This window comes from Wyeomyia smithii, chromosome 3, assembly GCF_029784165.1.
Source record: "Wyeomyia smithii strain HCP4-BCI-WySm-NY-G18 chromosome 3, ASM2978416v1, whole genome shotgun sequence".
Lineage (NCBI taxonomy): Eukaryota > Metazoa > Arthropoda > Insecta > Diptera > Culicidae > Wyeomyia > Wyeomyia smithii.
The window spans coordinates 206026081-206098169 of record NC_073696.1 but is presented as its reverse complement, the minus strand read 5'-3'; the positions used below and the strand labels follow the sequence as shown (position 1 = coordinate 206098169).

Genomic DNA, 72089 nt, shown 5'->3' with positions numbered 1-72089 from the left:
CAAAAACTCGGCGCTTCCGATGTTGCTCTGCACAGACAGTATTATCAAATGCGGGAGAATTTTTCTCGCAAGCGGCATGAAAAACCGCCTTAGAAATGAGCGGGTATATTCAATCCTGTTGGTGTTTTTTACAAAAAGAGAACAAATCAAATTTCTGCACTGTTTGTAGAAGACTTTAACGCGATGGATCGTATCCGCGCACTTATCCAAGGATTTTCCGTTAGACAATTTGTAGCAATCAACAATATTTTCCGATTTTATAGTTTCCCTTCAGTATCGAAAAAATATCGGGGCGAAAGTACCAGCTTGATATCAAAGTCGCTTGTATCGATGAAAAATAACGATATTCAGGCCCCAAGATATTGATACCGTAAGTATCGATGCGATATCGGCCAATGCTACTATGTACACAAACAAATGACTAATGAGTGTGATACGTATAGCTTGTCACATGTAAGATGTCACGTGTAACATTACATGTAACACAACATGGTACATATTATTATTTAACATGTTACATTACGTGTAACATGTTACATATCCCGTGTGACATGTACGAAACAAGTGACATGTTACTCATCACATGTAATATGTTACATGTTACGTGTTACATGATAGTAATACATCCATTTATGTACATAGACCACTCTGTTCCGAAACAAAATGTTACAGGCAAAAATAAAAACACTGATCAAGGCCACGATGGATAATATACAGTATATATGAAGATTTCGGGTGCGCTCTCAAGCCTATTTGAAACATGCAAGGGACTATGAAACGACGACCGTCTTTTCTGCCTCCTGTTTAACATTGCGCTTGAAGGTGTTATGAAACGTGCGACCTTCAACATGCTTCGCTGACAACGTGGACCTTGTCGGAAGGACGTTCTAGGCGGTTTCCTAACGGTACACCAAGCTGAAACGTTAAGAAGAAAAGGTTGGATTGAAGGTGTTCACGTCGAAAACCGTCAGACTTGAGTCTGGTAAGCTTGCCTCACGTACAAAAAGCTTGTAAAACCGGTAGTCCTCTACTGCCACGAAACATAGGCAAAGCGCTAGAAAGATTTGTAAGCACTGGCCGTTTTCGAACGACGCACATAGGAGTAAATCAAGTAAAAACCTGATCAAAAGTCAAAAAAGCAAAAGTTTATTAACCACGTTCTGCATAGTCTTATTTTGAAGTGTGATACCTACTGAATCTTTTGACAGCTTATGAGCATCCAGAAGTTTTGTTAACCTTTGTTGCAGCTGGTTGAAATCGATAGAATTTTAGCTTTCTGTTGTTGCATTCGATGCTCCTGTACCGTTCACTTTTTTCCAAAACAATCAAGTGCAACGTAGTGATTTAACATCGAATCAACTATGGGGATTGTTAAAGAAGGTTAGTTTAATCAATCTGTAAACTTCAAAGGCTCATAAGTAGTCTCGATAATGCCAGGGAACATTTTAATAATCACAAAAATGCTGTAAATGAGATTTTTAATATGTCATATTATATGAGGTAAGTTAAGTATCAATGAGCTTCAATGTAAACAGTCAATTGCAAATGAAAGCCTGTATGTTTATGGTCAAACTGGTGGTATCAGATCATCCGAAACAATCCGAACTCATGAGTTAAATCATTGTGAAAATCATCGTAAAATTTCAACTTTTCAGCTTCCGGCAATGTTTTTGACTTAGTTACAAGAACATACCTCTGTTTTGTAATGAATGAGTGTTCTGAGACATTCTCAACAGGTTGCTATTTTTAATATATCACAACTAGGTAAAATAAGGTCAGTGAACTTCAAGGATTTCGGATCAGAGATCAACGAACTGTATCAAGAATCTTCTGCCGCTCGAGCCCAGCGCAGCGGTATTTATTTGCATCGCTTCTGCGCGTGTTGGTAAACACGCTGTACGCTTTACATAATCAAAATTCTGATCGGCCTTAGCCTTTGACTTGGTCTTTTTCCGTACACCACACTATTGAATTCGGATCCTTCGATTACGAGTTCTAGGCCAAAATCCAAGAAAAACGGTCAAACTTTTTCGTCCGAAGCAATGCAAATGTTGCGAGTGAAATGTTCGTACACGGACAATGATGATAATACTAGTGACTCTTCAGATTCTTCTGAAGGCTCAGATTGATTAATAATCAAAATAGTGTTAACCCCGAACCTCACTGATCTGAAATACAGTTATGTTTCATTCATAAAGGTTCAGTAGAGAACAAACTACCTTCCAATCCGAACTACATCATCAGAAAAGTACAAACCACTCAAAGGTGGGTTATTCCATGAAGTTTTTAGTCTCAACTATTTATTATACTATATTTTCGATCCATGATACGTTTCCAGTCAAAAAAAACCTTCAAAATAATTTTGATCAGGTTTGGTGTTCTAAATGCTCCACTGTGCGACGTGTGCTTAGAACCCGTAGATGGTTGTATGTGAGGATGGCGTATGGAAGCGAAGGACGAACCACGATCCTAAGTCACATCTTTCAGTACTCGTTCCTTTACGCATTTTAAAAATTACATACACTACCTGCTTTGTATAAACTTAAAATGAGGTCACAAGACAAAAAAATAAAAGTAGCTCGTACTTTTTATCTGTGAACCTCAAACATTTTAATTTCTCCCAAGTTTAGTTGCATAGAAATCAAACAAAAATCAATTATACTTTGTTTTTTATTCTATCATCTTCAATCATGCTTCCCCAAAATAAATCATACTTTATTACACATCATCATTACCCATGAATCTCATGTGCTTTTTCCTTGTCTTTTGAACCCCATCATCATTACACGACATTTTTTCAAAACTCCATCGTATCTTGAAACACTGCATAACAGTCGGAAGCTTCCGGAGTAGATGATTAAGATTTCTTCACCACCTGAACGATTAAGAGACACACGAGCTCACATTTCAAGTGCACTTTCAGATCTAAGAAACAAAATCAGTTCTAACCCAACATTCTTTATTGCTAATTATGATTTTATTATACTATTCTCCACGATGCAATCCATTTCGGGTTGAACAAACGTTGTGCTGCTGGTTTCACTCTGCTAGACTCCTAAGCCGTCTATTGTGGCCACGCAGACGCAATCCTCTTATCCTTTCTGCTTTAAAATAAAAACATTTTGAGTACCGTTAGAAAAATCAACAATGTTAATATATTAATGAAACGATATGTGATGCTGGCTTTAATACGTCATGTGATATTGGTTTTAATAATTTGCGTATTTCGAGAGTAAACTAATGAAGAGTTGAGTTGAAACTCAACTAAGTTGAACAAAATTCCAATATCCTCTAACGCAGAAATCAAAATGGTAGCCGAAGCAATTCCATATAGTCGGCCATTGACTGGCAGTATGAGTCAATTGGCACCGCAAAGTTTTGCCAATTGACATTTCCCTGCTAAGCCATACGGTTCTGTATGGCATTCGCAGTTTAGTTGCTACCCTGTCCACTGGGCAAAAGCCCTCCTTCTATTCTACGTCGAAAAATAGGTTACTAACGGTTAGAGTTAAAGATTTACTTACAGGTGAAGTAGTCGTCGTTATGGAAGCTTTCGTTGTTGTCGTCGTCAGTTTTGTTGTGGTTAGTTTTTTTTTAGTTTAAATAGTTTATTTGACACGGCACGATACAAATTATGTTTAACTGAGCCAAGTACATGTTTTTTTTTTAATTCTAAGTTAGCAGAAAAAAGAGGGAGGCACATTTTTTATATCTCGCTGCCGACTACGAGCTAGTGGGGATTTAAGGTGAGAGGAGGGGAGTTACAATTTTGATTTTAACTATATTGAGTTACAGGATTCATTTATTTGTACATGGCTAAGCAGTGATGTTTCATTTGAGCAGTTTTGGTCTGAGGTGTCTGCGTGAACATGAAGAAGCCGAGTCTTCGTTTTAGTGTCTCCACCATGGTGTATCATTTTCATTCATTTTATGACGGGAATTGTAATCTAGCAAATAGATAAAAAAAAATCAAATTTTAATTCCAACGTTTTTTACAAACCCGTATAGCTGTGTCATGTACTGGAGATCACCGCTCCCCATAATGTCTCTAACGGTCGCAGTAATCGATCGCAGAGCCTCAATGGCACTGAGACTGTCTGTGAAGATGAAGTAGTGGTCTATGGGCAGGGTTTCGATGATCCCAAGAGAGTACTGAATAGCAGCAAGTTCTGCGACGTACACGGAAGCAGGAGCATCGAGTTTGTAGGAAGTAAAATTTTCGTGGAAAACACCGAAGCCAGTGGACTCATCTAGATTAGATCCGTCAGTGTAAAACCTTTTATCACAACTAACATGTTCAAACTTATTGAAAAAAAAACTTAGGGATCTCTTGGGGTCGAAATTGATCCGGGATACCAGAATGTCTTGTTTCATGGTGGTGTCGAAGAATATAGCATTATTAGAAGTATCTAAAAGTGCGACATTGGAGGAATCGTATGAAGAAGGATTAATATCTTGAGCCATATAGTCAAAATTTAAAGTCATAAATCTGGATTGAGATTGAAGGTCGACCTCTCGAAATTTTCAATTACTAATGGGTTCATAACTGTGCATCGAATTAGTAACCGGTAAGAGAGATTCCAAAAACGATGTTTCAACGGAAGAATACCCGCTAGCACTTCAAGACTCATCGTATGGGTCGACTGCGTGCAACCCAAGGCAATACGCAAACAACGATATTGTATTCTCTCCCACCAAGTTCCGGTAATCTTACGAAGAAAATTAATCCTCTGTTGGCATTTTTGTGTCAGATACCTAATATGACAAGCCCAGGTGCATTTAGAGTCGAACCAGACCCCAAGATATTTAGCGACTAAAACCTGAGAGATCGTTTTACCCGTTAGTAGGAGCTGCAGCTGAGCTGGGTTAAGCTTCCTAGAAAAAACGACCAGCTCAGTTTTCTCCGGAGAGAATTCGATACCCAGCTTAAGAGCCCATTCAGACAAATTGTCTAAGGTATCTTGCAATGGTCCTTGCAGATCGCTAGCCTCGCTACCAGTAATGGATACAACGCTATCGTCTGCAAGTTGCCTTAGCGTGCATGGATTTGCAAGACATTCATCGATGTCATTGACGTAAAAATTATATAAGAGAGGGCTTAAACATGAGCCCTGGGGGAGGCAACAAATTGAGCAAAAAGTTATTCAAATTTGGTGAAAGTTCCTGCGAATGAAGTTTCGCGCTTAAAACTTCTACAGAGACAGAGTCAAAAGCCCCCATAATATCCATGAACGCAGAAGCCATTTGCTCTTTTCGAGCAAAGGCTAGTTGAATTTCAGTAGAAAGCAACGCTAGGCAATCGTTCGTCCCTTTGCCCCGGCGAAAGCCAAATTGAGTAACTGAAAGTAACACGTTTGTTTCGACCCATTTGTCTAACCGTAAGAGGATCATTTTCTCCATTAATTTCCGGAGGCAAGAGAGCATCGTAATCGGCCTATATGAATTGTGATCAGAGGCAGGTTTCCCGGGTTTCCGAATAGCAATGACTTTTACCTCCCTCCAGTCGTGCGGAACAATGTTTAGCTCAAGAAACTTGTTGAACAAGTCCAACAAGCGTCTTTTTGCAGAGTCGGGTAGATTCTTCAACAGGTTGAATTTTATTCTATCTAACCCTGAAGCCTTATTGTTGCACGACAGGAGAGCCATTGAAAATTCCAACATCGAAAATGGAGGCTCTTCCGTAGTTACTAATAACGCGTCGCGAAAGGTTTTCTGTTCCGGTACAGAGTCCGGACAGACCTTTTTGGCAAAATCGAGTATCCAGCGATCTGAATACTCCTCACTTTCATTCGAAACGTCACGGTTCCGCATGCGCCTGGCGGTATCCCAAAGATTCCTATCGCTTTTTTTTTTTAAAGGGGGGATTTGTTAGTAGCTTAAGTATTTATGATAAATATTAGTAAATAATGAGTATGTGTGTCCAATCACAAATGGTGACTTCTCAACACTGTTAGAAATTTGTAATTTTAATTGTTAGGATTTGTTTGCTTTCGCAATTAGGACTTATCATTCGTAGGGATTTAAACCTACTTGTCAGAAAAGGGGAAGTAAACTTACAACTAACTTAATTGCTAACTTATTGGCTATAAAGAGAGCTTATCGTAGCAATTGAGGATTGCAACGATTTTTGTCGAAAATTGTTAATAATTTTATTTGACATAGCTTCTAATGGTTCAACACCAGTAAGTCTATGTAATTCGAGTGTACCAAACCAAGGAGGACGCTTCAAAATCATTTTCAGAATTTTATTCTGAATCCTTTGAAGCGTTTTCTTCCTTGTTGAACAGCAACTTGACCAGATCGGTACAGCATAAAGCATTGCTGGTCTAAAAATTTGTTTGTAAATCAAAAGTTTGTTCTTTAAACAAAGTTTAGAATTCCTGTTAATGAGAGGATATAAACATCTCGTATATTTGATGCACTAAAATAACCCCATTCATCTTGACAACGTGATTGTTGTTTGGCTTGAGGAAAGAAGCCCTAGGCTTATGCGGAAAAATTATCATTTGAGATTTAGAAGCATTGGGAGAGATTTTCCACTTTTGCGAGTAGGAAGAAAAAATATCTAAACTTTTCTGCAATCAACTGCATATGACACGAAGACTTTTTCCTTTTACGGAAATGCTTGTGTCATCGCAGAACAATGACTTTGTGCATCCTGGAGGCAAATCAGGAAGATCTGAAGTGAATATGTTGTACAGGATTGGACCCAAGACTGAACCTTGAGGTACACCTGCTCTGACAGGAAATCTATCAGATTTTGAATTCTGATAGACAACCTGCAGAGTTCGATCAGTAAGATAATTTTTTAAAATTTTGATTAGGAAAATTGGAAAATTAAAAGTTTGCAATTTCGCAATCAAACCTTTATGCCAAACACTGTCGAATGCTTTTTCTATGTCTAAAAGAGCAGCTCCAGTGGAATAACCTTCAGATTTGTTAGCTCGTATCATATTAGTAACTCTGAGCAATTGATGAGTTGTGGAATGCCCATGGCGAAATCCAAACTGTTCATTTGCAAAAATTGAATTTTCGTTGATGTGTGACATCATTCTGTAAGGAATAATTCTCTCAAACAGTTTACTTATTGAAGAAAGCAAACTGATTGGTCGATAACTTGAAACTTCAGCTGGGTTCTTATCCGGTTTTAAAATGGGAGTAATTTTTGCATTTTTCCATAATTTGGGAAAATATGCAATTTTGAAGCAGCAATTGAAAATTTTTACTAAAAATTCCATTGTGCTCTCAGGGAGATGTTTGATTAGTATATTAAAGATTCCATCGTCACCAGGTGCTTTCATATTTTTGAAATTTTTAATAATTGATTTAATCTCATTCAAGTTAGTTTCAATTATTTCTGCAGGTAAAAAATTCTGGGAAGAAATTAAATCAAATTGACGTGTGACTTCATTTTCAATTGGACTCACAAAATTCAAATTTGAGTTATGAACACTCTCAAACTGCTGAGCAAGTCTTTGAGCCTTTTGTTCATTGGATACAAGAAAACGTTCACCATCTTTTAAAACTGGAATAGGCTTTGAAGGTTTCTTAAGAATCTTCGACAGCTTCCAAAATGGTTTTGAATATGGTTTCAATTTTTCAACTTTAGTCTCAAAATTTTGATTTCTCAGAAGAGTAAATCTATGTTTAATCTCTTTCTGTAAATCTTTATAAATAGTTTTAAAACCAGGGTCACGAGACCGTTGATATTGACGTCTGCGGACATTTTTCAAACGAATTAGAAGTTGAAGATTTTCGTCAATTATTGGTGAATCAAATTTCACTTGAGCCTTTGGAACAGAATAATTCCTGGCATCAACAATTGCACATTTTAATGCGTCCAAAGCGGAATCAATATTCACTTCGTTTTGCAAATCAAGCTCATTATTGAAATTTCTCTCAATATGAGTTTTGTATCTTTCCCAATTAGCCTTGTTATAATTAAAAACAGAGCTCATAGGGTTTAAAACTGATTCATGTGATAAAGAAAAAGTTATTGGAAGATGATCAGAATCAAAGTCAGCATGTGTGATCAAATCACTACATACATGACTTTGATCTGTAAGCACCAAATCAATTGTTGAAGGGTTTCTTACAGAAGAAAAGCATGTAGGACTATTCGGAGACAAAATAGAATAGTATCCTGAAGAACAATCGTTGAATAAAATTTTGCCATTGGAATTACTTTGAGAATTATTCCATGAACGATGTTGAGCGTTAAAATCGCCGATTATGAAAAATTTCGAACGATTTCTGGTGAGTTTTTGTAAATCACCTTTAAAATAATTTTTGAGCTCGCGTGTGCATTGAAATGGTAAATATGCTGCGGCAATAAATAAAATCCCAAGTTCAGTTTGAACTTCAATTCCCAAAGTTTCAATAACTTTCGTCTCAAGATGGGGAAGAGCACGATGTTTGATTCGGCGATGAATAACAATTGCAACTCCACCGCCGGAACCCTGAATCCTATCATATCTATGAACCACGTAATTGGGATCATATTTTAATTTTATGTTAGGTTTCAAAAATGTTTCAGTAATAATTGCAATATGCACATTATTTACTGTTAAAAAGTTAAAAAGCTCATTCTCATTGGCTTTCAATGAGCGAGCATTCCAATTTAATATTTTAATTGTTTTTTTTTTAAATCATTGCTAAATTTTAAATTAGAAACAATTTTAATAGTAAAATTTGTGCCTATTTGAATGGCTTCAAACATTGATTTTGCCTGCAACATGGCGTTCATAAGATCGAACATTGCCTGTTGCAAAAAAGAAAGTTTACCTGCCGTAATTGGCCCCAGGCAGTTGACATTAGAAAAAATATTTTCGGCAGCAATATTAGCTGGAGTGATAGGTGTACAATTATTTTCTAGCCTGTTTTGCTTACCCATATTAACGGTCATTTTCGAACTACCAACACTAGGCGGTATAATGTTCGAACTACCTGTAACCTGTGCATAAGTTAAACGGGTATGCAAAGGAGTAGGTAAACTACGCGTCACTGGTACGCTTGGAGAATTTTGTTTTGAAGTTGGTTTTAATTGAGAAATTGAATTTTGTTTACCTTGCCTTGCCTTAACAATTGCTAAACGGACTGAGCATTGATTAAAATTTGACATATGGTTGCCGTTACAATTCGCACAGCGAAAATTTTTACTCTCTTTCACAGGACATGTGTCCTTTTTGTGAGAAGAGTCTCCACAATTAAGACATTTTTGGTCCATGTTACAGAATTTGGAACCATGGCCATAACGTTGGCAAGTACGGCATTGGGTGATATGCTTTTCACCTCCGCCATACTTCCTATAAATTTCCCACTTTACACGCACATTATACAGAGCATGTGCTTTTTCAAAAAAATTTAAGTTGTTAACCTCATTGCGGTTAAAATGAATTAAATAATTAACAAGGGAAATTCCAGTTCTCTGACTGTTTTCGCCTCGTGATTTTTGTTTCATTAGAATTACTTGGGTAGGGGCTATGCCAAGTAGTTCTGTTAAAGTAAGTTTGATCTCATCAACGGTTTGATCGTTGGTGAGACCTTTCAAGACAACTTTGAACGGCTTGGCGTTCTTGGTGTCATATGTAAAAAATTTGTACATCTTGTCAGTAAATACTAAACAAGACGATCACGACCCTTTACTGAGTCGGCTAATAAGCGGCATTCACCTCTACGGCCAATTTGATAGGTAACTTTAACGTCAGAAACAAACGTTGAAAGTTCCTTTTTGAATATATTAAATTCAGAAGAAATAGTTACCACAATAGGTGGAACTTTCTCCTTTTTTAAAGATTTTATATTTTGTATAGTTTCATTATTGGTAACTTCCATTTCACCAGCTTCTTGCTCAGGCAAAATATCAAAAGGATTGTCACTACAGACACTCGAAGTGTCAGAGAGAGATGCCTCTCTTTTCCTCCCCGCAGCGATGCGAGGTTTCTTTTTCCGTCCAGCCATTTCAGGTGATACGAAAAAAGTTAAAACAAATGTTAAATTCAAAAGTAGGTAGTCTTGAGAAAGACTGATGGGAAATAACTTTCAGGTAATCTTTAAAAGACACACTGACAAAACACAAACTTTGAAGCTATAGGCAGTCAAAGACCAGTCCACAAGCAACCGAAAAAACGTCTGATCTGTAGGACAGTTCAAGACGCACTGAAGATTCCTATCGCTGTTTCCCTCGATAACGCGTTTACGAACCGCCGCCAGTACCCGCTTTTTTTTCGCCTTTACTAAGCTCTTCATCTGCCTGCCCAGTGCCTCGTACTTTCGAAGCAGGTTGACAGTGCCGTACTCCCGGTAGTCCTTCTACGCCGCGGACCTCCGCGCGTACAGCTCAGAGCACTCTTTGTCCCACCATTTGTTGGGAGGGCGCTGTCTAATCGTTACCCCGGGTATCGGTTTCGTCTGAGCTTGAGTCGCGGCGTCGATTATCAAGCCAGCTAAGAACGCGTATTCTTCCTCCGGAGGAAGTTCCTCGTGAGTCTCGATAGATTGCGCTATAATAGACTCATAACACTTCCAATCAATATTACGTGTAAGGTCGTAGGGAATATTGATTAGGTTCGGGGGAGTTGAACCATTATCAATTGATATAACGATTGGAAGATGATCACTACCGTGGGGATCATTAATTACTTTCCACTGGCAATCTAACGCCAGTGATGTCGAGCAGAGGGATAGGTCAAGCACGCTTTCACGTGCTGGAGGATTAGGCACACGTGTCGCTTCCCCAGTATTCAAAACTGTCATATTGAAGTCGTCGACCAAGTTACAGATTAAAGAAGATCGGTTGTCGTCGTACAGCGACCCCCATAGCGAACAGTGAGAGTTAAAATCTCCCAAAATCAAAAAAGGTGCGGGAAGCAATTCTGCTATATCAAGGAGTTGCTTCTGTTCAATCCGCGCGGATGGGGGAATATATAATGAAACAAGGCAAAGGTCTTTTCCATTCATATTAGTTTGAATGGCAACAACTTCAATATTCGAGATCGAGGGGAGGTCGATTCTGAAAAAAGAATAGCACTTTCTGATCCCTAAAAGTACCCCTCCACCGTGTGAGTCTCGATATCGACGAATGATGTTGAAATCGTGGAAATTAAGTTGGTCATTTGAATTGAGAAAAGTTTCACAGAGCGCGAACGCATCACAATTGTATGTGTTCATCAAATGTGAAAATAAATCGAATTTGGGGATGATACTTCTGCAGTTCCACTGTAACGCAGTGACAAAGTTCCTAACCTCTTTCGACGTACTAGTCATCGAAAGATACGATAGCTGAACTGAAGGGCCACGTTGCTGTGAGTTGCTTCAAATAGGTTTTCACTGTAGGGAGAAGGGCAAGAAGAATGTTTTGAAGGGGATCTGGTATGTTGAATGTTTTAAATATCCTGTCCACAATAGCAGAGAATTTTATGAACCCTGTTTCTTTTATGTCTTCTGATCGAGAAATGGGTGCACGAGGGGTTTTTGGTGCCCCAGGAAGCGGTGGGTACTCCTGGTTTGATTTGAAATTAAAACCGGGGGGTTTCGGTTTTTCTTCACCGCTTCCTTTTTGTGTTTTCTTATTGGTCATTCCGCTAGGGGTTATTTTACGACCTTTGCGAGAAAGATTAGGAGAGTTGAGCATTCTCCTCTTCCTAGATCCCTCTGGCAAGGCATAAGAACACCCTTCGACGGGATCGTCAGATGTACCCTCATCGGTTGGCAAAAAGAAAAAGATGTTTCCTGTCGAGGGTGGCTCAGCCCTCTTAAGCATTTCTGCAAAAGAGCGCTTTGATCGTTCCTTGAGGGAACGCTTATTTTTTCCTCGCGCTGTTTGTACGCGGGACACGCCGAAAGGTCATGCCGAGTTCCCTCGCAGTAAAGACACTTTTCAGTATCCTCACTGCAAGCGGTCTCAGCATGATTGCCTCTGCACTTGCTGAAGCGTGCCTTGTTGCAGCAGTAGGTGGCTGTATGACCTAACTGCTTGCAGTTTTGGCAATGCATGACCCGCGGTACGAACAGGCGTACAGGCAGACGAACCCTGTCCAAAGAGATGTAGTTCGGCAGTGCGGATCCGGCGAATGTTACACGGAAGGAATCAGAAGGGAGGAATTTCTTCTTCCCTTCTTCGATGGATACTGAATGCAATTGCTTGACATCCAGTATCTTTACATTTTGAATCAGGGGGTTCTTGAAGCAGCCAACCCCGTGACGCAAAATGTCATCGACCGTGAGGCTTCCTTCGGTAACCACACCGTCGATCTCCACGTCCTTGGCAGGGATGTACACGCGGTACTCTCTCGTGAAGAGCTCGTAGCTAGCAATTGCGTTTGCTTGCTCAAAGAACGAATTTGTATAGGAAAATGTTGACGTGATACTCGCTTATTGGAAGACGAGAACACCTCTGCACTTCCACGAGAAATCACTGAGATGTTGGAGAAAGGGCAAGGTACACAGCAGGGTTCGTTTTGGTAAACGATGCGCTGGTTCCGAGTGTCGGGTTCTTTAGAACAAGTATCGCGCGAACAAGTTCATTATATCCGCCATGATATTCATAATGCGATTCGAACTTATTCAGTTTTACTATGTAACACCGCAACAATAAACCGTACGCAAGGATACTGGATCTTTGATCAAATTGGGACAACTTGAAATGATATGATATCTCCTCGTAAGGTGATCCTCTTAACACCGAAATCTATTGCGCGTTGTTGATCTATCTGCAGATAATTCGACCTCATGAAGGTATCGACGCGGAGTCACTAGGGGTTCGGTCACCGGACATTTTCTACCTAATTGATCGACCAACGACGTTTCTCGTACACACTTTGTCTGCTCTAAAAAAAACGATACGATCCCGCGAAAAACACACCTGAAAAACAGAATATAACAATGTTGCGCGTTTATTACGAAAACTAACCATGAGTATATTTCTTGCCAAACATCGCGATCCTCTGCGTACGACGCACGCGATAGATTTTACAGATTTTTTTTTATACCAACGAACTGAAATCAATTTTAAAGGTAGAATTTGATTCGATTTTCAAAGTTTTGTAAAAAAAAACAACATCAGGATTATGTAGGTATCGATAAAGAAGAAATGGAATGTGACTTGAACGAAGCCCGAAAACGAACGTTTCGAAATATTTGTCAGAATTTCTATTCAAAATTCGTAAAACAAATTGCAAAAAGGTGCGATTTCACCGATCCTGTTATAAAAATGGCAGCTTTAAGTAATCTTAAATCGTTCGTGGAATTGGAAAATTTAAATGATGCGATAATTCCCCAAATTCGTAACAATAACTGACTGACAAGGGCTATCTAACGAATTTCGCACGCTTGAAAAAAAAAACTTTTTAACCGGAAGATTCATTGAAACAAATGACTTAACTTGGTCTGAGCTGTTGAACACCATTAGGCGGGATGGTAATTTCAAGTTTCTATTACAGATCATTTGTGAGAATTTTTTATATAAATCTACACTCTTCGGTTTGTTTAGAACGCATACTTTTAATATATAATTGAAACCAGAAATTGCATGGCCCCTAAGCTAATGATCTCAATTTTAAAAGCTGAAAGCTACGTTGCAGAACAAGAAGGAGATTCTAATATTAAATTAACGAAAACTTTAAAAAATAAATTTAACAAAAACCTGTATGAACATCATGTAGAGAAGAATGAATTTGTTTAAATATGTTCTGCAAGTAAATTTTTTCCATCCAAGATTCTGAGTTCGCTCAATACAGATTTTTTGGCCCGAGATACAGATATACAGATATTTTCAAAGAAAAATACAGATATAAATGTGACAACCCTGCTTGTAGTTGACTTCCACTCGCTCGATCGTATGATGGTCCGTGCTGCTAGCGGGGTAGCAGCGGTGCGGGAGAATTATTCTTGCTGATATATCAGCTGCGTATCAGATCACTGGCGGGGTGGCCTGCCCCTACCAGTGTGCAGAAGATGTTTCTGCCGATATACTGCAGGTTATTGTTATCGCACACAAGAACTAATCGAAAAAAACACCCGTACGATAAAGGGCTATACCCACTGCTTCCGATCCGGGACCGGGCCGGGACCGGGCCGTGGCTGATCCGTGTGTCATCCGGGCTCGTTTGAGATTGATTGCATGCGTTCTTACGAACGCATTCACACCGACGCGACGTGCCCAGACCGGAGCAGCGCTGAGTTGCCGTCTTGCTGCCGCCGTGCGAGAAAAAAACTATCGTTGCCGACGATACTTTGTGTTGCCGGGAGAGTGCACGGAAGGCATTCGGGTAGATGCGTGTATGTAGTAGTGACATATTTCGCGCGGAGTGAGCTGCGGTATGAAAAAAAGAGAAAGACGTTCTTTCACATACACACATCAACATTTCTCAGCCAGAGCGCAGCGCAGGCACGGTTCAAGCACGGCGCAGTGTGAATGCATGAAAAGTCCCGGACGAGCCCGGTCCCGGTCCGGTCCCGGAACGGAAGCAGTGGGAATAGCCCTTAACTCGTGTATTGTTATTTTGCGAAGCAAACGGAGATAAACAATTTGCGTCTAATCAAGACGAAAGCAAAACAACGAATGTGTTTTGTTGTGGTTGTTGGTGCTTTAGTTGTCGTCGTCGTTGTTGTTGTTGTTGTTGTTGTTGTTGTCGTTGGAGCTTTGGTAGTGTCGTCGTTGTAGGAGCTTTAGTTGTTGTCGTGGTTTTTGAAGCTTTAGTTGTCGTCGTTGTCGTTGAAGCCGTAGTGGTAGTTGTCTAACAATTAAATAAATTAAAAGATATTTTGTTGTTCAATGACTAGTTCTTCTCATATCATATGTACCGGAGCTGCTGTAGTGGTAGTAGTCGAATTGCAATACATGTAGTTGATCGCCAAAATGTCCGGAGCAGACAACCCAGTATTGTTTCCAAAACCTCCAGTCCAGGGTAGCTAAAATTAAACAGAAATTGTCAAACGCGTATCGAATTAGATATTATCAAAGAATTTTACCAAATTATTCATAACAGGATAGCTATAGCTGGCAGCACCTCCCCATTTCGAATAATGCATCACACTACCATAATAGTACGGAATTCCATACAATTCTACCTGGTTCGCCGAGTATTTGGCAAAATTTGCATTATAAAACGATGCTGTTGAGATATTACATGTTAGTAACACGAATCCATCGAAATAAAACTAATACAAACTTGTTTGATATTGCGGTAGCAAGGCAGATGTGTTGATCGAGATATAAGTGTCGCGATCAGGACGCATAAACTCGTGATAGAATCCTATCGCGTGCATGAACTCATGAGCTATCGTACCAGTTGTCATGCAGCTGGGATTTTGCAGATTCACCAAGTTATATGTGTTGTCCAAGCTCCGACCCACATAGGACCAACATCCGGTCGCACTGTTGTTTATTCAACAAAATAAGTTTCCGTTGTATGAGGAATGAATCTAACGCATGTTACAGCATTATACTAAGCAATGGTTGTTTTAATATTGGCAAGCTCGCTAGCAGCTATTGAAGGAAGAATAGAAATTATAGTAGCAGCAGACATTATTTACAAATCGCACACTCACTGAAGTTTCCAATAATCTGGTAAGGTACAACAGCGTTTGGCCAACGGTTTGTTGTGGTAGCTGGTATTGCGTTCTGCTCGACATCTGGTCTCAGCATAATGTCATACTGGTAATAGTATCTCATGCCCATCTCGAACGGGTACGTTTTGTTCACTTTCGGATTATGATTTCGCAGCCGATGTCCTGTACTCCATCATAAGTTATGTTGGGATTACAACTAAGTTTTTTTTTAACTTACCAACTTCATTGTGTGGCTGCGTAGCAAAGTTTTGCTCTCCTCGTCTGTGGTTGCGATGTATCGGGATTCTAAAATCAACTGCTGGACTAGTCGAGGCTAGCGCTACTAACAACATCAACAGGTAGAGACTGCTCATGATGATAAAGATGTGTAAATTTGGCGTGAATGCTATTTTTATACCCGGATCGAAATAATCGGATCAAATAAAAATTTGAAAAAGGTCAACGTCACCAGCAGTACTTCACAGTCAGTAACCACATTGAAATTGATCAATAAAGAAGCAGCTCTCGACTTAACAATTGCGAACATTATTGTATAAATTCGAACAATGAAGTTAATTGATATATCTTTTGAGTTGAAGATATCACAATCACAAACAATTGTTTAGTTCTTAATTTCGCATATGTTTTCTGTAGAACAAGACCAATGTACATCTAATTGGGGTAGAAAGTATGCCGCACCAACTAAGGCAAAACAACCATTTATCGGAGTTGTCGCCTTAACAAAACTATTCTATGCGAACCTCAGATGAATAAATGGCACATGTCCACAGTTCGATTTTATTTGGGACTAGACCAAAAGGCAGCTTTTTGGGCCGAATAGTGTTTCCGTGGTTCGGGAAAGTCCGTTCAAAAAAACAGAGCGTTGTTGTTACAAATTTTGACAAAGAAAACTATATTTTTATTATTAAAGTTCATGGAATGTGAATTTATTGTTTGATGATTATTGATTTTCAGAAACAAATTTTCATATTTTACACAAAGAGATCACGTTACAAATTCAACAGATATAGTAAACAGATTTATAGTTCAAACATATTTTGCGGCAAATATGAAAGCACCGTCCACGCGCGAGTTTTTTATAGCTATTGTTCTCACATTGCAGATGACAACTTGTATCAAACCCTCGACAATCACATATACAAACGAGGATCTTATACACCTCCAGAAATGGAGCAACCGGAACTGACTGCTTTAGGATTTCGCTATTAGTTTAAACGGCGGTGTAATGGAGCACATTGACTTTTAATTCATAGCAATAGAAATAGATGGAGAAAACAGTTTCGAAAATTTTGTTTTTGCTGTCGAAGAAAACCAAATATAACCGGTAGTAAAATTTGGTTGACTACAATGGAACTTGGAAAACAACTTAATTTAAAATCTTAATTCATTTCTTCGTAACATTCCTTAATAAAACTAATGAGATTTATAGGAAGGAAGTAAAAGGAAGCTAATGGATGAAGTAAAAATTGTAGGAAGAAGAAAAAAGAAAATATAGATAAAAACATTTCGACATAAAGCATTATTGGAACGGGTACAAGAAGCGGGTTTTGCTATCAGAAAATTTGAATTAATGTTTTAATTAGAACCTAAAAATACTAGAACCATAATATTAGTAGGTGAGATTTAATTTAAACGTTGAGTATATTTTCGACTGAGCAGTCTCAAAAAAGAAGAACGACTATTGTTTACTGTCCGACGTTTAGTCACTGATCAGTGACATCTTCAGGGAAAAATAAAAAAAAAAGTTAGCTTTGCCGCGAATACAGAGTCCCTACGCATCGTCTCTTCATCGACTATGACACGATTAATCGTGAAGAGCTATGGAGAATTCTCGACGAAAACGGCTTCCCCGGAAAGGATTTCGGGTGGTCTATCCGATCCATTCGGATCCCACAGGGGACTTCGACAAGGTGATGGTCTTTCCTGCCTGCTGTTCAATATTGCGCTAGAAGGTATTGTGAGACGAGTGGGAATAGACACGCGGGGCACGATTGATTTTCATTAAATACGGTCAATTAATGCTTTGCGCATGACGTGGACACTGTCGGCAGAGCATTTGAGGCGGTGGCGGATCAGTACATCAGACTAAAATGTGAAGCAGAGAAGATTGGACTGATGATAAATTTGTCTAAAACGAAGTACATGCTAACGGGTGGTGCTGAGCGCGACAGGGCACGTGTCATCGGAGCCTCCAGTATCTGTAAGCACCTCCAGAAAGAACCTCACAAATGCAGAGAAGACGTCATAATGACAGGACAGTACGCCGAGAGAAAGAGAGAAAAAGACAGAAACGTCAGCGTATCTGCTAGACGATTGGTAAACATTGAGCTAACTTTATAACGTGGAGAGCTAGGAGATTTTATATTTCTATTTTACATTGAATTTTACATTGAAAATAGTGCTTAAATTCAGGTGAAGGGAAATTCGTTACAACTATTCGCTTAATAATAAATTTCTAAAAATAAACCTTACCACTTGTGAAAATAAGTGTAATAGTACGGCAGATTGATTAACGTTGAGAATCGAGGTTAAATTTATGCACATGGATTTTCTTACCAATTAATTAATTAATCAATTAATTAATCTATACCTATAAAAATGCAGTCCGGTCTGTCTGTCTGTCTGTCTGATCCATATAGGCTCGGAAACTACCGAACCGATCGGTGTGAAAATTTGTATGTAGGGGTTTTGGGGGCCGAGAAAGGTTCCTATGATGGTTTGAGACCCCTCCCATCTCTGGAAGGGAGGGGTCCCATACGAATGGAACATACATTTCTGCACAACTCAAGAACTGATCAAGCAAATGGAACCGAATTCAGCATGTGGATGTTTTTAAGGGTAACAAATATGTCCATATTAGTTTGACACTCCTCTCCATTCTTGAAGGGAGGGGTTCCATACAAATGAAACACAAATTTCTGCACATCTCAAGAACAAACCAACTAAATGGAACCAAATTTGGCAGGTTAATGTTTTAAGGGGTGAAAAATATGTCCATAATGGTTTGACACCCCTTCCTTTTCTGTAAGGGAGGGGTTCCAAACAAACGGAAGGGAGGGGTCCTATACAAATGGAACACAAATTTCGCACAGCTCGAAAACCAATCAAGCAAATACAACCAAATTTGGCATGTGAATGTTTTCAGGGGTAAAAATTATGTTCGTAATAGTTCGATACCCCTCCCTCTTCTGGAAGGGAGGGGTCCCATACAAATGAAACACAAATTTGTGCATGTCTCGAAAACTAACAAACTAATTGAAACCAAATTTGGCAGGTGGATGTTTGTAGCGGTAACAAATATGCCCATAATGGTTTGACACCCCTCCCTCTTCTATAAGGGATGGGTCCCACACAAATGAAACACAAATTTCGCACAGCTCGAGAACCAATCAACCAAATACAACCAAATTTGGTATGTGAATGGTTTTAGAAATAACAAATTTGTCCATAATGGTTCGACACCCCTCCCAATGGAACCAAATTTTGCATGTGGATGTTTTAAGGAGTACTAAATATCTCCATATTGGTTTGACACCCTTCTCTCTTCTGAAAGGGAGGGGTTCCATACAAATTAAATACTAATTTCTGCACATCTCGAGAACTAATCAAGTAAATGGAACCAAATTTCGCAGGTGAATGTTTTTAGGTGCAACAAACATGTCCATAATGTTTCGACACCCTTCCTTTTTCTGGCATGTCTCCAAATGCCATTTTAAAATCCAAGATGGCGACTTTCGGTTTCTGAAAAACAGCGGTAAATGACCAAATACCGCCCTATATGAGTATTTCCGGAACTGTTATGATGCACTGAAGCCACGAATCGACCTCAGACAACATTTTGAATTGTTAGATGGCGACTTCCGGTGTCTGGAAAACAGCCAAAAATGAACTCATAAGGTGTTTCTCAAACCAGAATGCCGCTCAGGGGCCAGAAATTGTTTCCAAATGCCATTTTGAAATTCAAGATTCAAGGCAAGGAGCTGAAAATCGACCTCAGACACCATTATGAATTGTAAGATGGCAACTTCCGGTTTCTAAAAAATGGCCAAAAATGGCCGATTTGCATACAATATGAGAATCTTCGGAACCAGAATGATACACAAAAGCTAGAATCGACCACAGACACCATTTTGAATTCTAAGATGGAGACGAAAACAGCCGAAAATTATCAAACAACACCCAATATGGGTGTTTCTTAAACCAGAATGACGCTCAGGGGCCAGAAATTGTCTCCAAATGCCATTTTAAAATTCAAAATGGCGACTTACGGTTTCTGAAAAATAGCCTAAAGTGACCAAATACTATCCAATATAAGTATCACCGGAACCAGAATGATGCAAGGAGCTACAAATTGACCCCAGACACTATTTTGAATTGTAAAATGGCAACTTTTGGAAACAGCCGAAAATAACCGAATACTACTACATATGGATATGTCCGTAATCAAAATGATGTAAAGAAGCCAAGCATTGACCGTGGACACCATTTTGAATACGAAGATGACCACTTTCAGTTTCTGAAAAACAACGAAAATAACTAAAATGCATCCAATAAATCTTCTCTATGGTGATGTACAAAAGCCAACAGTCGAGGATGTTGTCATTCCGATAAAACCAATCATTTCAAACGATATAAACAAATCGCACAGAATCAATGAATTTGAAATGTTTAAAATTATTAAATTAAACAGTAAAATAGGCAGGACAAAGGTTGGTAAACGGCTAGGCAGTGCGTACCAGCAGTACACCCGTACTATTTGGCATAAAATAGACCCCAGTGTGGTCCAAAGCATAATGCCCAGCAACTCCTATCCCTACCTCCACGTGGTACCGACTGGGATACGAGCAACCAAGGGAAGATCGATGAACCGGTGGGAACTTGGTCGTATGCTGACAGGGAAGGGGGAGCTGCTCTCCTACGAGGGCAGCTTGTCCGAGCGTCTGTTCCCCATGTTAGGGGCGGCTCAAACAGCGTCTGATCCGGAGCGGACGGCTGAATTATGAAATGCGGCGTCTCGCCAGCTACACCCAAGACGGCAGCCCCGTCGCGAGACTAGACATCCGCAGCCCTAGTAAGGCAGCATGCCGAAACATTAAAATACAACGAACAATCAAGAATTTAATACGGACCGAAACAATTGGCAACGACCTAGGCGACGAAATAAGGACGACGATTAGAAGCTCGGTACATGGAACTGTAGATCGCTGAACGCCCCGGGTGGCGACCGGATTCTGCTGGATCAGCTAGAACCCCACCACTTCGACATCGTTGCGCTCCAGGAGCTTTGCCGGAAAGAAGAGAAGGTACGGAGGATTTGTGGCCGCAAGGCACAGTACTACCAGAGCGGCGGCACAACCAATGAGCTGGGTACCGGCTTTATAGTGCTGGGCAGGAAGCAGAGTCGTGTGATCAAGTGGCAGGCGATCAGCGACAGGTTGTGTTTGTTGAGAATAAAAGGCCGGTTCTACAACTACACTATCCTCAATGTGCACTGCCCTCACGAAGGAAGACCCTATGTAGAGAAAGAAGAGTTCTACGCACAGCTGGAGAAACTCTACGATAGCTGCTCGCGTAGAGACATCAAGATCGTCATCGGGAACATGAACCGGATCGGTAGGGAAGAAATGTACAAGCCGGTGATCGGCCAAAACAGCCTGCACACCGTGACGAACGACAACGGCCAGCCATGCGTCAACTTCGCAGCTTCCCGAGGACTGGCAGTCCGAAGTACCTTCTTTCCCCGTAAGGACATCCACAAAACCACCTGGAGATCACCTGACCAACGTATAGCAAATCAAATTGACCATGTTCTCATCGACGGCCGGTTCTTCTCTGACATTTCAAACGTACGTACCTATCGCGGTGCGGATATTGGCTCGGACCACTACCTAGTTGCGGTATCATTGCGCTCAAAACTGTCGACCGTATATCACGCGCGACATCGCCGAGCCCCGCGGCTCAACATTAAGCAGCTCCGGAACTCCCAGGCTGCGGAGGAATACGCGCAACAGCTTGAAGCGGTGCGACCCACAGCGGAGGGGCTGGGCGCATTGCCTCTCGAAGACGGCTGGTGCAGCATTCGCACAGCTATCGTGGAGACCGCAACGGCGGCACTAGGAGTGGAAGCACCGAGTGGCAGAAACGACTGGTATGACGGGGAGTGCGAGGCAGCGGTGAATGAGAAGAACCGGACCTGGGCGATATACCTGGGCAGGTCAACGAGAGAGAACAAGGCCAATTACAAACGGGCACGGAACAACATGACCACGGTTCTCAGACGAAAGAAGCGCAAGCAAGAGGATCGTGAGCATGAGGAGCTGGAGCAGCTATACCGTGCCAGTGAAACGCGGAAATTCTATGAGAAGGTAAACCAGTCCCGCAGAGGCTATGTGCCGCAAGCCGACATGTGCAACGACGCGGATGGGAACCTTCTCACGGATGCCAGCGAGGTGGTCGACAGGTGGAAGGAGTACTTCGATGGACACCTGAATGGCTAAACAGCAAACAGAAGCGGAGCAGGAACTGACCTAGGAGCACCAGCAGTGGATGACCGAGTACCAGCTCCCGATATTCACGAAGTCCTTTGTGAGATCGGGAAGCTGAAAAACAATAAAGCCGCAGGCAAAGACGGACTGCCGAGCGAGCTCTTGAAACATGGAAGAGAGGCGCTGGCTACAGTGGGTCATTTCCAGGATTTGGGAGGAGGAAAAACTGCCAGACGAGTGGATGGAGGGAGTTATCTGTCCCATCTACAAAATACTCTCACAGATCCTGTTCCGCCGTCTATCACCTTTAACCAGGAGGTTCATTGGCCAGTACCAAGCGGGTTTCATGGGAGCCCGTGCCACCACGGACCAGATCTTTTCAATCCGACAGATCTTACAGAAATGTCGCGAGTACAACGTGCCTACACATCACATCTTCATTGACTTCACGATACAGTTGATCAAGAACAGCTATGGCAGATCATGCACGACAACGGATTTCCGGATAAACTGACTCGATTGATCACAGCTACCACGGCGCAAGTGATGTGCTTCGTGCGTGTTTCGGGGATACTCTCGAGTCCCTTTGAATCGCGCAGAGGGTTGAGACAAGGTGATGGACTTTCCTGTTTGCTGTTGAACATCGCCCTTGAGGGTGTGATCCGGAGGGCGGGCATCGACACGAGGGGCACAATTTTCACAAGGTCTGTTCAGCTTCTGGGCTTCGCGGATGACTTCGACATCATATCACGTAACTTTGCGACGGCGGAGGAAACTTACGCCCGACTGAAAGCCGAAGCTGGACGGATCGGATTGCGGATAAATGCGTCGAAAACAAAATACATGCGAGCGAGAGGCTCCAAGGAGAACAACATCAGCCTCCCAACTCAAGTCTCTGTGGACGGTGATGAGCTTGAGGTGGTCGATGAGTTCGTGTATTTGGGGTCACTGGTGACCGCCGACAATAACACCAGCAAAGAGATCCAGAGACGCATCCAGGCAGGAAATCGTGCCTACTTTTCACTCTGGAAGACACTTCGATCGAATCGAGTGCGACGACGCACGAAGTTGACGCTGTACAAAACCCTGATAAGACCGGTAGTCCACTACGGGATCGAGACGACAACGCTTCTCGGATCTTAACGCTCTTGGAGTTTTTGAACGGAAGGTGCTACGGACTATCTACGGTGGAGTACAGACGGACGACGGAGAATGGCGACGGCGCATTAACCACGAACTGCACGCGCTGCTTGGCGAGAATCCCATTGCACACCTGGCGAAAGTCAATAGGTTGCGTTGAGCCAGTCATGTCGTAAGGATGCCGGACGGCAACCCTATGAAATCACTTCTCTTCAGCAACCCTACCGGCACCAGAAATAGAGGGGCGCAACGTGCACGATGGCTCGACCAGATCGAAGGAGACTTGCGGGTGATGAGACGCCTGGGGAACTGGCGAACACAGCCCAAAACCGAGCAACATGGCGACAAATTCTTGATACAGCACAAGCCACCACGGCTCTTGTCTGATTGGTAAGGTAAGTAACAAAGTTTGCCGGGTCCGCTAGTTTAATATATAGATAGCGAGCAAAGTGGAAGAAACTAACGACAGAAGAAACGACCTACAGAGACAGAAAATAGATTCGAAGCACTAAAACGTAAGATAATTGTAATGCTAGTTGAAACTTACCCCCAAATTAAAACTTAATTATACACATGCAGGAATTAAAAACGGATCATACTTCGTGCGAATAAAGTGACCGTTTTAAGGATTCGGAAAAGCAGATCGCCTATCTATTTCTTGTTGCACCGCGCCACGCAAGCAATCGACGGTGATGAGTTTTAGGTAGTTGACAAGTTCGTGTACCTTGGCTCAATGGTAACTGAGAACAACGATACCAGCCGTGAGATTAGGAGGCGAATCATCAGCGGGAGTCGTGTCTACTATGGGCTCCACAAAAAATTACGGTCGAAACGTCTAAGTTCCCGCGCAAAGTGCACCTTCTTCAAAACGCTTATTAGACCGGTTGTTCTCTACGGGCATGAGACGTGATAATGCTTGAAGAGGATTTGCGAGCGCTCGGAGTTTTCGAACGACGGGTGCTAACAACAATCTTTGGCGGTGTACAGGAGAACGGAGTGTAGAGACGGAGAATGAACCATAAGCTCGCGCAACTCTACGGTGAACACAGCATCCAGAAAGTGGCCAAATCTGGACGGATACATTGGGAAGGGCACGTGGCGAGAACAACGGACAATTATCCTGCAAAATTGGTTCTCATTCGAATCCGGTTGGCACGAGACGAAGAGGAGCACTAAGAACAAGATGCATGATGCATGATCTGGCAAGTACGGAGTGCCCGCGGGATTGGAGGCGGGCAGCCATGGACCGATCAAGTTGGCGGAATTATGTTGTGCAGGCCATGTCTTAGGACGTACGGCCATTTAAGTAAGTGAGTAAAATTAGCTTTTTTAAAAGCTAACCTCGGGGGAAATCCTCGGGGGAAAAGATTTCACTGATCATTGACGAAACCACAGCAGACAAAAAAAAAACAAAAATTATCTAATCAATGATTTTCTTATTGAGCGTCTTAGTAGAATGGAATTGAATATTGAGAATTATCAATATTCAAAAATCGTTCTGTTTTTTTTGAGACTGCTCAACCGAGAATACAACGCTCAAATAACTCCAAAAACCGAACTCTCAGTAACGATTTTTTTTTTATTCTCGCTTATTTTCCGTCGGTCTAGTTCCGCCACTGTTGTAGCCAATCACCGACGCCCAGAGAGGCGACTCCACACCCAGGACCCTAACTCACGACCCGTTTATTAACAGACCGGCGCCAACGGCTTTACTTCCTCATGCGATGGAAGGCGTGATCCCAGAGATTTTTCGCCTCAGAAAATCTCCCGGTGTAGGCTAGGATTGAATCTAGACCAGTTGGGTTGGTGTTGAGTGGATCACGCCACCTCACAACCATCGACACCTATGTCGGCGGTGGGATTCGAACCCAGGCGTCGAGCGTGGTTGGCGGAGACGTTACCAACCACACTAGGCCCCCGCTTAGCAATGATTATGTAAGATTTAAGTTTATAGTGTACATTTTTTAAGTCCTAGCAAAAAAGTTAAAATTTAAAAAAGAAACCAAAATGTAACAAAATTGTTTATACCAATGTATTTATTTTAAAAGACAAAATTGATATCTACAACCTTGTCGAAAATATACCGATCAAACAGAACGTTTTGGCTCTAATACTCTATATTGAAATGCAGGTACAATATGTTGTTTATAATAAAACAAATAATATTATCAAGGGAATGTTCTATATGTTGATGATAATCCCTGAAATTCGTTTAAAGGACCGCGGAGTTCTCTGTGCTTCACAAAGCAGACTGCAGAGCCACAAAACCAAAAAGGCTGGAAACCAATTTCTAAACCTTAGCGATACTTGACAGTGGACGCTTTTCGGTTTTGAAAACGTGTCTTTAAATCATTTATAAAAATAAGCCCTACCGCACTGCAAGAATCATAAATGTTCCCAGTTACCTCGCTTTAAACAAAAAATCTCGAACTAGCGAAAAAAACAAAGTTTTCACTGCATGGTTTCCCCATCAACAATGAACTTGATTGAGTATATATTTTTCATGTATCACCAAATGTACGGCTGAATAGAAAGCCATCACCTTTCCCCCGATAAAGCTATTCTTGGCAGCCCTTCTCTCTTGTCTGCACCGGTGCAGTCAGTAGCAACAGTAAACGTCATCAATTTTATTTACCTTTCAAATCCTGTTACATGTACGGTGCGCTCGTAGCATTTACTGGAAACTGAGTGTTTGCAGTTTCCTCGTGTCACCCATTCAACAGAAGTCACATGTCAAACGTACGTAGCCAGCCACAGAGTTTCCGGCTCAGAAAACTCTATGGATATGACATTACTCAGACTTTTATTGAATGGTCTTATTTAATGAAAGCTTGCTATTTGGGAACTTCGCTGACAGGAAATTGCAAGCTTGATTGGAACCTATAATAATCATTGATTTACCATTTGATCAGCTCATTTTTTCAATCGCCTCGTCTCGAATATTTGCTTTTACTATTAACTGGGCTTATACCTAATTCATACCCGCGTTAAGACGTTTTATTCTGGTATTTTTACTGGTTGAAACATATTAGAGAGAAAGAATTACGAAGCGATGAAAATATCAATATTGAATGAACAGCCATTTCCGAAATACAGACATCCATCTATCAGCGAAAACAAACACCCATTTTCACTCAGACATCATTCTATTCATAAATAAGTCAAATATCAAAATGCTGTTGCTATATTAAACAATGGTTGTTAAAATAATGTCAATCAAATTATCGAAGCTTCAACTGAGCTGCTTTGACATTCCCGAAATTTGCATGCATAACCTTGAATCAAACAATACAGCTTCTGGCTGCGAAGGACACAACACCGCACCATAAAAAGATATTTGATTTCCGAATGAAATTGCTTCGACAGCTATCTCCTAGGATTTATTAAAATGAAGACATATAAATGTATATTTTGGTACCCCTCGCATGCACGGCAGTATCCTATACGCTACAAGTTATACATTTTACGCATTATACCGAAACACATATTTTCCGAATAGCGTCCAACATGCCAGTTCCAATCCGAAATGTTTATTGCATTTTTGCAAATGTTGTAAAAAAGGGGAGCGCACTGAACAGGTGCAATAAAAGAGCAATAACACACTATGTATGCCACTCATCCTAGAACCGGAAACGAAAAAAGCAATTTTAAGGAGTTTGATATTCTCACGTCCATAGAGAAGGAATCCCGTTGCATGAGACCCATGCTAAGAAGTATTCTATGTATGTATAAAAACGTCTACATGTACTTTTGTATATATACACATTTAATGATGCAAACGTGCCATTCTGGTTTTGAAATCATGCAACTTAGATTTACACGGTAGAATGCGGTTTAGCACATACCATTCCAGTGGAGGTATCAGATAATAAATTAGGAACACGTAGGTTGTAAACAATATGTCTAACACGCTCATTATTTTTTACTCTAAAGTGAGTTAGATATGACCCATTTTTGAAAAAAGTGGAGGTACCCTAATTTGAGTACTTTTACGGTTACTCACTTCTGAGTAAGGGCGTCATACGTCAAAAACTGATTAGAATCTACTCTGTTTATGCAAACCAGGAATTAACGAAAATGAGTACAAGTTACCCAGTTTGCCTAAATTTGGAAATTTGATGATTTCTGGTTTTTGTAAATCTGACTCAATAAATAAAATAAATTCAGAACAATCAAAATCATAGATTTATTTTTCATCGAAACATTATAAAAGTTTTAAATCATTCACGTGTCTTTATATAATGCGGCAACCAACCGGTTCACAGTTGCCCGTGAACTGTGACTCATGTTTTTGTACAGTACGCACACCAGAAAATCCGTCATCATCCGTCACCAAACACTGCGAAGGATTTAAATTGTATCGATTGCATGTATTGGGCACTGCACATCGATACAAATGTTTCCGTTCATTATCACGAAAAAAGCCCGACTTAAAACGGCATCGCAGGACACACAACATGCGGTTGTTCATATTGAAGAGATGTTTTTCATGTTTTCGAATCCTCTGCAATAATGATGTTGGGCTGAAATTGTTATGGAATATTGTTACATGTTGTTTATAATGTAATTGATTAGGAAATTATTGATTTGATGAAAGATCAAATACTTACTGTTAGCAAACGAATAAAAAGCGACACCAATTGTTCTTCGGAAACAGATAATATCGCTGTTGAAAACTTTTGACATATACATATACTCAGGGGTGAGTAAACATCATGGATAATAACTCAAAACTGAGTAAACATGGTAAGTATGAAAATTTGGGTAAATGTTACTCAATTATCCAGTACCCGATAACTCACTTTTTGACATTTTGCATAAGAATACCAAACTGAGTAGATCCTAATCAAATTTGAGTTAAAATAAAGCAGCGTGGCAAGTATGATGACAGTACTACAAGGTATGCTACATTTTTGTCTATCCACGCACACAAACAAATCTCGTTATGAAAAATTTCGCGTTTTGTATGGAATTCAGAACATTTTTGGAAATTTCTCGTTTTATGTTGTTTTATATCTGATTTTTTTGGTTGGAGAGTGAATCTTCAGTTGAAACACACTAGAAATTGATATTAATTTAGATTTAGTGTGAAAAATTGCGACAATATGTCGAAATAAAATATATAAAAATGCTATATTTTTAATAGTTGGAGCATAATCTTAGTCATTGTCATAGCTCATGACTTTTGTTACTGTATGAAACATAAGCGACACTATTTAGAAGCGCTATTAGACTACAATAAAAAAAACGAAAAGTGCAAAAAGGTTACCGGCAAATTGATGAAAAACAGCATATTTTACCTAAACCGCAGCATGTTTATGTATTCCCCACAAATAAAACATGTTTCAACATCATTTCTATAACTTTTCAGGAAAGTATGTTTTATAAGTTTAGTTTAAAATGCAAAACCATCTCAAATTTCATACAAAATTGGTAAAAGTTCATAACGTTCACTAATACTAATGCATCGACGTGAATAGCATACCTTTTAGAACTGTCATATATACTTGGGTCCAAGTGAATAGACAGTGCTGCTGTTTTCACCGTAAATAGAGCCAGTTCATTGTAAATCACTTTTTTTCATTTTTTGCTTATATTTTTTAATTTATCGTTAATATTTTTAGCTTAATTTTCTAAGTATTGCAATTGCGGAGGCGATCGATTGGCACATTATTTATTACAAGTTTAGCAATTTGTCATCAAATTTCAGGTAATATTTTGGTACATACATAGGTTATATTTTGATACGAATAAATAGTAAGATTCACTCATTTTACTATTTGGCAATCAATAAATATCACTTGCTATTAAACACGGGTCAATTTTTTTGATATAAATGTTTCGAATGAATTGAAAGTCTGAAAATAATAATAAATCTCTAAGATTCTAATATTATTTTGAGGCGGGCTTACCGAATGGAAAATTACTCCTGAATGTACTGTAAGCACTCAGTTATTCTGTAAAGGGCCTTTGGAAGGTCGGTAGAGCCAACACCTTCCAGATCCCAAAACTAAGATAGTTGTAGAAATGAATAATAATTGCAACTACCTTTTTTCATTATATCACTGCCAGACAGTGGGATCTAGAAAGGTTTCCACACACACACACACACACACACACACACACACACACACACACACGCACACACACACACACACACACACACACACACACACACACACACACACACACACACACACACACACACACACACACACACACACACACACACACACCATTTATGATCCTGGTTCGAACTACTAATTTACTCCTCGAAATATGCAATATTTTATCAATGATTCAATAATACTAAAAAATAAATACTATGGAACCATCACACACATAGAAACCCCTGAATGGGAAATTCTACCTCAGCCGCCATATTTCTCAGATATTTTGCCAATCGAATATTACTTGTTCCGTTTGATAACACATAGTATGACTGATCAGCAGTTTTGCTCAAATTAAGACATCGAAAAATGACTTGATTCGTGGTAGTCTCAAAAGATGAACACTTTTACTTGTTTTTCGAATTCAATTCAATTTTGGAAGCTTAAAAAATATACCAAGCCGCAACAAAATAACAATTCATCGCACAATACTGATATGTTTCAATGTATGAAATTACTTCAGTTTTTTTATCATTGCTGGTATACTCCATAAAGTAAAGTAGGTAAGGTTTTAATCTAATTTCCTACAAATACGGTTTCTCACCATCATGCATTGCACATTTGAAACTGGCAGTCGTATTTTCCGTCGTTTTATTTCCAATCTAGCTAAAAGGATGATTTTCCTCAAGTCAATGATAGCGTTGCGACTTCAGTCTAATATGAATCTCCGTGTGAATGGAAAAGCTGCAGTGTGGAAATGGTAGCCGGTAGCCGTTGCTACTGCTCTTTTTGTCTTATGTTTGCACAAAGTTGAATTTCTTCACATTTGCTGCCCTACCAGATGGAGTCTCCAACCCACCGTGCACAGCAGTAAGCCTGAAATATAAAACTGGTGTAAGATGTTACGAGGTACAGCTAAAAATTTAGATGTCTAAATGAGTATCCTAAAATTTAAATTCTTCATGATGATATGTAACTCAGTTTAATCGAAAACTGAATGCTTTCCGGCATTGGGTGATTGTTTAGGTGCTTATAACGAAAATGAACTTAAAAACTTCATCTTAATTGGAAAATCGAAACTTCGGAATTGCATTGTTCCCACCCACCTATCCATGTTAGTTCAAAAATACCTTCTGGAACAGTTCGCCCCGCTATACCACAAGAAGCTGAGTGTACGCCACAAAGAAAGAACTATTTGACAGACCACCGTCGTTTCGAACAGTGCACTCTTATGTGGCTGTATGTACGTACCCACCTGCCTTTAACAATTTCACCAGCCATGGAAAAACCGAAACTTTATTATTGTCATGTCTCAGGCGATGGGAACAGTGTTATTTCGATCAGTTGCACAATAATGCCAGGGCCCTCGAATGGTTTGCACTGTTCCGGTAGCAACCATGAGCAAATATTAAATTCAATGACAATTCAATTCCAATGTTTGCCGGGTACTTTTGTGAAAGGTATTTTCCACTTTTCCTTTCCAAACTCCGCAATCGGGCAGACACCGGCGACACACAGTGCGGAACAGGAAGTTTTTTTTGCAATCATTTCATCGCATTTCATGGATGGAAAGTAACCGGACAGGGAATAAGAGGTATGTTCACCAAATTGCTCTCAAAGTTTCCTGGAAACGTTATATGTGGATACCGAAGAAAAGCTAGTCGTATCATTGAGTGATATTTCTGGTTTATGTCAATTCGAAATTCATAGAAGTAGTGACTTCAGATGGTTAGAAATTTTAGGGAATCGTACTAATTGTTTGTTGTAATTTTCTAGGTTTGTTAAGATAAAAATTGAATTATTTGTAGTTCGTTCTACCTGAACGAATTAGTATTAATGACCTTCATGGAATTTCAAACCAAGTAATGAATTTATATATTAAATAAACGTGATGCAACCCATTGAAAATATCAGCATTTAAAAATTACATTGTTATGCAACAAAAATTAAGCCTAGGCGCTACCTTACACTATTGGAACTTGATTTTTTGTTTATCAAACTCAGACTTTGCGGCAAGTGTTAGTGTACAGGGCAATTACAATACCTGCTGACGCTAACGGGCTCTCTCCTAAGGCAGAATTCGAACACACGACGGCTGTGTTGTTAGACCAGTATCATACTTTGAGACCAACTGAGAGGGTCAATACTGAATGCAACTGAAAATTGGAATAACAAACTTCGTTAAACTTTGCGCAGGTTGAGCGGCATTTCTACAAAAAATATGTTTGTTACAGATTGTTTATCGACCTTTTCTGTTTTTTTTTTTGCATTACCAAAAAATAATATTTACCAAATATGTCATATACAGCCCGACCATTATCTAATTGAAACCAAACAAATCTGTATTATATTGATACAGACTGTATCTATTTGTACAGTGACATGCGTTCGTTTAGACGCATCATGTTTTTCATAGGTATTTCTTTCAAAACTAATTGAATTTTGAATGTCATCACTAATTTTTGTTTGTTATCATAAACTAAAACAAAAAGCATCGTTTCTTCAAAAAATGTGCACTTGATAGAATAAAAAATGCGAAAAATTAAAAATAAGCTGATGCATTCGTTTAGACGCACCTCAAGTCAACGTAGTAAAAGCTCAAATTTTCTGAGTCAATCAGTTGGCTAATACTTTGTAGCTCCTTTTTTACTCATAATAACTATAAATACTCTTCTGGGCATTGAATTGTCAAGGTTATGGAGAGTATTTACAGAGATTTGTTGCCAGCTGAACGTATGCATGATTTAAGGTCGTTTACTATATTGAACAGGTGTTCATTTGCGTAAACTCTTGCAGCCAAGATAGCCCAGAGGTCCCTGATCGGGTTGCAATCCGGACTACATGCTGGTCAATCAAGTACGGCGATATCATTTTCAGAAAACCAGGCCTTGGTTCGTTGGGAAACATGAATAGAAGCGTTGTCTTGCTGAAATACAACCGGTTCATCCATATTAGCCACCAAGTATAGAACCAGAACGTCTTCCAGAAGCTAACAGTAGCTGCTTGAATTAATTTCGGAGGTGATCCAGCAGGTAGGAAGCTTCTCGTCATATGAAAATCCTCCTCATACCATAATTTCTACCTCCTCCAAAATTTCACTTGGGTCAAGTGACATTTAATTCCGCCAAATCGTGCCAGTATTGACTGTAATAGTCAGGACCATCGAGGTTAATTTTTCCTGATGAGAAATGGCCTGTGACAGTCACTACTGTATCGAATTGGCGAAATTAAATGTCTCTGGATCTAACCGAAATTTTGGTGGAGGAAAGGTTATGGTATTGGAAAGATTTTCTTATGACTAAAAGCTTTCTATCTGCGAGATCACCACCAAAATGAATTCCAGCAACTACTGCGAGCTTCTGGAAGACGTTTTAGTTCCTACTTGGAGGATTATATGGATGAACCTGTTGTATTTCAGCAAGACAACGATACTATTCATTTTTCCCGATAAACCAAGGCCTGGTTTTCTATAAAAGACATCACCGTATTTGATGGACCAGCATGTAGTCCGGATTGCAACCCGATCAGGGACCTCTGGGGTATCTTGGATGCAAGAGTTTACGCCAATGGATGCCAGTTCAACACAGTAAACGACCCTTAATCATGCATACGTTCATGCTGGCAACAAATCTCTGTAAATACTCTCCATAAACTTGTCAATTCAATGCCCAGAAGAGTATTTGCAGTTATTATGAGTAAGAAAGGAGCTACAAAGTATTAGCCAACTGATTGACTCAGAAAATTTGAGCTTTTAGTACGTTGACTTGAGGTGCGTCTAAACGAATGCATCAGCTTATTTTTAATTTTTCGCATTTTTTCTCTATCAAGTGCACTTTCTTTGAAGAAATGTTGCTTTTTGTTTTAGTTTATGATACCAAACAAAAATAAGTGAAGTCATTCAAAATCCACTTAGTTTTGAAAGAAAAACCTGTGAAAAACATGGTGCGTCTAAACGAACGCATGTCACTGTATCAGCATTTTGACGGATTTCACGCATTCTTTGTGAAACATATTTTGCACACCCAGCAATAAGAGGCCTGTTCAGTTTGTTGCGTAACAAGCAAAGTGACGTACACAGTAACGAACACATCTTTATCAAAGCAAAGCAAAGCCTTGGTGCTACATTCCGTATCGGAATTCGACCTTCTGTTTTACTATACACAGACTTCGCAGCCAACTGTTAAGTGTACAGGACAATTGCGGGGCTAGCGCTACGATCCTACTGACACTAACAGTCTCTCCCGAGCCGGGACTCGAACATACGACGACTGGCTTGTTAGGCCAGCATCGTACCTCGAGACTAGCTAGGAGATGACACATCTTTATCATTTTAGCAAAATCAAAACTAGCAAAAAAAAACTGTGAGGGCAAATTAAATAGTTTAAAAGTTTCAGTATTCGCGTTGACAAATGCAGAAAAAGAAACGATTTCGAAACTTTTTTCATGTACTTTTAACCCTTATTAAATGCGAACGATGTTAAAACTTCATCTACAGGTTTACTGCTCTATAACTAACCAATATGCATAAAAAATTGGAAGATTGACTTTTTAATGTGCAAATATGACCATGTTGTTTTTAAACAACACTGTGACTTTATCGCAGAATAAAGTCGAAACAATTACTTTTGTTAATAGTAACTTCAAAATTGACCTTTTGTTAGTATAATTACTGATAATTCAAACATTTTCACTAACCACTAACCTTATTTTGAAATTTAATTTCAAAGACAGTCAGCACCAGTCGGGATTCTCGCCATGTTTTTTTTTGTTTCCGAGGTTCTGACATCAAAAATAAAAACAAAACATTCAAGCTGTTAAGTTTTCTTCGTTAGAGTCTAGAGAGTTGTTCTAATGAATTTTATTTCTAAAAAATACTAAAATACGTATATCTTAAAACGTTTTTAGTAGTGTTGTTTTAAAACAACATTGCGCATTTAAGGGTTAACAATTTTTATAATGCTTTGGAATGGATTGACCAGGGTTTCACTATTTATATCAGTCTTGAATATACAGAACACCCTTTAGCAAATATCAATCGAAAAATATAACTAAGATTTTAACCATTTACTGTGTGTTAAGCTATCCAAAATAATTTTCTTTGGAGAATCTGTGCGTTGTTCTACTTTTCTAAATAAACTGCAGTCATACCCAGGCTTCGAAACGGTCAGCATTTTCATTTGATCTCGCTTCCTAATCGCGCATCGCAGTTGGCTTTCGCTCATAAATGTAAAACTAACGTCGTCTCTCAAACAAAGGAAATGATGGTCATTAGGGTGGTACAAAAAATAAATGTTAGCTCCCATGCACGTTTCGTGTTCCTTATGGGTCCCATAACAACTGTGCAACTTTTCAGATCGATCGGTGAAACGCCCGATTTTTAAAGTTTCCATACGATTTTATATGGGAAAATCCACTTTTTCAATACTTATTCTCTAGAGATGTCCAGTTGGCTATTAAAAATATATCAATACGTGATATTTGTGTGAAATTTTCCTGGAAAAAACTCTTCTGAAGACCGTAAGGCGTTACGATGCTTGTAGAAACAGCAATTCACCTCAAACTGATTGAATGTCTGACGGACGGCTCACCATTGAAATTTTCCAGCAACACTGCTACAGCATGCAACGGTATGTTGGTTATCTGATCCCTTTTTGTCCAGTATGGGAACAAACTTCGATTCAACTGATACCTGCGAAACATAAAAAAAAGATGTCGTGAAACTCCTTTACGTTGAAAATGATTTGGAAGACGATGAATAAACGTTTCTGTCATCTATTTAAATTTAATCATTTTTGTTATATATCATGAATCATGATTAATACGTTTAGAATGTGTATGTGTATGTGTATTTTAAGCATGAAGATAAGATGGCGAGATTATACTTGAGCTCCGGAAGGATGCCAAGAATAAGAGGGGCTACCTACAAAACGGTAGCTGAAAAGGTCCTAGGGAAGGAGGTGCAAGTGCGGGCACTCACCTCAGAAGTGACTCTCCAGCTTGAAAACCTGGACGAAATCACTGAGGGGTGCGACATTGCACAAGCCCTAAAAGCGAAGTGCGGGGTGGAGGAGGCTAAGGAGTCGATCCGCCTCCGCAAAGGTCCGGCGGGGACCCAGATAGCTACCTTCCGACTACCGTCGGCGGACGCTAACCTGGCCCTGAAAGAGGGCAAGTTGAAGGTCGGCTGGTCTGTCTGTTCTCTGGGCATACTACAGCAACCAGACATTTGCTTCCGGTGCTTCGAGGGCGGACATAAGTCCTGGACCTGAAAGGGGCCCGATAGGAGCCAGCTGTGCAGGCGATGTGGAAGTGCAGGCCATAAAGCAAAGGACTGTGGGGAGTCTCCCAAGAGCATGGTATGTTCCGGGAAACGGGACGCCAAACACTTTAAGGGAGGCCCCAGGTGCCCAGCCGGTAAGCCGGCTGCGAAACCACGGGCGTAAGGGTGACGCAACTGAACCTGAACCATTGCTTCGCGGCTCAGCAGCTGCTACACCAAGCAGCCACTGAGTCGTTGTCGGACATCGCCATCATATCGGATCCCTAACGCATCCCTCCCGGAAACGGTAACTGGGTTGCGGATAAGTCCAGTATGGCGGCCATATGTACGACGAGCAAGTTTCCGGTTCAGGAGGTTGTCTCAACCTCAGAAGAAGGGTACGTAGTTGCTAAGGTGAACGGAGTGTTCTACTGCAGTTGCTATGCTCCGACACGTTGGTCTACCGAAAGGTTTACCCTGCATCGTTCATCTGGCCAACGTTGGGAACAAAAGTACATTTAGCAGGAATGGTGCGGATTCGATCATCGACGTGACGTTCTCCAGCCCAGGACTGATCAAAAACTGGAGGGTAGACGATGGCTACACTAATAGCGATAACCAGGCGGTCTGTTATAGTGTAGACAACAACGAGAGGCGGCAAGCGACGGGTAGAGCCAACACTCCGACCGTTCGCGGGTGGAAAACATCGCACTTTGATGCCGAGGTATTCGAAGAGGCAATGAGAAGGGAGCGCGAACGGGGCAGCTGGCTTCGCCCGACTGCTGACCAACTAGTTGCTATGCTATCGCGGGCGTGCGACGCCACCATGCCTCGCCAACCTAGGAATGGAAAACAACCGGTTTACTGCTGGACGGACGCGATAGCCGACCTTCGCAGTGCGTGCCTCCGTGCAAGACGGAGGATGCAGCGTGCGCGAAACGAAGAAGAGAGGACAGAGCGCCGCGCAGCATTCAGTTCGGCAACATCGATGCTAAAGAGTGCGATAAAGGCCAGCAAGAGGGCCTGCTTTGATAGGCTATGTGCGAGTGCCAATACAATTCCGTGGGCTGACGCCTACAGGATCGTAATTGCCAAGACTAAAGGCGCGCTGGCGCCTGCAGAGCGATTACCAGCGATGCTGGAGCGTATCATCGAGGGACTCTTTCCGCGCCACGAGCCAAGTCCTTGGCCTCCGGCGGTCGAGTTTCACGTCCGACGTTCCAGTATCTCATACATAGACCAGGGATGGTCGGCCAACCTGCCGAGCATCCAATCCGTGAGCGACGATAGCCGTGTCGAGGCAGGGGAGGAGGCAAGGGTTACGAATGAGGAACTCATCGTGATCGCCAAATCCCTAAAGGTGAGCAAGGCACCGGGACCGGATGGTATCCCTAACCTGGCGATCAGGCTGGCGATAAAAACAGCCCCCGGGCTGTTCAGGGCAGTCATGCAGAGGTGCTTGGATGACTGTCTCTTTCCGGACAGGTGGAAGCAGCAGAGACTGGTCTTATTGTCGAAGGCTGGGAAACCGCCAGGGGACCCATCCGCATATAGGCCTATGTGCCTGCTGGACACCGCGGGCAAGGTGCTTGAACAGACTGGTGAGGTACACGGAGGGTGTATACGGTCTGGCAAGTAACCAGTTCGGCTTCAGGAAGGGCAGGTCCACGCTGGATGCAATCTCTTCCGTCATCAAGACGGCGGAGGTAGCAATCCAGCGCAACAGAAAGGGAATACGCTACTGCGCAATCGTCACGCTCGACGTGAAGAATGCGTTCAATAGTGCCAGTTGGGACTCCATAGCGCTCGCGCTCAGGAGCATCCATGTACCGGTGTCGCTGTACAAGATTCTGGAAAATTATTTCCATGATCGAGTACTTGTTTACGACACGGAGGAGGGTCAGAAGAGCGTCCCAATTACCGCAGGAGTTCCGCAAGGTTCTATCCTGGGCCGGTGTGGTGGAATGTCATGTATGACGGAGTGTTGAACCTCAAGTTCCCTGTAGGGGTTGTGAACGTCAGCTTTGCTGGAGGTTTACGGCCAGTCTATCGAGGAGGTTAAGTTGACGGCCGCGCACTGTATACGCAAGATCGAGGACTGGATGCGCTCCAGGAAACTGGAGCTCGCGCATCATAAGACGGAGGTCACGGTTGTGAACAACCGTAAATCGGAGCAACAGGCGGTGGTCAGAGTCGGAGACTGCACCATCACCTCGAAGCGATCCCTGAAGCTCTTGGAGGTCATGGTGGACGACAAGCTCACGTTCGGGAGTCACGTCGACTATGCCTGTAAGAGGGCCTCATCGGCTATTGCAGCACTATCTCGTATGATGTCCAATAGCTCAGCGGTTTATGGCAGCAAGCGAAGACTTCTTGCCAGTGTGGTTTCGTCCATACTTAGGTATGGTGGGCCAGTGTGGTCCAGAACGCTAAGTACTAACAGTTACCGAGGTAAACTGGAAAGTACCTACAGGCTCATGTGCCTGAGAGTTGCGAGTGCGTATCGTATGGTGTCATACGATGCAATCTGTGTCTTGTCCGGCATGATGCCTATCAGCAGCGCCATCAAGGGGGATAGAGAGTGTTTCGACCAACGTGACACAAGAGGCATACGAGAAACCAGAAGGTCATTCTCGATGCTCCGCTGGCAGCGGGAATGGTCCAACTCCACAAAGGGCAGATGAACGCACCGACTTATACCGGAGATATCCGGCTGGGTCGGGAGACGACATGGTGAAGTGAACTTCCACCTAACACAAATCCTGTCAGGCCATGGTTGTTCCAGGCAATATCTGCACAGGTTCGGACACGCGGGGTCCCCCATGTGTCCCGAGTGCGTGGAGGAGGAGGAGACTGCTGAGCATGTCTTCTTCGTATGCCCCCGTTTCGTAAGAGCGAGAAGCGACATGATGGCTGTGAGCGGGCCTGGCACTACTCCGGACAATCTAGTCCGGAGGATGTGCGACGACCCGGACATCTGGAACGCAGTCTGTGCGGTCGCCTCTCAGATTGCTCTGGAGCTGCAACGTGTGTGGCGGGTCAACCACCAACACGCCAGTGGTAGCTAATTACCAGTCTCCAGGTAGTTAGCTAGGAGGTTATAAGAGTAAAGAAAAGCATTCCTGAACAACCGTTCGACCCCATTTGTATCCAATATACGTAAACAAACGAATCTGCCTCTGTGTCGTCCAATCGAAGATTTCTTTTGGATTTTAAGTTCCATGGTGTACACAAATAAATTAAAAGCATGCTGAAGCAACAGTTAATTGGTAAACTTTGATTCGGTACCATTAAAAAGCTTCGTCGGAAAGCCGGCTACAGACCTTTCTCAAAAGATTATTAATTTAACTTGTGGTCGACAAATCAGAAAAAAAAATTTTGCCCTAAAATTCAAAATAGTTGTTTTTAAAAGATTACAGCTTTTTAGCAATTCCTGTGAATTTTAAGGCCCCTAGTGAATGCAGAAACCAAGAACCAAAATTCACAGAAATGGTTAAACAGCTATAATACTTCATTTTTTTCAGTTTGAGCTCTAGAGCAAAACCTGTGTTTATCAGTGTAATGAATGTGTCTTCAGGTTGTTATATTGTACTAGGTACTAGCCCTCAAATCCAGAAGATGTCGTAAAAAAGTTTTGCATATAGTTTTAAGTGACTTAAACATGTTGAAGAAGAAACAATCTATACCCGTATCATTTCTAACAAATTGAAAATGAATAGACAATATCGTTGAAACGGTTCGAACCTGCTCTAACCAAAAAGAAATTCATATTTTGGTCCAAAAAATGGAAATTACTTTTGATTCCATTTATTCACAAACAACACGGAAGGAAGTTGAGACTAAAAGCGAAAATAATAACAGACCAATAAAATTTACATATCATTCACAAATAAAAGCCGATTATCATTTCCAAAATTTTTCAAACATATCATCAAACGCATGAAAGCTAGAATTCTCAGGAGGAAGATAATCGAAAATACACCCTGAAATAACTGGAAACACTTTAAAAGCTTCAGTGCGTCTTGAACTGTCCTGAAGATCAGACGTTTTTTCGGTTGCTTGTGGACTGGTCTTTGACTGCCTATAGCTTCAAAGTTTGTGTTTTGTCAGTGTGTCTTTTAAAGACTACCTGAAGGTTATTTCCCATCAGTCTTTCTCAAGACTACCTACTTTTGAATTTAACATTTGTTTTAACTTTTTTCGTATCACCTGAAATGGCTGGACGGAAAAAGAAACCTCGCATCGCTGCGGGGAGGAAAAGAGAGGCATCTCTCTCTGACACTTCGAGTGTCTGTAGTGACAATCCTTTTGATATTTTGCCTGAGCAAGAAGCTGGTGAAATGGAAGTTACCAATAATGAAACTATACAAAATATAAAATCTTTAAAAAAGGAGAAAGTTCCACCTATTGTGGTAACTATTTCTTCTGAATTTAATATATTCAAAAAGGAACTTTCAACGTTTGTTTCTGACGTTAAAGTTACCTATCAAATTGGCCGTAGAGGTGAATGCCGCTTATTAGCCGACTCAGTAAAGGGTCGTGATCGTCTTGTTTAGTATTTACTGACAAGATGTACAAATTTTTTACATATGACACCAAGAACGCCAAGCCGTTCAAAGTTGTCTTGAAAGGTCTCACCAACGATCAAACCGTTGATGAGATCAAACTTACTTTAACAGAACTACTTGGCATAGCCCCTACCCAAGTAATTCTAATGAAACAAAAATCACGAGGCGAAAACAGTCAGAGAACTGGAATTTCCCTTGTTAATTATTTAATTCATTTTAACCGCAATGAGGTTAACAACTTAAATTTTTTTGAAAAAGCACATGCTCTGTATAATGTGCGTGTAAAGTGGGAAATTTATAGGAAGTATGGCGGAGGTGAAAAGCATATCACCCAATGCCGTACTTGCCAACGTTATGGCCATGGTTCCAAATTCTGTAACATGGACCAAAAATGTCTTAATTGTGGAGACTCTTCTCACAAAAAGGACACATGTCCTGTGAAAGAGAGTAAAAATTTTCGCTGTGCGAATTGTAACGGCAACCATATGTCAAATTTTAATCAATGCTCAGTCCGTTTAGCAATTGTTAAGGCAAGGCAAGGTAAACAAAATTCAATTTCTCAATTAAAACCAACTTCAAAACAAAATTCTCCAACCGTACCAGTGACGCGTAGTTTACCTACTCCTTTGCATACCCGTTTAACTTATGCACAGGTTACAGGTAGTTCGAACATTATACCGCCTAGTGTTGGTAGTTCGAAAATGACCGTTAATATGGGTAAGCAAAACACGCTAGAAAATAATTGTACACCTATTACTCCAGCTAATATTGCTGCCGAAAATATTTTTTCTAATGTGAACTGCCTGGGGCCTATTACGGCAGGTAAACTTTCTTTTTTGCAACAGGAAATGTTCGATCTTATGAACGCCATGTTGCAGGCAAAATCAATGTTTGAAGCCATTCAAATAGGCACAAATTTTACTATTAAAATTGTTTCTAATTTAAAATTGAACAATGATTTTAAATAAAACAATTAAAATATTAAATTGGAATGCTCGCTCATTGAAAGCCAATGAGAATGAGCTTTTTAATTTTTTAACAGTAAATAATGTGCATATTGCAATTATTACTGAAACATTTTTGAAACCTAACATAAAATTAAAATATGATTCCAATTACGTGGTTCATAGATATGATAGGATTCAGGGTTCCGGCGGTGGAGTTGCAATTGTTATTCACCGCCGAATCAAACATCGTGCTCTTTCCCATCTTGAGACGAAAGTTATTGAAACTTTGGGAATTGAAGTTCAAACTGAACTTGGGATTTTATTTATTGCCGCAGCATATTTACCATTTCAATGCACACGCGAGCTCAAAAATTATTTTGAAGGTGATTTACAAAAACTCACCAGAAATCGTTCGAAATTTTTCATAATCGGCGATTTTAACGCTAAACATGGAATAGTTCTCAAAGTAATTCCAATGGCAAAATTTTATTCAATGATTTTTCTTCAGGATACTATTCTATTTTGTCTCCGAATAGTCCTACATGCTTTTCTTATGTAAGAAACCCTTCAACAATTGATTTGGTGCTGACAGATCAAAGTCATGTATGTAGTGATTTGATCACACATGCTGACTTTGATTCTGACCATCTTCCAAAAACTTTTTCTTTATCACATGAATCAGTTTTAAACCCTATGAGCTCTGTTTTTAATTATAACAAGGCTAATTGGGAAAGATACAAAACTCATATTGAGAGAAATTTCAATAATGAGCTTGATTTGCAAAACGAAGTGAATATTGATTCCGCTTTGGAAGCATTAAAATGTGCAATTATTGATGCCAGGAATTATTCTGTTCCAAAGGCTCAAATGAAATTTGATTCATCAATAATTGACGAAAATCTTCAACTTCTAATTCGTTTGAAAAATGTCCGCAGACGTCAATATCAACGTTCTCGTGACCCTGTTTTTAAAACTATTTATAAAGATTTACAGAAAGAGATTAAACATAAATTTACTCTTCTGAGAAATCAAAATTCTGAGACTAAAGTTGAAAAATTGAAACCATATTCACAAAACCATTTTGGAAGCTGTCGAAGATTCTTAAGAAACCTTCAAAGCCTATTCCAGTTTTAAAAGATGGTGAACGTTTTCTTGTATCCAATGAACAAAAGGCTCAAAGACTTGCTCAGCAGTTTGAGAGTGTTCATAACTCAAATTTGAATTTTGTGAGTCCAATTGAAAATGAAGTCACACGTCAATTTGATTTAATTTCTTCCCAGAATTTTTCACCTGCAGAAATAATTGAAACTAACTTGAATGAGATTAAATCAATTATTAAAAATTTCAAAAATATGAAAGCACCTGGTGACGATGGAATCTTTAATATACTAATCAAACATCTCCCTGAGAGCACAATGGAATTTTTAGTGAAAATTTTCAATTGCTGCTTCAGAATTGCATATTTTCCCAAATTATGGAAAAATGCAAAAATTACTCCCATTTTAAAACCGGATAAGAACCCAGCTGAAGTTTAAAGTTATCGACCAATCAGTTTGCTTTCTTCAATAAGTAAACTGTTTGAGAGAATTATTCTTAACAGAATGATGTCACACATCAACGAAAATTAAATTTTTGCAAATGAACAGTTTGGATTTCGCCATGGGCATTCCACAACTCATCAATTGCTCAGAGTTACTAATATGATACGAGCTAACAAATCTGAAGGTTATTCCACTGGAGCTGCTCTTTTAGACATAGAAAAAGCATTTGACAGTGTTTGGCATAAAGGTTTGATTGCGAAATTGCAAACTTTTAATTTTCCAATTTTCCTAATCAAAATTTTAAAAAATTATCTTACTGATCGAACTCTGCAGGTTGTCTATCAGAATTCAAAATCTGATAGATTTCCTGTCAGAGCAGGTGTACCTCAAGATTCAGTCTTGGGTCCAGTCCTGTACAACATATTCACTTCAGATCTTCCTGATTTGCCTCCAGGATGCACAAAGTCATTGTTCTGCGATGACACAAGCATTTCCGTAAAAGGAAAAAGTCTTCGTGTCATATGCAGTCGATTGCAGAAAAGTTTAGATATTTTTTCTTTCTACTTGCAAAAGTGGAAAATCTCTCCCAATGCTTCTAAAACTCAAATGATAATTTTTCCGCATAAGCCTAGGGCTTCTTTCCTCAAGCCAAACAATAATCACGTTGTCAAGATGAATGGGGTTATTTTAAGTTGGTCCGACAAGGTTAAGTACTTGGGACTAATTTATGATAAAAAACTTATTTTCAGAGAGCACATTGAGAGTATACAAGCCAAGTGCATCAAATATACGAGATGTTTATATCCTCTCATTAACAGGAATTCTAAACTTTTGATTTAAAAACAAATTTTTAGACCAGCAATGCTTTATGCTGTACCGATCTGGTCAAGTTGCTGTTCAACAAGGAAGAAAACGCTACAAAGGGTTCAAAATAAAATTCTGAAAATGATTTTGAAGCGTCCTCCTTGGTTTGGTACACTCGAATTACATAGACTTACTGGTGTTGAACCATTAGAAGCTATGTAAAATAAAATTATTAACAATTTTCGACAAAAATCGTTGCAATCCTCAATTGCTACGATAAGCTCTCTTTATAGCCAATAAGTTAGCAATTAAATTAGTTGTAAGTTTACTTCCCCTTTTCTGACAAGTAGGTTTAAATCCCTACGAATGATAAGTCCTAATTGCGAAAGCAAACAAATCCTAACAATTAAAATTACAAATTTCTAACAGTGTTGAGAAGTCACCATTTGTGATTGGACACACATACTCATTACTTACTAATATTTATCATAAATACTTAAGCTACTAACAAATCCCCCCTTAAAAAAAAAAAAACTTTAAAAGCTTACGGAAGCAAAAGAACACCGAGATAATCTCTACTCAGATATTTCGGTGTATCTACATAACTCTAGAATTAATTAAGCAAATGGAACCAAATTTTGAATGTAAGGATTTTAGGGTACATGACATGTTTCAATTTGTCACCCCTCCTTACTCTTGAAGGGGGGAGGTTCCTACACGAATAAAACACATGTTCTAATATATTTTTTTTTTCAGAAAACTTAAAACGATCGAGATGTTACACAGAGGCCAGAAATTTACTACGCATAGGTACCATTTTAAAAATCCAAGATGGCGACTTCTGCTCTCTGGAAAAACAACCCAAAATTGCCGAATGCCACCCAATATGGGTATTGGGAGCCAAAAATTGACATCAGATGCCATTTTGAATCTTTTCAAGACTACCATATTCATTTTAAGTTATTTTTTTGTGTAAGGTAAAAGTAAATAACATAAACATCAAAATAGTCTATCGTAGTATTAAGGTCTATATTTCACAGAATTCTTGAAGAGGAGTAGCTTGTTTCGAACTTATCATTTGCGATCACTCTCGAATGCAACAATGCATTCGGTGTAACAAACAGCTTCATGTAGTACGTCAAACTTGCGGCATTGCACGCAAACTTTCATGGCGTTATATTTTATACTTATGAACATCAAGAATCGGTTTTCGCCATTGAAATAGAGAAACAACATAAAAAAACTTTAATCATGATAGAGTGCACTTGCAATGCTGGCGGCGATAAACAAAGATGTCGACGATTTGAATTTTATCTTTTAAAACGAAATTCGTGGAAATTAACATATTGTAAATCAGTAGGCTGTGAGAATAATCACGAAAAAGCAACCAACTATCCAACGGATCATGCTTGGAAACCTGAACTAATTCCTATATTCATCTCAGTACCTATATTCATCTCATCACGCCGTTTTGATCAATTTATCGTCAAATTTTACCATATTTTCAACGTAAAACTTTCAGCCACTTGAGAAAATTGAGAAGCAAATAGATTTACGTTTGAAAATTTGTAGAAATTTGACGGTAAATTGGACAAATGAGAGAAATAAGATGAATATAGGTGCACCAAGCTGTTGAGATGAACAATGGAGCGATTACCCTATTAAGACAAGATTTGACGTAAAGCATCTAAAACAAATTTATGGCGAGCAACGATTTGCCTTTAAGTTTGAACAGATCCAATATCCGATTCGTCATGTATTTGCAGACTACATACTTATAAACAAATCCCAAAGTCATCTTCCAGTATGTTGAATCAATTGAGAATTACCATTCCTTCAACGTTCGGAATTATTGAAATAAAGGGAAAAAATGAGCGTTACTAAATTTGTTTAACAACTTGCTGAAACGTTCTTGAGTTAGTCAGCAAACACCACAAAGAAATAATCTGCATAAAACGCTAGCCGACTGTAGTCAGAAGTAAAACTTAAATGGCACATTTCCAAATTATTTAAAATTCAAAGTTACCAACGGTTATTATTATTAATATTATTTTCGTTTGAGGCAAAACAACTTTTCTGGGTCCAGCTGGTACAGAATAAATCTATTAAGTCACTAGCAAGTAAGTATTAGGTGTCATATATCTTAAAATAATAAGTACAACCGCTCGTGCCACCTGGAGTAATCGTTGTGAACTATAGAGCTACAAATACAAAATAACAAGCTTTCCACCACAGTCCATAAACACCTCAGTAGTAAATGACAGATCAAATGAAAACAAGGTTTCATGTGGAACTGTCAAAATCATCCCAGTTTCCTTCAAACACCAAAATAAAGAACATGCGCAGAACTCCCCTGTTTCAGTTCAATGGATTTCCCGTATACCAGAATTCACTCAAACCACAAACGATGTGAAAACATTCGCTATTCGGCTATGCTAATCCCGTCTAATCGTAACAAAACTCCCTCCGAACGAACTCTCAAATCTTTTCTCAGGAGTTGCAATGATATGTTGAAGCAAAAACATTTCGTTAACCACACGACTCTCACGGTATTTGGAAGCTATGCACCAATGAGTAACAGTATTTATCATCCCCCGAAGCATAACTTCAACGAACTACAACCCTGCGACAGCATACATACATTACAAACAAGGAGCACCAAACCCGTAGAGTAAGCACGAAAACTGGAGAGAGCAACTGTCGGAAAAGCTCAAAACACCTTCTCAGCAGCACACGCACACACATTCGCAGTGTGAAGGAAAAACCAAATATGTGACGATGAAAGTTTTATTTCTATCAATTGAAAAAACGGAAGGCAGCAGCAAAAATACCTTTTATTCAGTAAATAATTCGAATTCTAGTGAAAAGTTTTCGCTTCTAAGACTGCTATATCACATTACAACATGACGCAGTATTAAGTATTGAAAAGTGTTGCAAATGAGTGAAACAGCTTAAGAAAAGCAGTGATTTTCCTTGGCACTCTAAATGTACTTCAAGGGAATCCTTTTTGAAAGATTTTTTTTCGTTTCTTTGCTGCTGAATACCCTTCACTCGGCGGAGTCCGTCCTCGCATGGAAAACTTAGATCTCCGGCCGTCCGTGGTTCTGTTATAGTCTAAATAAGAAACAGCAAATTGGCAAGGGCAGATTCCAGTGTAAAATATCGAAGAAAATCTCTGCATTTTTTCCCAACCCCGTCAGGAGGATGGAAATTCCACCAGTTAGTTATTCGTCATCCAATTTGAAGACGGAACATCAGCAATGGTGAAAAGCTTCTGCTGTCACACTTAGATAAAAGAAACGTTTTATAGCTACGTATGTTGTGAAGCTAAAAGTATGTAGTTAACATCAATAGTGAAGTGCTTAGAAATCTTTTTTTTTTTCTACAATAAAGACGAAGGTGTAACATTAAACGGAGAAGAGAAAATGAATGTGGAAATATCAAGTGGTTAATAGCGTTCTGCAGTGAAACAAGATTTTTTTTAGAATATTTCCATCTGCTAATCGATATTTCTAATCGTGTTCGACACACGTACTTATTGTTGATGCTAATTTCAACAATCTTTTGTTATTTAATCGAGGAATACAAGACAAACGAGAGCAAATGTTTTCGAGCAGCTGTCTGAGGAAAACAATATGAGGGCGTTATTAATGGCACCCCGGGCTTCATTTCTATAGAAAATAAGGAAATGTCTTCTATGGAGGACTGCTCAGAGTACGCAAATTCTAACCATCCACAACAACAACATCATCGACATGGCCATCATCATCAACAACAACAACAACAAATCCACCATCATCAACAGCAACAGCACAATCAGGCTAAGCTATCAGCTGTCTTATCGTCCAGCACGCTGCCGCATCACCAGGGTCAAGGACAGCTCCTGCAATCAGGAGGTCCCAGTGGAAGTAGCAGTACGCTCACTCGGGGAAGTCGTCGATCGTCCTATGGACCCAGTCATTATCAACAGCAGCTGGTGCCACAGGCTGTAAACTATCACGATGGTCTGAGTATGGCGGATAATATTTCCGTGGGGGGCGGCAGTATAATTAGCAACCATTCTGGCCAACGCTATGTACCCGATCTTCACTATGGAACGCTTAGTAACCGGATAATTCACAGTGAACGATACGTCATCGACGATAGCAGCTGTCTACAGCCTCCGTCGCCAGCGCCCAGTAATGACCACTACGTGATGGGAATGCCATCACCGTCACCCTCAGCACATCACTATCCCGAGCGCCATTACACCTTACAGCAGCGAACGATGAGCCCCTCAAATAGCAGGTAACGGAGATTATTTTTACATCATATATCATTTATACCTATGTTTCGAATGACAGTATTTTGGAGCCATCTGTTCATCGAACTTAGCATGAATTGAAAATCGCGTTTCTATTTTCCTCCAAAATTATAAATTACCTGACCACTTTGTGAGGTATAGGTCACTAAGATGCATAGACATAATAACAAAAATTGACCTGCATTCTTCTGAAAACGAAAGAGCATTTTTATTAGCAAGTTTTTTGATTGAATTTACTTACTAAAACTATCAATTATAAAACGGTTTACACATACAATAGAGCTACCAGTACTGAAGTGAGCCTGATACGTTACATGCATATTATTTTTCACTTTAAGTTTTGTTTTTTGATTTTTTTTCCTATGTTAAGATTTTTATCGATTTATTTTGTACACAAGATACAATATCGATTCTATTTTTGCATGCCATAAACACAATCAAATTTGATTGGTAATAATAATTATTGGAAGAACTTTTTTGAAACTGTTTTATTCTAAGACTTGTATCCGCAATGGGATACCCAAAAAATGTAATAAAACCTTCGCAAAGTATAATTCTTCTCACATGGCTATTTATATTTTAAAGTTATGAATAACTTTGCGATACGGGAGTAAAATTCACGGGTTCAAACATCATTTTTCTCCATTGATGTGAAAATCTCGTACTTTGCGCTTCACTTCATTCATTAGGTTTTGTACAGTCTCCTCGGTGATCTTGCTAGCAGCTCTGGAGAAAATGTTTGTTAACTAGATTCCAATAACTTTCGATTAAACGTAGCGGCACAATATTGACATTTTTGGCTTTGTAACACTTCATCACGATATTAGCATAGTGACATAATGCCAAATCAGGCCAAAACGATGGATTAACATCATGAGTTTGTAGGACTTCAAACCAGAACGCTTTTTTGATTTCTGAACGAATCCTGGTGCCATTCCACTTTTCGATCCATAGTCCGGATAGAGAGGTTTGGTTTCCTCTCAAAAATCTTCTTCACCTTCTGTCCATAGAGCTATCCACACAACCAATATTTTGGTCACATCATTTGATCTTGAACTAGTCTTCACCCACAAATCGAGTGTCTTCATCTACGCTCCGTCCGACTCTCTGCTGAGCATTATCTTTACTGGTCACTCCACAGGCATTCGTGTCACGTGGCCAGCCCACTGTAGCCTGCTGTATTTCATAAACACTGACAATATCTGCGTACCTCGTGGTTCACCTCATTAATGTTAGTCCTGTTAGCATCTGCTGTCTGTTTATTTACTGCGTGGCCGCACCGTTTTCGCGTTACAAAAGAGCCAACTACCAAGATTCATCGATTAGTTCAAAAGTCGTACCTACCACTACTCGACGAACTTCCTCGCTCTCTACCAGCCACTATGTGCTCAATTTTGGTTAGGAACGAGTTAGGAGTTAGGAGGAATCAGCTAAATCGGCTTTGTTGGGAAACCTTGTTCAAACATAATTTGTTGTGCTAAACTTTATCGTACACCACCTTGAAGTCTAAAAACCTAAATTAATCCACCTAGCGGTCAGACTCAGCCTTTCTCATTCAAACTTATTATTTATAAAAATAGATTTACATGAATGCTTAAATCCAATAAAGGTATATTCACTCTTTGGGTTCTAAAATATTGATGTTGTAATTGAAGTATAAAATATGAAATTTGACGTAATGTTAGTGCTTAAGAAATAGCGAAATTAAAGAAATGACTCTCAATTTCGAACAATTTAATCACGAGCGATACCGGGAACGTTCAGATAGTACGATACCACATTTAAATTATGTTGAAGCCACATATATCGATCGAAGCAGGTATAGTTTTGAATAGTATTTGAATTTCTTTTCTTTCCAAAACTTTTAAACAGCATATCAAATTGTTATGAAGTGGTTATTTGTAAGTTTGAGAAATGACTCGTTTGTATGACACTAGTTATTTTCAAATAAGTCGTGCAATACTTGAGATAATAGACTTTCGTTGTTTTACAAATTAAAACATCACGGTTGCTTGAGTTTGATTACAATCAAATGAGAAGGTAACGTATAGGGCAGCCAAACTTTGAAACCACATGTTCAATCATAATTCATCAGTTAACCCGTTCATCTGATATCAATATTGTTCAAATCGGTTGTGTAGTTTCTAAGATAATGAAGTTTCGTGATTTTCACATTTCGATACATTACAGACGAAGTCCGATTACAGCAAAATTCAATAGGGTGTGATGAAGCAGCTAGACCTTTCATTTGATACTAATTCTGTGGAAATCGGGTCAGCCATCTCTGAGAAAAGTGAGTGAGTCCAAGTAGTCTTCGAAATATGTTTCTTTTCATAGCTGGATTTCACATTTTTAAACATTACAGGCAAAGTAATAATCCGATTGCAAAATGAATCAATAGGGTCTTATGGGGCAACAAGACCTTCTATTTTACCATTGATTTTTTGAAAATCGGTCCAGTCATCTCTGAGAAACATGAGTGAGATTAAAAAGTCTCCAGAACGCGTTTCTTTCCATAACTTCTGAACCACATGTTTAATCTCCATTAAATGCAAAAGTTAAGGGTTTTTTAGGTAGCCCGTTCATTTGAAACTAATTTTGTACAAATCGGTTGTATAGTTTCTGAGATATTGATGTTTCGTGATTTTTACATTTTGATACATAACCTCTAAACTAGAAATCAGATTACAATAAAATTCAATAGGGTCTTAAAGGGCAACTAGACCTTTCATTTGCAATTAATTTCATTGAAATCGGTTTAGCCATCTCTGAGAAAATCGAGTGAGATCGCGAGAGCGTTACACACACATGCAGAAAATGCTCAGTTCGTCGAACTGAGTCGAGTGATTAACGACATTCGGCCCTTTTGAGCACTTTTATACCTTTAGTTTTTGCAGTGATTGCTATACCTTTCTAGGAGAAAGGCAAAAGGTGAAATGATAGAAATGACTTTTAATTTCAACTTCAATCCCGAGCAAGGCCGCAAACTTTGAAATAGTACAATATCGAATTTAAATGATGTTGAGGCCACATATTTTGATCGCAGCTATAGTTTTAAACAGTCTGCGGGTTAAGTTTCTTTATATTTATAACTTTCAAACCACATGTTTAAACTTTATGAAATTTATTGTTTAGGGGTTTAAAAGCCCATTAATTTGAATACAACTATGTTTATAGCTTCTGAGATATAAGAGCGTTTTCCACATTCTGACACAGCGCCAAAACCAAAAGTTTGATTACAATAAAATTCAATAGCAACCATAGCGGCAAATAGACCCTTCATTTGACACCAAGATAGAAAGAATCGGTCAGACCATTTCTGAGAAATGTGAGTGCGAAAAAAAAGTGCACATACACACGTACACACCCACACAAAATATATACACCTATGCATGCATATATGCAGGAAATGCTCGATTCGTCGAACTGAGTCGAGTAGTATATGACATTCGGCCATTTGGCTCACTTTTCTACCTTTTAAGTAGCCAGTGATCGTTAGGAGAAAGTCAATATGTTTACTTTCATCAAATGATTTCACATTTTTATGAACAACGGACAAAGTTACAATCCGATTACAATGAAATTCAATAGCAACCTATCGGGCAACTAGAGCTTTCATTTGACACTAATTTTGTGAAAATCGGTTCAGCCATCTCTGAGAAAAATGAGTGAGTTTAAACAACCTCAGGATAACTTTCCTTTACATAACTTTTGAACCACATGTTCAATCATTACGAAATTTAAAAGTTAAGGGTTTTGGAGACAGCCCGATCATTTGAAACCAGTTTTATTGAAATCGGTTATGTGGTTTCTGAGATATTGATGTTTCGTGATTTTTAAATTTTGATACATAACCTCTAAACTCTAAACTAAAAATCCATCTCTGAGGAAAAAGAGTGAGAAAAAAAAGTTGCACATACACACACACACACACACATACATACAGAAAATGCTCAGTTCGTCGAAAAGGGGCGAGTGGTATATGACATTCGGCCTTGGGACCACTTTTATACCTTTGGTTTTTCCAGTGATTGCTATACTGCCGCTACCCGCATAACTGTCCCATACTGATTTTGGTCACTCTTGAGTTATCATCGAGAATCGACCTAGTAGTTATCATACTTTCTGGAAAAAATTAAAAATGATACTTTTGTATGGAAAAACATGGAAAAAATACCAAGTTGTTTTTGTCCCATATTGAAAGTACCCGCATTACAGTCCCACTGCATAGTGGTACAAACTGCAAACATATAATTTTGCTCCAGATTAGTGTATATCGGATTATTTTTGGCACATAGAAGTATGTCATTTAATTGACTAGACTAATGTTGTTTTTCTGTAGTACAATCTATGTTGCCAATGATACTGCCGGTTGCTGGTTGAATTTATATGTGATGGGACAAAATATGCGAGTACTTTTGAAATGTACACGCATATTTTGTCCCATTTTGTCTTTTTTTTTTCAAGTTATATAACATAAAACCAAATCCATCCATGGTTTTTTGTTCTCAACAATAAACTTATGGTGCCATGAAACTGTTATGGTCATTGGTTCTGGATGTAATTGCTTGAAATCCGAAAATTCACGGATAATATTAAATCGCCGTTTTCTCAACATGTTGTTTTTCATTATGGGACAGTTATCCAGGTACCGGCAGTATACCTCTCTAGGAGAAAGGCAAAAATGGGTCTGCAAGTTTACTTCTCTTGGTCCACTGTAGGTCCTTTAAGCTTATCGCACCGGTACTCTCTGACTAAGGCTTTTTCCAACGGTCTTGATCGACGGAACATTATATGGTAGAGAAATTTGTAAACAGAATTGAGGAGTTTTATGCCTCGATAAATGCTGCAGTTGAATTGGTGAAACGTGTAGACTGGGTAGAACAGTTAATCTAACCAGTTCACAGTTTATATTCGGTTCACACCCTCAATACTAACCTATGGATTGCATTCAACAGCCGCTTGCTTCCGACTTTAAAAATTCAGAGCTGGTAGATCATATTTTTCAGATGCTTTGCGGCTTTTCAACTCCTTACAACTTTCTTGACTTCGTCCAAGGTCGGCGGAACACCAACATCCTCTTCGATTTTACTCCTACTCAGCAACCTTCCGAGTATAGTTGGCAGTTATACTTTCCGATTTTTTTACGCTGGCCAACCAGATGCCTTTCAGAAAGCGAAAATTTCATCTATATCATATTTTATATTTTATATTTTCTCAAGAGACAAGAGTTTTGTTACTCAAGTCCACCAATAATCACGTCATCAAGAATCAATAATCACGTTGTGGACCTATATTGGTCCGATCAATTCAAATACTAAGAACTAGTTTTTAGTTTAAATTTGACATTCCACGAGCTCATAGCAAGTTTATAATCGAGGTACAACATGTTATTAAATGTTCTTAGTCTTTTATCAATCGGAATGCTGAACTTTGTCTTAAGAATAAATTTTTAATTCAAAAACAAAAATTCAACCCAACACTGTTCTGAACAGCTTCCATCTGATCCTCTGATAGTGATGAAATGTAACCATTTGTGGCAGAACAAACAATAAAAGTATCTGAATGAATCTTAGTAAAGCTATAAATAAATATTTTTTTGAAAAATGACAAGTTAAATCATGTAATTATTGCGGAAATGTTTAATTCTTGTTGTATGGTTTTAAGAACCTTACTTACCTTACTTACCTTATCAATCTGACGACAGTGGCAGCTCAGTCTGTACCAAGAAATTGTCGCCATGTTGCTCGGTTCTGGGCTGTGTTCCGCCATTTTCCCAGGCGACTCCCGCAAGTCTACTTCGATCTGGTCGAGTAATCGTGCACGCTGCGCTCCTCTTTTTCTGGTGCTGATAGGGTTGTTGAAGAGAAGCATCGAGTTGTCGTTTGGCATCCTTACGACCTGACCGCAATGGGGTTTCTCCAAGCTTTGCCATTCTCCTCCGTCTGTCCGCACTCCACCGCAGAAAGTCCGTTCCGAAACCCCAAGGACGCTCAAGTTCTGCACGAGAAGGGTTGTTATCTCGATTCCATTGAAAACTACCGGTCTGATCAGGGTTGGGTACAGCATCAACTTCGTGCGTCATCGCACTAGATTCAATCGAAGTGTCTTCTAGAGTGCAAAAAAGGCTAGATTTCCAGCCTGGCTGCGTCACTTGATCTCTTCGCAGGTGTTATTTTCGGTGGTCACCAGTGACATCAAATACATGAACTCGTCGTCCACTTTAAGCTCATCACCGTCTACAGAGACATTTTCTACTTTAGGAGACTGAACCCCTGCGACCATTAATAGGAGATCTGTTGTAATAAGCTCAGCCTTACTACAGGTGATTCAATTCGGTGCATAACTGTCCAATTTTAATTTGCACAAGTATCCCAGACAGGAATCACACTTCGATGAAAGCAGAGGTACCCAAATCGTGCTCCGTGGACCACTTTATGTTCCGCAAAGTGCCTTGCAACTGCTTAGCAGCGTTTTTGACAAAAATAAAAACCAATCGCAACAAACAGATTATGTCAGTTTTCCACGTTTTAAACTCGGCGAAACACTTTTTTAAAACAAAATATTTGGCGAAAAACTATCATTTTTGAACTAATGAGGGGAACTCCTGTGAAAGTCTCTGTTTACGGCAAGACGCCGTCCTTACCAGTTGTTAACCAATCCGTTCGTAAACCATTTAAGTGTACTCAGCAGCAACTCCGGCAACTGACAACCACTGAATGTTCAGCCAGATCTTCCTCGAAGAGCTCAACTTGTTTACTTGTTAACACTTGTCTGTGCCGACCTCATAGGTACCGCATATCGTCTGAGAAATGCCATGCAATGCTCCGAATAAGACGCAGTTATACGCCGCCCAACATGGAAAATTTACGATTACGATACGACCTAAATTCCCACTATGTTTTCAACCCGATCTTCACTAAGGTTACTTGTATTCCAGTTAGTAAAGTGACAGCCTTATCAAAACTTGCTAACGAACCTGCATTTTTTTAATCCATTTACTCATTTGTTAAATATGCAGGTGCTCCACCAAATATTTTGGCTTAAAAAGTGCTCCGCCGAGCAATAGGTCTGGGAACCATTGTGTTAAATTATAATATCTAAGAAGGCCTTTCGTTCCACACGTGTTTTATTTACTAATACCCGGCATTCGCAAAGTTGCTGTTCCGAAGTTTTGTTCTCAAGTCTGCAGAAGCGACACCTCTTGCCATCAAGTATGTCTGGCTTTTTCAGATAGTACTTGCTCGAATAGTAACCAGTGAGAAGTCCCGTTAACGTACATAGGTTTTTTATTGAGCCCAAGTAATGCCGTAAGCCAGATATATCATTCCAATTTTCTCTTATGACCATCCTCTCCCACTCATCAAGTTCCGTTTTTAAGGTTTTTGATGAGACGCCACAGGAAGTTCAGGGACCCATAGAAATTTCAGAAGCTACAGAGACTTAAGTTGGGAAGTTTGTGCAGTTCTTCTAGGAGCCTCTAGATTGCATTTATTTCGAATTCGTCTGGTTCCAGCTTTCAGTCGGGCGATGGGTTTCTCTGCCAGCGAAAAGTTACGTGTTATGAAGCAACACTTATCCCCGAAGGCCAGAAGCTAAACATACGTTGTGAAAATCGTGCACTCGTGTCAATGCTCACTCTCCGGGTCACACCCTCGAGGGCGATGTTGGACAGCAAACAGGAGAGTTCATCGCTTTGTCTAATTCCTCTGCGAAATTCAAAACGGCTCTAGAGTATCCCCGAAATATGCACATAGCCCATCACTCGCGTCATGGTGGTCTTGATCAATGGCATCAGTTTCTCCAGGAATCCGCTGTCGTGCATCAGCATTTGCCATAGCCGCCGTGAAGTCAATGAAGATGAGATGTGTGGGTACGCTATATTCGCAACATTTCTGTAAGATATGTTGGTTAGAGAAGATCTGAGGTAACGTTGTGCAGCTTGATACTAACTTTTTTTTGCTGAGCAGTGAAGAACAGTCCCCGGAAGGCCCCGGAAGCTACTGGATTCTACTGGATCATCATCCATGATGAGACAAAGAGACTTCGTCAGCATCTGGGTGTGCAGTTTTCGGTCCCGTGATTTTCTTACCGTGATTTGTCGTTCGTTGCGATTTGGAGCCTTCTATACATTGTATGTATGCAGTTCCTCCCGGTTCTTGGCTCTCTGAACTGACTCCTTGGATCTCTGAAAAACTTGGAGAGATTCAACTTTTTGGCCACATCCCCGACCGAATATTGGGACTCCGCATAAACGCTTTCACAACACGCTTGTAATCCTGATCACTAATAGAATATCTGTTCTGACCGCATTTCTCCTTCCGTTAGATGCTCAGAATTTTATAGTAACATTTAATTACATTTAATCAAAACATTCACCGTTGACTGCACGATTTCGAATTGTTTTCCGATGCTCCGATGAGATGATGAACGATGTTCGGGTGACAGCATTTTTTCGATTTTCAAAAAACTGACAGCTATAAAAATGCAATGTAACCAGAGTAATGAGTGTACTCCAAACTACTTCTACCCAGGCATGGGGAAACCACAGCACTCCAAAGCGCATGTGGCTCATCTGCTAACAAACACACCACGCAGGGCATTTCGTATTACCCTTCTTCGCGAGCTCAAGACAAAACACTGGAGAGCCATTCGTGAGCACGCCAACCGAGGGTTTTTAACTTCGGCACATGAGGCAACCGAGACCTTGCAGCATCGGGGAACACACAAGCATTAGTCGCCACGAAGAGATTGACAATGGAATAATAATGGATAGTTGGATGTTATTTCGTCTGAGAATCGTGTTTCTGTTGTTTTGGGCCCGCGAATGCTTGGCCTTCTTCTCCCTCGACAACCTGGTGATATCTCTACCCAGTTCCGGTTTTTCTCATTCACTGCTGCCTCGCATTCCTTGTAGTATAATTATTTCTATCGATCGGTGACTCCACTCCTAGTGTCATCGTTCCCATGCAAATCAGAATCATAATAAAAAATTAAATTGGGATTATTTGTTGCACTAACAAAATTCCGAATTTTCAAGAAACATCTTTTGTTACAACGATGAAGTTGTGAAAATACAAGCAACAAATAAAGTTGCATCGTTGTTTCAGAAAACTTTACATCAACAACGATGTTGGGTTTGTTGTTGAACCGTGTAAACGGCATTTGAAAACCTAACCTTCACTGGATAGATCCAGAAGCGGAGCATATAAGTTGCCAACGTGATGCTTGCGAGATACACAAAACAAACACAAAATAATACTTCTTAAAGTTGCGTCATGTTCACAAGCTGTGTAGGGGTACTGGGGGTAAGCCCGGCCCCCTAAGGAAAATGATTCATTAGTAGCACTTGATGGCCAATATCGTTATATTTCTTTCACAGAATAATTGCCCAGATTGTTTTCTACAAGATATGAAGGTTTTCAGTACTTTCAAACAAGGAATAGTGAAGTTTTGAAACTAAGATAAAAACGACGTTTAACAATCAGTGCGGGTGAAACCGGCACCCTTTGGGGGTAACACCGGCACCTAAGTTTGTTCATGAATTAACTCAAATTAACTAAACCAATTTGAATTCGGAAACCGCCGAACGAGAGATCTTACATTCCTGTATGTTACTGTTGAATTTGGTTGTTGTCGGTTAGCTGGTTCTGGGCAGATTGCCGGAACAAGTTCCGGTGAACATTATGTATAAACAAAGAAAGAATTTGATACTCGGCAAGCCTATCATGTGGCACTTTAAATCATATTATAAACTAGTTTCGTTGAAGCCTGGATCACATTGACCACACCGGAGCATATTTCAAATACCACCGGGAAAGCCGTCAGTTTTGTGACTTGATTCAGTACATTTGACACCCCCAATAACCCTTGGAATCATTCATAAATCACAGAAGAGCTTTAGTGCATGGTTCTAAGTCGATTAATTAATTTATTTATCAGCGAGACATCGGTAATAGGTGAGAAATATGTGTCAGTAACATCCAACTAGCCTCAGACCATGTCGAGCTTACCCCACTCACTAGGTGACGGTGTTACCCCGACAGCACACATTTTTTTAAAAAGACTATTTCTACAAATTTATCGCTTCGATTTACCTCAGATCGAATTCCAGTGATTGCTAACAATACAGGCAATAAATTGTAGAGCAACGAAAATTTATTTTAGTCCTTTGAAATAAATGAAAGCTTAAGTTCCACTCGCGAAAAATTACATCCTTTTATGCATCAGCTGCAGTAGCGTATGTTTTGTTTATTATTTTAACGTTTGACGTTTCACGGTGGCTTCGATGTGTCTTAAAATGTCTAAAATATTAAATACCAACACTTCACATATTCCAAAACACAGTTAATTAGCGTTTTCTATTAAAATTCTAGGGGTGACGGACTTACCCTCAGTGCCGGGCTTACCCCCAGTACCCCTAACAGCAACTTTTGCTCGATTGTTCGTCTTATACTTGTTTTTGAGATGAGGTTATATATCTCGCCAAACATGTGAAAAGGGCCCATGTGCCATATGTAAACAAGCCAAATTTTCTCGTTTTTTGCTCAATACAAGCGAAATCTGCTCTTACCAATAAGATTTATTGATAAAAGAATTTACTCTTAATCAAACAATCTTATTTGTACGAGTAGATTAAGCTTGTATTCATTGAAAAACGTGAAATTGTGGCTTGTTTACATATGGCACTTGGCCCTTTTCACATGTTCAGCAAGATATTGCGTTGTGACTTTTTGCTGAGGTTCTTACTGATGCCCATGTCTCCACATCGCAAAGCGATCAATTTACATAAGGAAATTATGCTGTAATGATAACCCATGTTCTTTATAGCGCTTGTTGCAAATTTTATTGTCTTTACAATGTAAGAGAGGAAAATGTTACCCCGTTGTAACTTTTAAAATGTTAAATAAAGTTATTAACGGTGTAACTATCGAATGACCTTTTTTTTCACTGCATCATAACCTCTGATACTAGGATTAGAAGTCATCCATTAACCATTTTCACAATTTGGGAGAAAAATTTGGGTCTCTAAAACGAAATGAGGTGCCTATGATTTAGAGAAAATGAATTAGCAAAATAAAAAACTGAGCATGATCATGAGCATGATTAGAAAAGCAAAACTAAAAACTGAACAATAAACTTGCAAGAATTTCTACATCTAACGACATAAATAGTAGAAACGTGAAAATTTAATTGAAATTGACAACTGGAGTTGAGCCCTCATCAAGTTTTTGAAAATCCAAAGATCAGTTGCTATACAGACAATCTTTTGTTTACCACGACGTCATGTAATTGCTGTTTTGCTGTTTCGTCCAAGTTGGTGAAATTTGACAAAGCAACATTTACCATTATTTATTTATTTATTTGGCATTCCGTCATGACATAGCCTGATAAACAAAGTTTCTCCAATTCATTGTATCCCTATTTCTTGCAATCAGCCGGTGCAAACAGATGGCCAACTTTTCCGGGCCAATCTTAAAAAGCTCCGCTCCGAGGCCATCGTTCCCGGCCGATTTATTGTTTTTCAGCTGCTTGATGGCATCCTTCTACATTTGTTGTTTCTCCGCCGCCATGGTCTCCTGCCTGGGCGCCATTCAGGTGTTCGTCGAAGTGCTGCTTCCACATTTCGGTCACCTCACGATCGTCCGTCAGAATACTACCATCTTTATCTCGGCACATTTCGGCTCGCGGCACCAAGCCTCTGCGGGATGCGTTGAGCTTCTGATAAAACTTTCGCGTTTCCTGAGAATGATGCAGCTGTTCCAGCTCTGCAAACTCCTCCTCCTCCAGGCGGCGCTTTCTCTCCCGGAAGATTTGGGTTCGCTGCATCTTCTTCTGTTTATGTCTTTCCACGTTCTGACGAGTGGCACTGCGCATCTTCGCCGCCCGCGCAGCGTTCTCTTCATCCATCTCCCTCCCACATTCGTCGTCGAACCACTCTTTTCGTTGGGTTCGTCCCACATGACGTTCTCCACTACGCTGTTGATGGCTGTTCTGATGGTGTTCCAACAGTCCTCGATAGGAGCTTCCTCCAGCTGGTCCTCTTCCGGCAGCGCAGCTTCGAGCGAATGCGCGTAATTGTCGGCGACGATAGGCTGCTTCAGTCGCGCGAGCTCTAACCGAGGCGGACGTCGGTACCGAATGTTGTTAACAACGGAGAGTTTTGGGCACATCTTAACCATCACCAGGTAGTGGTCCGAGTCGACGTTAGTGCTCTATAGGATCTGACGTCGATGATGTCTGAGAAGTGCCGACAGTCAAACAGAACGTGGTCGATCTGTGTTTCTGTCTGATTTGGTGACTTCCAGGTGTACTTGTGTAGGAGGTTGTGCTGGAAGTAGGAACTACGCACGGCCATGTTCTTGGAGGCGCCAAAGTCGATGAGTCTTAGGCCCATTTCGTTGGTCAGCTGGTGCGCGCTAAGCCTTCCAATCACCGGTTTGTATTCCTCCTCCTGGCTGACCTGAGCGTGGAGATCCCCGATGACGATCTTGATATTATGTTTTGGGCAGCGGTCGTACTAACGCTCCAACTGCGCGTAGAATTCATCTTTGTCCTCTTCGGTGCGGTGCTGATGTTGAAGAAACGGCCCTTGATTCTCAACCTGCAAATTTGAGGACTGATTGGCCACCACCCAATCACCCGTTAACGCATCTCGCCATCACTATAAAAGCTGTCCCCAGCTCATGCGTGCTGACGCAGCTCTGGTAGATGGCATTCCCATCCCGAAACGTACGTACCATTGAGCCCTTCCAGCACACCTCCTGCAGCGCTACGACGTCGAATCTACGGGATTACATTACTTCGGAAAGCACTCGTGTGCTCCCTTGGAAATTGAGAGACCGGCAGTTCCACGTCCCTAGTTTCCAATCGTTAGTCCGTTTTCGTCGCATGGGTCTGTGCCGATTGTTCCAGTCCGAATTTCTTTGTTCCTCGTTCTTTACTTGTGAGTGTTTTATGGCGGCTTCTTGTAGGGCCTGCGCACCAACCCCCTGTCTCGCGGGATGACCATCGTGCACAACACTGTTTAGTGTCCCGCGTTGGCACGAGGACGGTAATCGGCCGCTCCTAACCTGAAGTACAGACGCCGTTTTGAGCCGCTCCTAACATGGAGGACAGACGCTCGGAAACTCAAAAGAGTCAGCATAAGACCAAGTTCCCACCGGGGTTGGTTACTCGATCTTCCCTTGGTTACTCGTATCCCAGCTGGCACCGCGTGGAGGTCGGGATAAGAGTGGCTGGATGAGAGGCTAAGGACCACATGTGGGGTCTATTTTATTCCTATAGGCGCACTTGGCCCCGATGGTACACATTATCCAGCCGTTCAGCAAGCCCACAACATCTACCATACTGTTATCAAATTCCATGCATATGTTCATTAGGGTGGGGAATTGTTATATGAAAAAAACGAAACTTGATAGCAGAAGGTCAGAACCAAGTTTATTTGTTCTTTTAAGGGCCCCTAACAATTCTAAATTTATCGGAAGTCGATTGGTTTTGGCTCCGGCGCATTGCATTTCAAATTTATATGGAGATTTGTATCTAAAAACCAACTTTTTTCATTTTCCATTCTAAAGAGCTCAAAATGGCTCAAACCAACGGTTTCATGACTTCAAATGGTAGGTTTTTAGATGCCTAACAACTTGGCCGAAGACACTAAAGAGCTAGGGTGTCCCAAAAAAATACTAGATCTGTCCAAAGTTGAGTATGTCGAAATTTATGTTGCAAATCATTTTTTCTGCCAACACTGCCAGTGTACCGGCGTCAGTCAGATTTCCATCAGAAGTGACCTCAGAAACACGTTGTAGATTCTACCTACGCCTAGAATGTTGACCTAAATTTGTTTGCTTGATCCAGCTGAGTGTATTAACTCGTTACGACAGGTTACTTCTGATGGAAATCCTGCTGACACCGGTACATTGGTAATGTTGGCAGAAAACAAGATTTTCTACATTTAAATCGACATACTCAACTTTGAACAGCTATAGCTCTTCAGTGTCTTCGGCAAAGTTGTTAGGCATCTAAAATACTATACTTTAACATAATGTAGTGCATTATTAGAGTATTATTGAGCTCTCTAGAAAGGTAAATGCAAAAAAGTAGGTTTCCCCATATAAATTTCCATACAAATTTGAAATCCAATTCGCCAAGCGGAGACAAAACCAATCGACTTCCGATAAGTTTAGAGCTGTTTATAAGGCTGTTCAATAAGAATCTGTACACTGCCGAAATGCGGTCATGCCTTTGGAAAAAAAAATCGGCCTAAGTGCTCACCTCAGTTCTCTTAGTCCTACCACTTTAATGTCATGCTATGGTAATAACGTTTATTCAGATTAAACCTTTCCCTGCGAGAAGAAATAAGGTTTTGCCTAGAAAAATTACCTCGTATTACTCAGCACTTACTTACTTACTTACTTACTTAGATGGCCGTACGTCCCAAGACATGGCCTGCATAACGTGGCTCCGCCAATTCACTCGATCCATGGCTGCCTGCCTCCAGTTCCGCGGGCACCCGGTACTTTGCAGATCGTGCTCCATCTGGTCCACCCATCTCGCTCGTTGCGCCCCTCGCCTTCTCGTTCCCGCCGGATTTGCGACCGTAGTTTTTTCTGGAGGCTATAGTAGGCACAACTTCCACTGATAATACGTCTCCTTATCTCCCGGCTGGTATCGTTGTTCTCAGTTACCAGAGAGCCAAGGTACACAAACTCGTCGACCACCTCGAACTCATCCCCGTCGATTGTTACTGTATTGCCTTGGCGTGCCCTGTCGTGCTCGGACCCACCTGCAAGCGTATACTTAGTTTTTGACATATTAATCTTCAGTCCGATCCTATCTGCTTCACGTTTCAGTCGGGTAGACTGGTCTGTCACCGTCTTAAATTTTCTGCCGACAATATCCACGTCATCCACAAAGCAAATAAATTGACCTGATCTGTTGAAAATCGTGCCCCGCATGTCAAACCCCGCTCGTCTCATAACACCCTCTAGCGTGACGTTAAACAATAAGCAGGAGAGACCATCACCTTGTCGGAGCCCCCTGTGAGACTCGAATGGGTCCGACGTTCCACCCGAAATTCTCACACAACACTTCACATCCTCCATCGTAGCCTTAATCAGTCTTGTCAGCTTCCCCGGGAAGCCGTTTTCGTCGAGAATTTTCAATAGCTCTTGTCGGTTTATTGTATCGTATGCAGCTTTAAAATCGACGAAAAGATGGTGTGTAAGGACTCTAAACTCACGGCACTTTTGGAAGATCTGCCGCAGTGTAAAGATTTGGTCAGTCGTAGACCATCCTTCCATGAAGCCGGCCTGGTAGCTTCCAACAAACCTGCTGGCTAATGGTGACAGACGTTGGAAGATGACCTGGGAAAACACTTTGTAAGCAGCATTCAGGACTGTGATCGCTCGATAGTTCTCGCAGTCTAGTTTGTCGCCCTTTTTGTATATGGGGCAGATAACCCCTTCTTTCCACTCCTCCGGTAGCTGTTATGTTTCCCAGATCTCGACGATCAGCCGATGCAGCGAGCTAGGCAGTTTGTCGGGGCCCATCTTAATAAGCTCAGCTCTGATGCCGTCTTTTCCGGCCGCTTTGTTGTTCTTGAGCTGCCGGATCGCATCTTTACTCGCTTATTGTTTCATCTTACTTCGCTTATTGTTGGGGGCATATCTTCGTCGTTCGTTGCACCGACCACGTCTTCTCCGCTCCTGTTGTGGTCTCCTGCTTGCACGCCATTCAGGTGTTCATCGTAGTGCTGCTTCCACCTTTCGATCACCTCACGATCATCCGTCAAAATGCCTCCGTTCTTATCCCTACACATTTCGGCTCGTGGGACAAAGCTTCTGCGGGATGCATTGAGTTTTTGGTAGAACTTTCGTGTTTCGTGTGTGCGGTGCAGCTGCTCGAGTTCTTCACATTCCTCCTCTTCCTGGCGACGCTTTTTTTCCTTGAAGAGTTGGATTTGCTGCCTCCGTTTCAGTCTATATCGCTCCACATTCTGACGGGTGGCTCTACGCAGCATTGTTGCCCGCGCTGCGTTCTTCTCGTCGAAAATCTGCTGACATTCTTCGTCAAACCACTCGTTACGTCGATTTGGTTGCACGTGTCCCAGGAATTCCTCCGCAGCACTGCTGATAGCTGTTTTCACGGCATTCCAGCGATCCCCTAGAGGGGCTTCTTCGAGCTCTCCCTCTTCTGGCAGTGCAGCTTCGAGCGATGACGCGTACTGTGTTGCGATGTCGTGTTGCTTCAGTCGCGCGAGATTATACCGTGGCGGGCGACGGTACCGTATGTTATTCACAACGGGTAGTTTTTGGCGTATCTTAACCATCGCTAGGTAGAGATCCGAATCGATGTTAGCGCCTCGATGTGATCTGACATCGATAATGTCCGAGAAGTGCCAACCATCTATTAAAACGTGGTCGATTTGTGTTTCTGTTCTATTCGGTGATCTCCAGGTGAGTCTATGGTGGAGGCTATGCTGGAAGAAGGTGCTACGTATGGCCATGTTTTCGAAGGTGGCAAAGTCGATTAGTCTGAGGCCATTCCGTATTACTCTATTATCAATTATATGCAAAATTGGGTCGAACTGTATTGCATATTGGTAATCAATCGGTGCTAGAAACGTATTTTACAGTTGCATCGTTCGAAATTTCAAGATTTTTTGTTAATCTTTAATTGATGTTGAAATGCGATGTCAAATGGCATCACCCACGCGGAACGGTTAATAAGAAATTGAGTTGTCTAGGTGGTCATAACGATTTTTCAACCATATTCTCTTTTCAGATATCGCCACAGTTTGACCGAAAATTATCGTGATATTTCGCCACAATGCGAACGGTTTATTCCACCTCCAGCACACTTCATTAGTGCCACAAATCCCCTTGCTGCCTCGGATAGCTATGGATATCTGAATTCCAATGTACACACCCCAGTCAAACGCTATGTTCCCACTCCACCACCGCAAGAGCCGACGTACCAACCGCAGACGCAGCTAATGGCCACCATACTTACGCAAACCGCAGTTGCCACATCACAGCAAAGGGGAAATCACCTAACCAATACTTTACCATATCGCTTCCGAGTCAAATCATGCCCGAACGAGCAGACCATTTCAACTCCTCAGAGTTTTGATACATCCGATCATTACGCCACACCACCACGTGTTCGTCCGCAAAAATGTGCATCATCCTTAACCGCCAGCTGTTCAGTTCCAAATTCTGCTCTTTCGTCTCAAACGCTTGGCGCTGGACGTCAGTCGGGCCAAAGCACCGAATATCTTCTAGCACGTACCCCGAGTGCAGATTTTCTCGACCAACCATCGTGCCGTGTTGCAACACCGGTCAGTGTCATGAGTGAACCGAATGGTACTGCATCTTGTTTGCATTGTAATACCTTACGCAGAACAACTGGAGTTCATCAAACTACGCAAACTAGTGGTCCTATCAGTCCACAGCCTCTGTCACTATCTTCAGCGACAGAATCGACCGGTCGCAACTCGCCATTGAGTCCAACATCGTTGTCAACACCCATGACTACAGCACCATCTTCAAATAGCTTACAACATCCACCACACAACATGCACCAGCAACTACAGCAGCACCTGCAACAATCGGCCCAGTCTCCATCAGCTACGCTAACGGCAACGCAATCACAACCGCAAATAGCAATCGAACACTACAGTGCACATGAGTCGAGCGACATTTCGACAATTCCAAGGAATCAAGCCAAACTACCCCAACCACAGTCACAGCAGCTATCCGCGAACTCATCTGAGCAGAGCATCATGACCAGTAGTAACAGTAGATCGATATTGGTTCAATATCAGCAGCAGAACATTTTACAACAACCACCCGCACCACAACAACCAATGCAACCACCGCCAGCAGTACAATCTGTACCACCGCAACAATTGATCCCACAGCAAGTTCCACAAATGCAATTACAATCTGCGCAATCAGCATCGCCGCCACTAGTGTCGGCTTCACCTGCATCAGTATCGCTTCCGGGACCATCTATGTCAGCACAACATTCGCCACCAGTTAGCGAATCACCTGCTTCTACATTGCAGCGCAATGCACAACTCATCTTTCGCCCTTCCGCTCCCAGCATTTCCCGAAAACAACGCGTCAAAGAATACATGAAACATGAAACAGCGAAATTCTTCGGAGTAGACGACCTTAACGAAGAATACGAACGTCATAAATGGGAAGATCGACAGAAACGTTTCGCGTACCGGCGGTTTGGTCAGCTGAAGGATGAATACGATTTTCCGCTTCGAAACAACAATGCAAACAACAATGCAGCCGAAGAGAATGCTGCTCCCATCGACAGACCGGATATACTGCCAGCGCAAAGCCAGGATGAGCGAGATACGGAACAAAGCCGACGACAGCGAGCAAACCCTCGTCATACTTACGATGCTGCTTCGGATACGTTCATCTTCAAAGCTGAACGAAAACCTTCGGTGCCGACAGTGATCTGGAATGGTATGTCATTTCTGGTGCACAGTATCACGAGAAAGCGGTTGCGAAAACAGAAACAATGGTCACGTAGCTTTGCCCCGGCACATGTTGAACTCACTGGCGATGATAATGAGCTTTGTGATGGACTACAACCAATACAGGATGACGAAACGTTTTTCGATGCACCTGTTCAACCAACTGCCCAGCAGCCAAACCAGGGACAGATTGTTGACAATTCTCGACAGCTTTTCGTATCCGAAAATGATCGAGGACTGGGAGCGACTACCGACAGTGGAATAATCAATGGATGGCGTACCAGGTCTTCCGAACTCCATCTGCAGGCACGAGAAGGTGCCAACGGTACACTTGGTCAACGAATTTCTTCACATATTTTGGATGGAGTACTAGATAACTCAATGAGGCCAATAGCAAATAAAATTAAACTTCTTAGACCAAACCTGTTGGATGACCGCTATGATTACAGACCGTTTTTTACATACTGGATCAATACGGTACAAGTGCTCGTGCTCGTTATTTCCCTAATCTGTTACGGCTTCGGTCCGATTGGAATCGGTATGGAGTACAAGACGGCTCAGGTGCTGGTTACTAGCTTGAGTTTACAACAGGTAAATATACTATCGACAACCCCTGAACTAATGATTAAGAAAATAAGTCTAATTATAGGTTCATCATCAAGAAACTCGTAATGTGTGGATAGGGCTGAAGAACATCGATATTGTACATCTAGGTGCGAAGTACGGTGCCTGTATGCGCCGTGACTCCCGAATATCGGAGGTTATTACGAAAACGCGCAAACAAGAACGAGAGACGGCTTGCTGTATTCGTAACGACGATTCTGGGTGTGTCCAAAGCTCTCAAGCGGATTGTTCGATGCGCGGGCTCTGGCCAACGGTAGGTAGAAAAGCGTTCTGCCCTTTAACTATTCACGAACAGAAAAATCTACTTCTAGAAGACAATTGCAACTTGGAAAAAATGGTCACCGGGTGAATCCGGCCCAGGGGGGCGCATTTCTGGCAGTGTTTGTGGTCTTGATCCAAAGTACTGCGATGCTCCTGCTTCCATCGCACCACACGAATGGCCGGACGACATCACAAAATGGCCGATTTGTCGTAAAAACAACCAATTCTCTCAGCGATTCCGGTTTAAGGATCATACTGCCGAGCATATGATTTGCGAGGTGATAGGTCATCCCTGCTGTATCGGAATCTATGGCGAGTGCCGCATCACTACACGAGAATATTGTGATTTCGTCAACGGGTACTTCCATGAAGAGGCATCTCTTTGCTCGCAGGTATGAATCGGTTGATCTATTGTAGTAAGTTTGACTATTCACAATTTTGTTGACTTCTTCAGATTTCTTGTTTGAACGACGTTTGCGGCATGTTTCCGTTCATAGCAAACAATTATCCGGATCAGTTTTACCGTCTCTTCACGTCGCTTTGTCTACACGCAGGCATCATACATCTAGTAATCACAGTTGCCTTTCAGCATATGCTGATGTCAGATTTAGAGCGACTCATTGGGCCATTGCGAATGGCGATCCTCTACATTGGATCCGGAATCGCCGGGAACCTGACGAGTGCAATCTTTGTGCCGTACAAGGCTGAAGTATGTAACCGTGGCTTGCCAAGCCAGGCTTTTCTTCTAATTCTCATTTTTCTCTTCACAGGTCGGTCCACTGCCATCATTAGCTGGAGTGCTGTCATCGTTGATGGTACAGCTGATACTGTGTCACTGGAAAAGCTTGAAGAAACCACACGTAGCTATGATTAAATTACTTATCATCGGGTTTACATTATTCGGGTTAGGAACACTGCCATGGCAGCAAAACTTCACCGGGCTGATAGCCGGTTTACTCTTCGGTATCGGATTGACGTTGGCATTCGTGCCGTTCGTTAGTGTAACGAAACACAATAGAAAGAGCAAGGTATGACCTTTCCTTCTAGCGTTTGACTTTCTTAACTAACTTTAATTCCCGATTTTGCAGTTGAACCTAATTTGGACATGCGTGGTTGTACAGCTGATCGTATACGCCCTGATGTTTATCATTTTTTACGTCTTTCCAACGCTGTTCTCTTCCTTGAACTTCATCGATGGAAACCAACTGTCGGACCACAATTCCGTACACAGCTATCATGACCATTATAATTTGTACGAAGGCTACCAAAATTACAATCCAGGGATTGGGAATGGTCACGGCCACGGCCATGGCAGCGGAGGCGGTATAATCAATAGCGGAAATCATATTGTTACAACGTACAACGTGAACAACAACTTCAAATCGCCAACTAGCCACGGTGGCGGAATCCTGTACAATCATCACGACTACGGTGGAGGAGGTGGTGGTGGCATCAGCATGTCCGGTGGTATCAATAAGATTAGTAGTAGCAACAATAATAAAAAAAATCTGTTAAAAGGTATAAGTATGTGTGAAAAGGGACAATGTGTCCAACGTCAGCCGCGTAGCGCCGACACGAATGCATGACGTCGATGTTTCCTACTGTTCACATCGCTGGAGTTACTTTTCGTATTGTTTGTCCTGCTGGCCTTGTATGACGTCAATGATTTTCAGGTCGTTTATCAGTTTATCATGTGATACAACAAACAACATAGTGACAATGTAATTTAAATTTTTATATCTCTCTTTCCATCAAAAATGTGATCACGAACCGTATCTTAGTTGAAACAATTAGTTCAAAAGCATTCTATTAACAACGTAAGCATATATATTCGTATCTCTTTACAATTAAATGATCAAAATATTGAAAAAAATTAACAACAAAACGATATGATATATAGCACTGACACGCCTAGTTACGTTTACGTTTCCTTATTCTTAAGTCACCCGTTTTCCCTAACTTTACTCAAGAGTTACATTGAATATATAGTAAATATTAATATAGACACAAGCTAGCAGAAGAATTAAGAATGCAGGCGAATAAAGTGGATTGAAAGAAAAGAATTCATAGAATTGCCCTCAGTTAGTTCGGATAGCTATTCCTCTATGATATTACAAAATGATATTGTATAAACTTCAGTAACAAAATAAAACAAAACCGGAAAACAGAAACATTTGATTTGTAAGATGAGAATACCGGAGAAATGATAACACTGAGTCAAGGAAGAACTGTAAGCAAATTCTAATAAAACCTCTATTTCAATTTAACCAGCCGTTTCAATTATTCTTCTGAAGCATTTTACAAGAGTGGTGTTCACGACAATTTATCGAAATTTTAGAGAATCTAGGTAGGATTATCAGTTTTCTTACCAATTCTATGTGGAATTACACAAATATTCTGTTTCTGGATAATATTAGCACAGAATTTGGCTCAAGATCGACCCTTGAGTTGTCACAGTTACAAACACCAAGCTTTGGTGTAACACTTGCTGTACGTATAAGTCGTCTTCAGTCCACTCGAGCTATGACTGCACTCCACCGAAGATGGTACGCAACACCGAAGAGACCACCACGAGCATAACCCAGGTCTTGAAACCGCAGAGGACTACCGATTTGATCAATGTCTTGTAGGTGATCAACTTGGTGGGTCACTGCACAGCCAACATTTTCATACGTATAATAATGTTTCGATTCCAATATCCGCACTCATATATATCATACAAACTCGCATTTGATGCACAAAAACAGCATATGCGTACTATATTGGAGGCGATATACGTACTGAGGAATAATGGTATGCAATTTAATGATATACGTATTTATATACGATAACTTCCGATAGAATGTGATTTGTTTTACACTTTAGTACAATTCTAAGCCTACAATCGTCAAGATGTTGAAGATGCCGGAACGGGCATAACCGGCGTCCACAAAGTGCCGCACGATGTCCGTTTTTGACGCGGCGGGGCACCGTTCTTTAAACGCGCATACCTCTAAACGGAGTAGCTTCGCCATCACAGTTCGAGTTTTACTGATAGAGCTGTCATTTTTTTTTTGCTAACTCATGGGTTACTATGATTGATGATGCATGAGTAATTTCGTCAGTGCGATTAAAGGTGAACCCACGAAAAATCGGCAATTTTCGTCCATTTTTTTTAACGCAAACGTTATATTAGCTCACTTGCAAAAAAAATCTACGCCCTTGCTAGCGGTCTTCCGGCAGTTAACCAGAACATTCGCCATAGCGGACGAAAACATGCATGTACATGGGATCTTACGCCTAAGTCTCACGTCTAGGCCCTCATGGTATTTTTTCCGGCACTTTAAATTTCCCCGTTAACGGCCAGTCAGGAGCGAGAGAAGAGCGGTTTTGACATCCTTTTTATCGCTGATTGTCAACTACTTTCCATCCACCCAACGTTTGGAGAACCTGGTATGTGAAATGAACTTCACTTCCTTCGTAGATGAAGTAACACACGAAGTGCCCTGTTAGTCGTTGCCATCCAGGGTGATGTATGTCTCATCGTCCATCACCACCGCCACGTCGCGATTCGCCGGAAAAATTGATTTGACCATCTTACTCAGCCTTTGTCGCTGCGTCATCTCCTACAGACCAGTGTACGGGACTGCCGCTTCCTGACATGTACGTCCATGTTCGCCTGGTACTTTTTCACTGTTTGACCGGTTGCACCGACCTCCCGGCTAAGCGCACGCAATGATATAGCAACTTTTCCCTTGTGTCCCCTTAAGCATCCTTCGGAGCTTCTTGTCGGTCAGAGTCGTCGGTTGTCCGAAACCGGGCTTTTTTCGATACTTTGATTGTTTTCCAAAAGTGCCAAGATGTTGTCAATGCCGGAACAGGCGTATCCGGCGTCCAAAAAGTGTCGCATGATGTCCATTTTCGATGAGGCGGGGTACCGTTCTCTGAACGCGCACACTTCTAAACTGAGTAACTTAATTGTTTTCGCCATCACGGTTAGTATTCGATTGATAGTCAATTTTATTCTGCTGACTCATGGGTTACTATGATTGATGCTGCATGGGTAGTTTCATCAGTGCGTGTCCATTTTTGTCAATTCAAAATAAAATGCAAACGATACACCGGGTCTTTAAGCTTTTTCCCCTGCCAGCCTCTTTGTTAATCATGAGGCAACGCTACCTGTTTTTCAGTATAAAATATACGCTAAGATATTAATGCTTAATAGCAGCCAAGCATTTTCAACTGCATTATTCAGGCAATGCAAAAGAAATCCCACAACATCCGAGGGCAATTTAACTCTAAAAAAAATTCGTTTGAAACCACAAAACCTCGAAATCTTCGACCTGGAAATGATTGCGAAAAATTTGAACTTCGCATTTTGTTTAGAAGTTGTACTCAAAAGTTTTCGTGAAACAAAATTTCAGTTTAATCGGACTTTAAGAACAAGTGCCTCGATATCGATTTCTTTTCATTGATTCTTCTTCGAGCTATTGACAGAATCTACACACTCTTACATTACGCTTTTATTTATTGGACTGCTCTTTCTAAGCACTGATGAAAGCGCCAAGTCAGCGTTGCAATGCGTATTTGCAAGTGAAATAAAAGTGTAATGCAAAAAATTTTCTTTAGCCAAATGTCTTAGAATTGCCTAAAACACCGTGATCTGGTGTTATCTAAAAAAAATCTTTTCTTTTATTTTCTAGAAAACTAAATCGCAGAAAGTCGATTTTTTCGAATAACTGTATACGAGTAAACCGAAATTTAAGCTTTTATTATAAATCTATAGATTTTTCATAAGATTTAAAATTTATTAAGAAATATCTACCGCATCGTCTGTCTTATCAAATCAGAGGCGCAGTCAGTGAATTTTGAGAATTTCGAAGATAGGAAGTTGATTTTAGAGAAGGTAACCTAAATCTTGCGTGCGAATGCGAGTAACGGAGCATCCAAAATCCTAGACAAGGCAAGTGCGCAAACGATGATTCCAAACTTTCCACTG

At 40.7% G+C, this 72089-nt stretch overlaps 2 protein-coding genes and 1 pseudogene across 2 annotated transcripts; 1 reads left to right on the top strand and 2 right to left on the bottom strand.

Annotated features, from left to right (window-relative positions):
• Positions 1-14519: 14519 nt before the first annotated feature.
• LOC129732786 (protein new-glue 1-like) lies at positions 14520-14964 on the bottom strand. The gene is made up of 2 exons (XM_055694022.1): positions 14803-14964; positions 14520-14735 (listed from the first exon to the last, which is right to left on the bottom strand). The coding sequence occupies exons 1-2, from the start codon at positions 14839-14841 to the stop codon at positions 14538-14540; spliced, it is 237 nt and encodes a 78-aa protein (XP_055549997.1). The 5' UTR covers positions 14842-14964; the 3' UTR covers positions 14520-14537.
• Positions 14947-15923, bottom strand: LOC129729022 (astacin-like; annotated as a pseudogene).
• A 30233-nt stretch (positions 15924-46156) lies between these two features.
• LOC129729716 (inactive rhomboid protein 1-like) lies at positions 46157-69378 on the top strand. Its single transcript, XM_055688477.1, has 7 exons — positions 46157-47711; positions 64513-66817; positions 66876-67103; positions 67162-67503; positions 67566-67820; positions 67882-68139; positions 68200-69378. The coding sequence occupies exons 1-7, from the start codon at positions 47113-47115 to the stop codon at positions 68695-68697; spliced, it is 4485 nt and encodes a 1494-aa protein (XP_055544452.1). The 5' UTR covers positions 46157-47112; the 3' UTR covers positions 68698-69378.
• Positions 69379-72089: the final 2711 nt, after the last annotated feature.

What these genes read in the sequence shown, in the direction of transcription:
- LOC129732786 (XM_055694022.1), bottom strand. Translation starts at nt 14,841, where the DNA reads ATGTATTGCAATTCGACTACTACCACTACAGCAGCTCCG. An exon ending in CTACCACTACAGCAGCTCCG is followed by an intron (nt 14,736 to 14,802) that starts GTACATATGATA and finishes TTTAATTGTTAG; the next exon opens with ACAACTACCACTACGGCTTC.
- LOC129729716 (XM_055688477.1), top strand. Translation starts at nt 47,113, where the DNA reads ATGTCTTCTATGGAGGACTGCTCAGAGTACGCAAATTCTAACCATCCA. An exon ending in ATGAGCCCCTCAAATAGCAG is followed by an intron (nt 47,712 to 64,512) that starts GTAACGGAGATT and finishes TTCTCTTTTCAG; the next exon opens with ATATCGCCACAGTTTGACCG. An exon ending in CTAGCTTGAGTTTACAACAG is followed by an intron (nt 66,818 to 66,875) that starts GTAAATATACTA and finishes GTCTAATTATAG; the next exon opens with GTTCATCATCAAGAAACTCG.